The sequence below is a fragment of the Tupaia chinensis genome, unplaced genomic scaffold (genome assembly GCF_000334495.1).
Source record: "Tupaia chinensis unplaced genomic scaffold, TupChi_1.0 Scaffold146650_1, whole genome shotgun sequence".
NCBI lineage: Eukaryota > Metazoa > Chordata > Mammalia > Scandentia > Tupaiidae > Tupaia > Tupaia belangeri.
Genome location: NW_006206507.1, coordinates 1,575,124 through 1,629,548, shown reverse-complemented (window position 1 = coordinate 1,629,548; position 54,425 = coordinate 1,575,124). Strand labels below are relative to the sequence as shown.

At 39.3% G+C, this 54,425-nt stretch overlaps 1 pseudogene; it reads left to right on the top strand.

The window, feature by feature from the left end:
- Window positions 1–27,809: 27,809 nt before the first annotated feature.
- On the top strand, window positions 27,810–31,043 carry LOC102474112 (pre-mRNA-splicing factor CWC22 homolog; annotated as a pseudogene).
- Window positions 31,044–54,425: the final 23,382 nt, after the last annotated feature.

The following is a 54,425-nucleotide window of genomic DNA, read 5'->3' as shown; positions in this document are numbered from 1 at the left end:
GGGAAAGAGAGTGGAGAGAGTTGGTAACCATGTTGGTGCAGAGGGATCACATCCTTACTGCTTATAGTGTATAGTCCATCTAGAGACAGAGACCCGCAAATATAGCATCTGGCTAAGAAGACACTGCCCTGGGTACTATGGAATAAGAACACAGAACTCTGTTGAACAGGTAGCTCTGTCACATCTATAGGGATACCATGAAGACATTGTGAGTTTGGTTCCAGACCACCAGAGCTAGAACACTGCAGGGAAATGAATCACACAAATTTTTTGGTTTCTCGGTGCAAAGAAAATTATGTTTACTATACTGTAGTCTAAGTGTGTAATAGCATTATATCTAAAAATATATATACATACCTTAATTAAAGAATAGTTAGTTTATTGCTAAAAACTGTCAATGATTGTGGGCCAGTTAGATATTGTGGTGGTTGAGGTGACTGGATCTCACCATGTAGTTTGAGTCTCAAACCCAGCAGCTTGAAAAATATGCTGTGTGTGTATGTGTGTGTGTGTGTGTGTGTGTGTGTGTGTGTGTGCACGCAGACACGCATGCTCAAAATCTTGAAAGGAGGATGGAGGAGAACAGATTGTAGCATTTTCATACCCCCTGGGGGGTACCTTTTCACTTTCCCTCTCTGTCATTCTCTGGTGCATACCTTATAGCAAATATTAAAAAAAAAAAAAGTCAATGATTGTCTGAACCTTCAGTGAATCATAATCATTTTACTAGTTGAGAGTCGTGCCTCATTGTTGATGGGTGCTGACTGATCAGGGTAGTAGTTGCTGAGGGTTGGGATATCTGTGGTAAATTCTTAAAATAAGTCAACAATGTAGTTTGCTGCAGCTATGGACTTTGCTTTCATGTAAGATTTCTCTGTAGCCTGTAATGCTGTTTGGTAGCATTTTACACACAGTAGAACTTCTTCCACAATTGGTGTCAATCCTTTCAAGCCTTGCCACTGTTTTATCAACTAAGTTTATGTAATATCCTAAATCCTTTGTTGTCATTTTGGCAATGTTCACAGGATTTTCACCAACAGGATATTCTGTCTCAAGAAACCACTTTCTTTGACAACCATAAGAAACAAATGCTAATCTGTTAGTTTTATTGTGAAGTTGTTCCAATTCAGTCACATTTTAAGGCTTCACTTCTAATTCTATTGTAGTTTGCTTGAGATTTCCACCACATCAATAGTAACTTCTTCCATGAAACTTTTTTTTTTAGAGAATTTTTGCTATAGGGCACATGCACTCACCAGAGAAACAGAGAGAGACAGAGAGACAGAAAGCAAGGCATCGCCCCCCAGTAGGGATAGCACACCACAAACCCTTCTCCTTCATTCTCTTCTTGAGATTTTTGGGTACACACACACATGTGCCAGGAGTGATTTTAAGCCACCGGATCCAGGACTCGAACCACAGTCGACTATTTGGGAGTCCAGCGACGTAGCCATTATGCCATCTGCTGGTCCCTGGAACTCCTGAAGCCTTCAAAGTCATCTATGTGGATTGAAATTAAATTTTTCCAAACTTCTGTTAATGTTGATATTTTGACCTCCTCCTGTGAGTCACAAATGTTCTCTCTTTTTTTTTTTTTTTTTTTGGAGAGGTTTTTTCACTATAGGGCGCTTGCACTCGCCAGACAGAGAGAGACATAGAGATAGAAAGCGAGAAATCACCCCCCAGGGGGGATGGTCACGCCGCAATCCCTTCTCCTTCATTCTCCTCTCGGGATCCTGGGCACGCACGCACATGCACCCAGCGTGAGTTTTAAGCCACTGGGTCCAGGACGCGAACTGTGGTCGACTACGTGGGAGTCCAGCGACATAGCCATTACGCTAACTGCTGGTTCCCATAAATGTTCTTCTTTTGAGAGAGAGATTTTTGCTATAGGGTGTGTGCACTCACCAGGGAGACAGTGAGAGACAGAGACAGAAAGCAAGAAATTATCAGGGTGATGGACAAGCCATAATTCCTTCTCCTCCATTCTGCTCTCGAGATTTTGGCCACACAGTCATGTGGCTGGTATGAGCTTTAAGCTGGTTGGTCCAGGACCTGAACCATACTTGGTCACATAGGAGTCCAGTGGCCTAACCACTATTTCACCTGCTGGACCCTACAAATATTCTTAATGACATCTAGAATGATGACTCCTTTGTGGAATGTTTTCAATTGACTCTGCCTCTATCTATCAGAGAAATTACTATGGCAGGTAGAACCTTATAAAACATATTTCTAAAGTAATAAGACTTGAACGTCAAAATTACTCTTTGAACAATGAGCAGCAGAATCGGTTATATGTTAATAGGTATGTAAATAACATTGATTTAATGGTACACATCCAACAGAGTTCTTGAATGACAAAGTATATTACCAATAAGCAGTAATATTTTGAAGGACATCTTTTTTTCCTCAGCAATGAATCTATATAATGGACTTAAACTAGTCAGTAAACCAGGCTGAAGCAAATATGCTGTCATCCTGACTGTTGTTCCATTCATAGAGAATGGACTAAGAGGATTTAAGATCATTCTTAAGGGCCCTAGGATTTTGGAATAGTATATGAGCTTTATCTTAGAGTCAGCAGTTGCATTAGCCTCTAACAAAAGAGTTAGCCTAAAACAGATGTTGACTTCTCTTCTCTAACTATAAAAGTCTTCAATGGCATCTTTTTTTCAAATCTGTTTCGTCTACATTGAGAATCTGTTGTTTGGTGTAGCCACCTAAATTATCAATTATCTTATCTAGATCTTCTAGATAAGTTACTGCTGCCTCTACATTACCGCTTGCTGCTTCACCTTGGATTTATGGTACGGATATGGTTTTCTTCCATAAACCAGCCTCAGCTAGCATGGTACTTTCCTTCTGTGGCTCCCTTGCCTCTCTAAGCCTTTATAAAATTAAAGAGAATTAGGGCCTTGCTCCGAATTAGGTTTTGGCTTAAGAGAATGTTGTGGCTTATTTGATCTATCCAGATCACTGAAACTTTCTCCATACCAGCTATAAGGCTCTTTCTCCTTATCATTCCTGTGTTCACTGGAGTAGCATTTTCAATTTCCTTCAACCACTTTGTCTTTGCATTCACAATTTGGCTAAATGGTGCAAGATGCCTATCTTTCAGTCTATCTTGGCTTTCAACATGCCTTCAAAGTCACTAGGCTAATTATTTCTAGCTTAAAAAAATTGTGATAGTGTGCATGCATGCAAGAGAGAAAAAGAGAAGCACCCTCGGTAGAGTCTTGTCACATTGGGATCCTGTTCCCCCAGCCCTCCAGCTTGTCAGGATCTTAGGCATGCACATACATGCACCCAGTATGTTTTCAGACCAACCTGGGGATCTAAACCTATGGTTGGCCATGTGGCCGTCAGCCTTGCAGTTCAGTAGCTATTGACTGTGCCACCAAAGCAGGGCTGTTTTCTGGCTTTTGATATAAACTGAAAGACATGTGACTCTCTTTTACTTGACCACTCAGATTCCATAGTAGGGCTATTTATTGACCTGATTTCAATATTATTCTGTCTCAGGGAACTGGGCAGCCTGAAGAGAGGGAGAAGCAATTTGGCAGAGCTGTCAGAACACACACTGCATTTATCAATTAAGTTAGTCATCTTGTATGAACATGGCTTGTGATGCCTCCCAAAAATGACAATGGTAACATCAAGGATCACGGATCACAGATCACCGTAATAGATGTAATTATAATGAATAAGTGTGAGATACTGTGGAAATTATCAAAATGTGACACAGAAACATGAAGTGAACACATGCTATTAGAAAAATGATGCCACTAGATTTACCTGATGAAGCGCTGCCACAACCTTCAATTTGTAAAAAGAGCAGTATTTTGGTGAACAAAATTCAGTAAGATGAGGTGTCCTGTATGTAGGCTGCGATGGGTCTCTGCAATTACCTTGCCCATAGAGATGCTTGATATATGTGTATAAATAAATGAATAAATGTGTATTGTGTGCTGGGTCAAAGGTAAAGGTATTTAGGAAGTGAGACCCCAAAACTGGCATGTGTTTTGTGACAGTTCACAAACTTAATGTGGGTAGGAGAGTCACTTTTTATTCTAAGGAAGAAATTATCATGTTGAGGTTTATCTATGCTCCTTTAACCATGCCTTAGCACAAAGACTATTCTACAAAAAAATTGCAACTATACTTATGGAAATATAGCCATACTTTTTTCCAAATACATCTTGTCTTTAAAGTTCTTTCAAAATTATTTATTTGCCCCAGAACATCTTAAGGAGTATTTTTTTTATTTTGAAAAATAATTGTTCTCATTGTTAGGAAAACATCCATTTTTTGTAATGATTAAAGAAATGTTCTATTACCTTGGGAAAGATTCAGATATTTAATAGGCAGGGACAGAAACACATAATTTCTAAGGAGTTAAATTTTTCTATAGGAAAGATTCAGTGACCCTGCTGTTGCAATTCTTCTTCCCTATCAAGAACCAGTAGAGAGGATATCTATTCCAAAGTGTATAATATTACAGAGTGACAGGATGCCAAATGCACAGTCTAGGAAATAATATCTCTTAACGCAACATATTTTTTTGGAAGTTTCTAACATCCAGTAAATTGTACAAGTGAACAGAATTGATAGCTACTAAAAAAAAAAAAAATCAGGTTATCAGCCATAGCATGGTTAGAGTCTGCAAGAAAAACGAAACACTTCAGATCTGAACTTCTTCTTAATTTTATATGTGTGTTTATTCAGGAATTGTTATGATTTATCATTTTTATCATTCTTTTATCACAGCTGTGTGAAAAAATTACAGTTGGAGCAGTGTTCATGTTTTTACGAAAATACATTTTATTTCATGCTATGAAGCAGATTGCTACCATTTGCTACTTTTATTATTACTGCTACAAGACTCCCTTCACTCCAGTTAAGGTTGTATCAGTATTTCTATTAAAAAAAAAAAGCTCTTTTTATTTATGTATTTGTTTTTATTCTATGATTGCTTTAGCAAAGCAGAGGTGACTCTCAGAAGAAATCAAGTTTAAAAACTGGCCAAATAAAACTGAAACATCAAACATTGACTATAAATTCCACACGACAGATACTGTGTTTAAAATGGAGGTGAAGTTCAAAGAGGATTATTGTCAGAGGATGTGATAAGATGAGACCTTTAAGTTGTGACTTAGCCACTCAAGTTCTTCAATCAGAGAGTGATATGATACTCCAGATTTCAACAAATCAGATAAACTGTTAAAAGTACATTGTGAATTGAGACTCAGTGTACAGATATTGACCTGGAAGCATACATAAAAGTGAGGGCCTTCTAGCTATGTGATATACTTTGGATAAGGAACTGAGTTTTATTTTTCACCGGTATAGTTTAGAATATGTATTGCTCATTTAATTTTGCTAGAGTAAGTGGGATCATCAGTGCTTGAGAGCATTAGTTTCTGTTTTTCTACAGTTGGCATAGAAAATGTGGATTCATTTTAGTTTTATAGGTCACTCTGCTCACCACCCTACTGGTAAAGCAACTGGGCAATGTAATGTAAAAAAATGTAAACATTAAAGAAATGTTTGTTTATTTCTCCATGAAAGAGTGACAGAGAAAGAGAGAGAGAGAGAGAGAGAGAGAGGAGACAGGCATCCTCGACAGAGTCTTCATGCCCTGATCTACCCCCAGCCTCACCCCACCTGGATCATGGACAAATACACACATGCCCAGTGAACACCGAGACTTCAGCATCCTTAACTGGAAGGTTTCCATGTGGGTCCACTTATATTGCCACTGTGCCACTGTCGGGTCCTTAACGTAAACATTTTAGTTTCATATTTTAAAATAAGTTGTCTTTCTCCATCAATAATCCAGTCATCCATAAAGGTGGACAGGCACATGACAAGGATAAATGAAAACATGTCACTGTGGCAATGGGCTAGGAAGCTCAAGGGTTATGGTAATCACTAGGGGGAAAGTCCTTATTTCTCTGTTAATATTTTTATTCCTCTCTTACTTTTCCAGCCACATCTCCTAGTTTAGGCTCAGGAAAATAGAGAAATGCATGGATTGGGCAAGGCTTACCCACCACCACAATTCTTTAACTTCCTTTTGACCCTCTGAGGGCCTGGTAAGAAATAAGAATAGAAAAAAAGCCATGTGCAATCCTTGAGATTGAGGCTCAGGTGTCGTCTCTAACCTGTGATCCTGTAGTCAGGAAGACTGGCTATGGTAGCCTCTACCCAGAACCCCAGGTATCTACCACCAATCATTTTGATGCCTATTTATTGTCTTGGCTAGTCCAATAGCACCACTTCCTATATATTTTGTAATAGTATGAGATACTGTATTGCTGCCTTAAGAGTTAGAAAACTGAGTGAAGTTCTAAACCAGAGTTCCTGAGATGTCCTAGCAGCACCATCTCTAAAGCTAAGGATGGGCTGTGTGAGTAGAAGCCTTCAAGTTCTCTACCATGTTTATAGTTCATTATTTAATTCTTTTGTTGAACACCAAAACAAATAAGACTGGTCAGTGAGAAGGCAAACCACGTATAAGGAATATTGAGATTATGGATTTTATATCAGTTGAACTGTGATTTGAAGTCTAAAGTGATAAACATTTCAGAATGTTGGAGGATAGTCTAGTAATTGTGATCAAACAGAACAGTCAGTCTGGGACACTTGCAACACAAATTCAATTGCTTTCTAAAGGCAAGAGGAAGTAATATAGCCTGGGACCATTTAAGAAAATATCAAAGCAAATATAGATGAATAACAGAAGAAATCATCACAGAGGCATGAAATGCCTTAATTTGCATGTGAGAAGGGGAAAAATTCTGTTCGCATTCATAGCTCACTTCTCTGGGACCTTCTTGCATCTCCACAGAAAACACTGAGATTTGCTCTCCAGATTAGGAAGGGAGATTATGCCCTCTGCCTCAAGGCTGCAAGTCGATTCTTTACAAATAAATGCATCTGGGCTGTGTTGGACTAAGATACACTCAAAACTGTTCAAAGAAACAGAGAAGCCCATCTGTGTATAAAGCCAGAATTGGGCTGCTTTTGTTGTTGTTGTTGTAAAAATTCATTCTGTAAAAATTCATCCAACTAATGAAAATGTGCATCTATAAATAAAAAATAAGTCAAGGGAATGTATTAATACTGCATCTGCTGTCCACTTAGCTTTCCTTCTGTAAAATAACTCGATTTTCTGGTCTAGATGTTCTTACTACTTAACAATGTGATGGCCACTTGAGAGAACGAAGTAAGTATGAAATCATGTATATACAACAGTCTTGGCAATAAAAGAGCTATATGGTAAGTGTACAGTCATTTGCTTTTAAAATTGTGTGGGTACTTGAGGTCCTGGGTCTGCTGCCTAGAAATGTTCAGTTGCTGTGTTATTTGCCCATGCTAATAATTAATTTGTCTCTCTAACCTAGGCCTGGAACTGTGGAAAGGCGAGCTATGAAATCATCCATGTTTTATAATTGGATAAGAACAGAAAGAGTCCATAGCCAAAAATTTCCTCCACTTATATTACATGGTGACTAAAATGTTTATCTTTTAAATTGTTAGAAATCTTCTTTAGGGAGGATATTATATTAGCTAAAATTATATAAACATCACCCATTTTACCTATCACAATCCATTGTAACTGAAAAATGAAGTAGGACCTCAAAGAAAAAGGTAACAAAATCTTTAAGTTCTGATGAAGCAAGAGAAAGATCTGGAAACAGTGTTATCTTTGAAAGTTTCTCTCTCCTGGGTGGCTGGACATTATTAGAAATCTTGGCATATATTCCATTGCTAGTATTACCATGAGATGAGAGTAGGGATGGATGTAGCTTATTAAGAAGTATTTTTGAAGCTGGCTCCATGGCTCGGTGGTTAAGACAGCCAGATCCCACATAGATGACTGTTTGGTTTGAATCCTTAAAAACATGGTGGCGTGGATGCGTGCATGACCGAGATCCTGAATCAAGGAGAGATGGAGGAGAAGGGATTGCAGCGTGACTATTCCCCATGAGAGGTGCTTTCTCCTCTTCCTCTCTCATCGTCTCTAGTGACAAACACCAAAAAGAGAAAATACACTTGTTTTAGGAGTAAGGAAATTCCCTGATAGGATGTTTAGTATACACAAAGTAAAGTTGAAGGAACAATCTTAAAGATAAAGACTCTTGCCCAATCAATAACAGAATGTTTACTATAGAACTCAAGTTGTTAGAACTTTCAGATGCCAACGAAAATAAATGGAACTGTATAATGACCAAGCTTCCTCTTCTTCTCCTCCTCTCCCTCCCCTTCCTCCTCCTCCTTCTTCTTAGCTGGATTAAGTCAAGGGTTTGCTGGGTACTGGTGGATTTTAAAATATGTTCAGTAGTTTCTGCTATTATTTCCCTAGATTTCATTTAATAATGGAAATTAAACTTTAAATAGGTACCATAGATGATTGATTGCATTATTTTTATAAGAAAAAATTATTGGCATAAAATGGACTTGTGGCTGTGTTAGTTTGTTTCCAAAGATGGTAAAAACATTCTTATGTTGGGGCCAGCAGGTGGTGTAATAGTTAAGGCTCTGTACTTCCACATGCTGACCATGGTTCAAGTCCTAGACCTAGCAGCTTGCTCTCTCACTTTCTCTCTCTGGTGAGTGCACGTGTCCTATAAAAAAATTAAATAATAACAACAATAATAAATAAAATGAAAATTTACAATTCTTTAAAAAATACTCTTTGTAAACAGAATTTATCTGACCATGCTACACTACTAAAATGCTAGTATTTATGGGCATTTGTAGTAGATTTATGTATTGAGCACAAAAATTGTGCTGGTCTCTTCATGCATAAATTGCATGATCCCTGTTTATCATCTAAGTGTTTGTCTTTTATAGTAATTAGAAGTTCATTATATACCTAGTTTTATACTTCGTTTCTTGAGACCTTTCATATAATACATCAGACTGTTTTTAGGGTCCTTGGGGCAAAGCTTAGGTGCTAATGTTGTATCAGTAAATGTAGTCCCAGGGCTGTGACAGGGATCAGAAAGGTGAATTAGGTAAAGGAGGAAGAAACAGGCCAGGTGGTGGCTCAGTGTGGTGCAGCTGGACATACCCAGGAAAGGCCCCGTGTTCCCATCCTGGGGCCTCCCTGAGTACACTAGATCTGTGTCTGTAATCCTGGTGGGCTGAGGCTGGAAGTGGATCATGGTGTGGGGACCTGCTGGGGTACCTTTTATTCTGTCTCTGTCACACAGGAAATGAACAAACTTTAAATAAAAAAAAAAGAAAAAAAAAAAGAAGGAAGAAAGCAAACATATCATCGTGCTCTTTTGCTATGCTTCACATAGTTTCCAGCCATGTAAGAGGCCTCCTGTCAGTATGTTTAAAAGCAACTGTCCCCCTAGTGGTCCCTGTAGAGGGGAATACAAAGTAACTTATTTAGTGACTCCCTCCTCACTCCAGTCTCTCACTGGTCAAAGTAAACTGTGTGTGGAGTTGGCACTCCACATTCTGGGCTTCTGTCACTAAGTTGTGCAGCTAGGACAGCCAGATCCAAAGTTCTGAAACTGGGTACTACATCTAAGTCAGGAAGCGGCGACAAGAGATAGAGATTACAGGCTTTGTCAGCTGCAGGTGGCTGGACTACACAGCATCTAGGTCTTCGAGGTGGCCCATGAGGTGGTGACTTGGAAAAGTCTGAGCATCCTGAAGACGGATGAGATGAAATAACTGCTGGATGATGTTAATAGAACGATGAACAAACAAGCTTTTCTTTAGCCTCTAGTCTTCCGGGAGTGGTCTGCAGAGTCCCGGCCGCAGTGCCACAAAGCTGAGAATAGGTAAGTAGGCACGGAGCAGAGAGTCCAAACCTCAATAACGGTTTCAGGCACGGAAGTTTCATATGTAAGGAGGTGACCTGAAGTCACTTTTACCACTAAGCACAGTTTTTTTTTGTTTTTGGTTTTTTTTTTCTTTTCCAAGTTCAGAAGCACCGTTTAATTCATTTGGAGATAGTGAAAAGCTGATTGCTCAGAACAAGATGTTGCTTATTGTGGAGTAGAAAGTGAACTGTCAGTCCAACCACTCATGTTACTCAGTCTCTGGACCATAGAGGTAGAACAGTAACATTTTCAGAAATTGGACGTCAGCTTTCCTCAGTCCTTTGGGGCCTGCTGGTGTGAGGTGAGGGTGGATGAAGGAATGTGATGGTGACTGCTTTCAAGGCAGATTCTTTTGCACAGAAGGAGCAAGCAGCTATGCTTAGTCTTGGGAATTATTTAGAACTGCTGCCAGGTGCCCTACTTAGTCATAAAAATGGATGCAATGTGAGAAACACATACTCCTGGTAAGCTATTTTACTGGAATCAGAGAGTAGCTTGATATTTTTCTGTTATGTTTCATCTTGAATGGGAACTTCTTTTAGTAAAATAAGTCTTGCAGCCAATGCGTCGGAGGATAAATACCAATTTTTTTCTCTCTCTCTCTTTAAATTTTTTGCCATAGTGTACACTCACCAGAGAGAGACAGTGAGAGAGAAAGTGCGAAATCACCTCCAGGGGAGAAGGCCATGCTGCAATCCCTTCTCCTCCATTCTCCTCCTGGGATTTTGGACACACATGCCAACATGCCTGGTGTGATTTTCAAGTCTCCTGGGCTAGGACTTGAACTGTGGTCAGCCATGTGGGAGTCCAGCACCTCAACTACTACACCCCCCACTGGCCCCAGGATAGATGCCTTTTTACCACTCCAACTTTGCCCCTTTGTAGAAGAGTCCAGCATGCTCTAACTCCTCAGCATATAGTCTCAGAATGTTCCTTTTGTGCTGACTGGGTATCTTGACCTAGACTATTTTCCTCTTGTCCCAAGAAGTGTTAGTTAGAAAGAAACAGGACGATAGCCCCACTAATTTGACCTGAATCTCTCTAAGGGGCTAGAGCACTTATGCAGATGATCTAGCTCTTTTGGACCTTTCCTGGTGCCTGGAGAGCCAGAATTCCCATTATTTACTGGGGTCTCCTGGAAGCTGTGAATCTTTGCTGTCTATGAACAAGTCTTAACATGATGTTCTTCCAAGCTGCTCTCTGTTATTATGCTAAGCCAGGCCTTCCCCTCCACACCTTAAGACTTGTGCTCTCTGCTATGATTTTAGCTCACATTCTCCTTTCAGATTCACTTTGCTGTGTCTTATGCTGGATGGGAGGACAGGGTATTCCTTCCAGACATTTTCCCTGCTCACGTACCCTGGGGGACTGGCAATGTAATATAGCCATTAAGAATCTGGGTTTGAAACAGTGCTGGATACCTTAGACAGTTACTTAACCTCTTTCACTATCAGTTTCCTCATTTTCAAAGAGGATTAATGGTCATTTTTTTACCTCGTGGAGTTTTGTATTAAATAAAACTAAAATGTGCAGGTTCTTAGAGCAGTGTCAGCCATATAGAAGTGGTTAATAAGTGTTAGCAATTACTCTCTGATTCCAGCTCTATAGTGAGATTCATGGATTCCTCTTCTATTTGATTTGGATTCATGTTCACCTCTTAGAGATGTCTGAAGATGAAAACAACCACACTGGCTTCCCTTCCTGAAACAAAGGGCTTAAGAGATAAAGGAACGCTGTCTATTCGGTGAAATTACACACGGCCATGATGGAGTAGGAAGTATCCTTTAGTTTACAGAGGAGCTGCTGCGGCTGCTGTCTTGACTATTTGGGACACTCCTTTGAAGACCCTGGACAAAGTGCCTTCTCTCTGTGCAATCACACTGGTCCCAAGCTGCCTCCTTCCAGAGGCAAGGCCCAGACACAGACATGGATGTTTGGCTTCTGTTTCAAATAGCACCTAGGCCAGCACTTAAAGTTCTCTAGAGGGCAGTGTCTAGTACTGTTTAGATAAATCCCAAGACTTAATTGAGAAACATAGCTCTGGTTGTTTCTGGCTGTTGTTGGATCACAGAGAGTCTTAGATGGTAAAAGGTTTACTGAAAAATATGGCTGACATCAGTATTGGGGTTTGTGGTGTGGAGGTGGGAAAGGGGGAGGGGAAGAATGTAATAGAAGCAGCCCTGAGTGTATGTGAACTGCAGTTGACCTTCCCATTGGTCAAGAGACATCAAGGGCAAGAAGAGCATAAGCTGTTAAAGAACAGCTGAGAATAGTTGAGCTATTCAGAACAGTTTAAGATGATGTAGGAGGGTCTTCAGGCTTTCTTCATTTCACCTAGGGACAGCCCAGTGTTACCTGCATGGCTGAGGGGTACAGATTAGTTTTCCTGGGTAAAGGGAACCTCTCTATGTAGTGTGACCAAAAAGGAAAGAGTCAGTGGGACAAAATGTATTAAGATACAAATGTTTCTAGTCTATTCATATCTGCTGTACCTCTTCTACCCCAGAAGAGTGAAATAGGGAATTTGATGATTGTTTTGGCATACCTTTTCTAACTCCTCCATCATGGGAGAATTTGACTTTGTCAGTGGTATTGCTAGAGTTTCAAAATCAGAATTAGGAGAATGGATGTAGTAGTATTTGTTCCAAGGACCACCCCTATCTGTTCCCTGAAGAAAGGAAGGGGGACTACAGAAACAAAAGAAAGTAAACAAAGCAGGAGCCTGATGACCTGGGGCACCTAGAAACATAGGTTGGAGAGTTAGGGTTGAGAGTGTGAAGCCCTATCTCAGCTGAGGCAGGACAGGAGTCGAAGAGGAAAGCAAAGGGGAATTGAAGATGTGTTGTTTGGTATCTGAAGAGAGAAAATGATAAAGATAGGGATTATATGATACTGTAGTATACTCTTTTTTGGAATTTGCCATACTTTCTATTTTCTTTTTAAGTATCTATTTCCTCAGTAATATTACTGTACACAAAAGCCCATCTGCCCCAAATTCTGGTCAGTGATTTATTTTGGGTAAACATTGTTCATAACAGGGGATATCTATATTTATGAATCCATATCTTATAAACAAGTCAAAGTTAAATTTATTAGAAATGTAAATTTTCCAGAAAATGTATACCCATGATCCCCACATGAATGCCCTTCTTACCCTTCTCTAGGTCACCATGATGCCCCCTTCTCCCCACTTCTGGCACAGGTGTCTGCCTTTCCCTGTACCACCTAATATGTTTTATTATTGAATTCTTAGTAAGGGAATGGAGTGATAAGGAAGGGAAGGAAAAGGAAAAAGAACAGAAACAAGAAGAATAGATTCCTAGGGCCAGCAGGTAGCGTGGAGGTTAAGGCAGCTGAATCCCACATGACCAACTTCCTGGTTCTAGTCTTGGACCAGCGACTTGAAAATTATGCTGCTCATGTGTGTGTGTGAGTGCCCATGATCCTGAGAGAATAATGCAAAAGAAGGACTCTGGACTGGTCATCTCTCTGGAGAGGATTTCTTCCTTTCCTTCTGTCTCTCTGTCTCTCTCTAACAAATGCACATGCCCTATAGCAAAAACTTAACAACAACAAAATCAGATTCATAACATTTTAGTGTGTGTTTACTGAAGGTAATTGTTTTTCATTTTTGTACAAAATACTGGTGCTAGGGATGGGAGTAGAGAAACAGAGGAGAATGGAGACTGAAAAGGAAGGAGAGGGACAGAAGGTGATAAATAAAGACCTACACTGTAGAAAGCAAGAAAAAGAATAAAAAGGACCCATTGCCAGACTTTCATCAATTGTGAACCACCCGATGATATATTAATCTATGGGCAAGTCCTTCTGAATAGAGAGCCAAGGATTTGAATACCTTGTATGAAGATGGGTTTATAGTGAAGAGCTTTCACATCTTAGGTAGAATTGCACAATCTACTGCTTTTACTTGGAAAAACCTACCTTCCTTGTCATTATTTTATGCCTCTGTCTCAAATTCCATGGTCCATTGTAATAGACAATCCCATGCAATCACCCTTATCTCTTGACTTTCTATTTACACACTTGGCAAAAACCAACCCCATCTGAACCCAGTTATGCACCCAGCTCCTTCTTGTGCTCAAGTATAATGATGACTTGAGAAAAAAAAAATTGTGCTGACTTACAATCTCAGATGAGCACTCAGTGTAGCTTATTAATCACCCTACGCTTCCCTTGGATATTTCCTCTTTGCTTTTCTCCTTTCTCATTTGAGACTGATCTACCTGCATTTGATACTTCAATAACAAAAATGGAATACTCAAATTGTAACATAATAAATCTCATTACTCTCTCCAGATACCTGCTTTACTTATACTTTGCTTTTTGTTTTGCTGTTCATGCTACTCCCAAAGCCAAGCATGGGTGAACCCATTTCTTTTCTTTGTCTTCACATGCTGCTTTTCTAGCTTTCTTTCTCTTACATCATCAATTCCTTTTACTCTACTGGCTCATTCTCATCAGCACCCTACCTGAGAAACAACACAAAACACTCCTTCCACATGACTCAAAATCATACATATATTCTGCTGAAGTCAAAGGCATGGCCAGCCCTTTGATAGTTCTGTATCTTCATTTGTCACCGATGGTGTCTTTATGCATTGTGTGTAACAAGATGCAAAGTGCGTTGCAAATAATATGCTCCTAAGAGTACTTTATGTTTTAAATTTTGTAAATTGGCTTACTTATACAAGGAGAGTGGATGTAGTGTTTCTGGCAGTGTCACTCTTGTTCACTAGCATTCTGATACACCATCTTTAGTGAAAAATCAAGAGGTCAATGGAAGCTGACACACTGAGAACAGGATGTGTGGCCCACATGGCAGTAATGGTTATGGAAAAGCTATCAGAATTGTTACCCCAGTATACTTAATAGTATCCCCAACTTCTCAGTTTATTTGGGAAATCTCACACAAAGCAGACACTTTTTGAAGTTTATTTTCCTCTTAAGTATTTATAGACTTCTGAGAAGACTAATTTACTAGAAAACATGATGTCCTTAGGTGAAATTTTTTTAAAAAATCATCACTTGTAGCCTCTACCCAGAACCCCAGGTATCTACCACCAATCATTTTGATGCCTATTTATTGTCTTGGCTAGTCCAATAGCACCACTTCCTATATATTTTGTAATAGTATGAGATACTGTATTGCTGCCTTAAGAGTTAGAAAACTGAGTGAAGTTCTAAACCAGAGTTCCTGAGATGTCCTAGCAGCACCATCTCTAAAGCTAAGGATGGGCTGTGTGAGTAGAAGCCTTCAAGTTCTCTACCATGTTTATAGTTCATTATTTAATTCTTTTGTTGAACACCAAAACAAATAAGACTGGTCAGTGAGAAGGCAAACCACGTATAAGGAATATTGAGATTATGGATTTTATATCAGTTGAACTGTGATTTGAAGTCTAAAGTGATAAACATTTCAGAATGTTGGAGGATAGTCTAGTAATTGTGATCAAACAGAACAGTCAGTCTGGGACACTTGCAACACAAATTCAATTGCTTTCTAAAGGCAAGAGGAAGTAATATAGCCTGGGACCATTTAAGAAAATATCAAAGCAAATATAGATGAATAACAGAAGAAATCATCACAGAGGCATGAAATGCCTTAATTTGCATGTGAGAAGGGGAAAAATTCTGTTCGCATTCATAGCTCACTTCTCTGGGACCTTCTTGCATCTCCACAGAAAACACTGAGATTTGCTCTCCAGATTAGGAAGGGAGATTATGCCCTCTGCCTCAAGGCTGCAAGTCGATTCTTTACAAATAAATGCATCTGGGCTGTGTTGGACTAAGATACACTCAAAACTGTTCAAAGAAACAGAGAAGCCCATCTGTGTATAAAGCCAGAATTGGGCTGCTTTTGTTGTTGTTGTTGTAAAAATTCATTCTGTAAAAATTCATCCAACTAATGAAAATGTGCATCTATAAATAAAAAATAAGTCAAGGGAATGTATTAATACTGCATCTGCTGTCCACTTAGCTTTCCTTCTGTAAAATAACTCGATTTTCTGGTCTAGATGTTCTTACTACTTAACAATGTGATGGCCACTTGAGAGAACGAAGTAAGTATGAAATCATGTATATACAACAGTCTTGGCAATAAAAGAGCTATATGGTAAGTGTACAGTCATTTGCTTTTAAAATTGTGTGGGTACTTGAGGTCCTGGGTCTGCTGCCTAGAAATGTTCAGTTGCTGTGTTATTTGCCCATGCTAATAATTAATTTGTCTCTCTAACCTAGGCCTGGAACTGTGGAAAGGCGAGCTATGAAATCATCCATGTTTTATAATTGGATAAGAACAGAAAGAGTCCATAGCCAAAAATTTCCTCCACTTATATTACATGGTGACTAAAATGTTTATCTTTTAAATTGTTAGAAATCTTCTTTAGGGAGGATATTATATTAGCTAAAATTATATAAACATCACCCATTTTACCTATCACAATCCATTGTAACTGAAAAATGAAGTAGGACCTCAAAGAAAAAGGTAACAAAATCTTTAAGTTCTGATGAAGCAAGAGAAAGATCTGGAAACAGTGTTATCTTTGAAAGTTTCTCTCTCCTGGGTGGCTGGACATTATTAGAAATCTTGGCATATATTCCATTGCTAGTATTACCATGAGATGAGAGTAGGGATGGATGTAGCTTATTAAGAAGTATTTTTGAAGCTGGCTCCATGGCTCGGTGGTTAAGACAGCCAGATCCCACATAGATGACTGTTTGGTTTGAATCCTTAAAAACATGGTGGCGTGGATGCGTGCATGACCGAGATCCTGAATCAAGGAGAGATGGAGGAGAAGGGATTGCAGCGTGACTATTCCCCATGAGAGGTGCTTTCTCCTCTTCCTCTCTCATCGTCTCTAGTGACAAACACCAAAAAGAGAAAATACACTTGTTTTAGGAGTAAGGAAATTCCCTGATAGGATGTTTAGTATACACAAAGTAAAGTTGAAGGAACAATCTTAAAGATAAAGACTCTTGCCCAATCAATAACAGAATGTTTACTATAGAACTCAAGTTGTTAGAACTTTCAGATGCCAACGAAAATAAATGGAACTGTATAATGACCAAGCTTCCTCTTCTTCTCCTCCTCTCCCTCCCCTTCCTCCTCCTCCTTCTTCTTAGCTGGATTAAGTCAAGGGTTTGCTGGGTACTGGTGGATTTTAAAATATGTTCAGTAGTTTCTGCTATTATTTCCCTAGATTTCATTTAATAATGGAAATTAAACTTTAAATAGGTACCATAGATGATTGATTGCATTATTTTTATAAGAAAAAATTATTGGCATAAAATGGACTTGTGGCTGTGTTAGTTTGTTTCCAAAGATGGTAAAAACATTCTTATGTTGGGGCCAGCAGGTGGTGTAATAGTTAAGGCTCTGTACTTCCACATGCTGACCATGGTTCAAGTCCTAGACCTAGCAGCTTGCTCTCTCACTTTCTCTCTCTGGTGAGTGCACGTGTCCTATAAAAAAATTAAATAATAACAACAATAATAAATAAAATGAAAATTTACAATTCTTTAAAAAATACTCTTTGTAAACAGAATTTATCTGACCATGCTACACTACTAAAATGCTAGTATTTATGGGCATTTGTAGTAGATTTATGTATTGAGCACAAAAATTGTGCTGGTCTCTTCATGCATAAATTGCATGATCCCTGTTTATCATCTAAGTGTTTGTCTTTTATAGTAATTAGAAGTTCATTATATACCTAGTTTTATACTTCGTTTCTTGAGACCTTTCATATAATACATCAGACTGTTTTTAGGGTCCTTGGGGCAAAGCTTAGGTGCTAATGTTGTATCAGTAAATGTAGTCCCAGGGCTGTGACAGGGATCAGAAAGGTGAATTAGGTAAAGGAGGAAGAAACAGGCCAGGTGGTGGCTCAGTGTGGTGCAGCTGGACATACCCAGGAAAGGCCCCGTGTTCCCATCCTGGGGCCTCCCTGAGTACACTAGATCTGTGTCTGTAATCCTGGTGGGCTGAGGCTGGAAGTGGATCATGGTGTGGGGACCTGCTGGGGTACCTTTTATTCTGTCTCTGTCACACAGGAAATGAACAAACTTTAAATAAAAAAAAAAGAAAAAAAAAAAGAAGGAAGAAAGCAAACATATCATCGTGCTCTTTTGCTATGCTTCACATAGTTTCCAGCCATGTAAGAGGCCTCCTGTCAGTATGTTTAAAAGCAACTGTCCCCCTAGTGGTCCCTGTAGAGGGGAATACAAAGTAACTTATTTAGTGACTCCCTCCTCACTCCAGTCTCTCACTGGTCAAAGTAAACTGTGTGTGGAGTTGGCACTCCACATTCTGGGCTTCTGTCACTAAGTTGTGCAGCTAGGACAGCCAGATCCAAAGTTCTGAAACTGGGTACTACATCTAAGTCAGGAAGCGGCGACAAGAGATAGAGATTACAGGCTTTGTCAGCTGCAGGTGGCTGGACTACACAGCATCTAGGTCTTCGAGGTGGCCCATGAGGTGGTGACTTGGAAAAGTCTGAGCATCCTGAAGACAGATGAGATGAAATAACTGCTGGATGATGTTAATAGAACGATGAACAAACAAGCTTTTCTTTAGCCTCTAGTCTTCCGGGAGTGGTCTGCAGAGTCCCGGCCGCAGTGCCACAAAGCTGAGAATAGGTAAGTAGGCACGGAGCAGAGAGTCCAAACCTCAATAACGGTTTCAGGCACGGAAGTTTCATATGTAAGGAGGTGACCTGAAGTCACTTTTACCACTAAGCACAGTTTTTTTTTGTTTTTGGTTTTTTTTTTCTTTTCCAAGTTCAGAAGCACCGTTTAATTCATTTGGAGATAGTGAAAAGCTGATTGCTCAGAACAAGATGTTGCTTATTGTGGAGTAGAAAGTGAACTGTCAGTCCAACCACTCATGTTACTCAGTCTCTGGACCATAGAGGTAGAACAGTAACATTTTCAGAAATTGGACGTCAGCTTTCCTCAGTCCTTTGGGGCCTGCTGGTGTGAGGTGAGGGTGGATGAAGGAATGTGATGGTGACTGCTTTCAAGGCAGATTCTTTTGCACAGAAGGAGCAAGCAGCTATGCTTAGTCTTGGGAATTATTTAGAACTGCTGCCAGGTGCCCTACTTAGTCATAAAAATGGATGCAATGTGAGAAACACATACTCCTGGTAAGCTATTTTACTGGAATCAGAGAGTAGCTTGATATTTTTCTGTTATGTTTCATCTTGAATGGGAACTTCTTTTAGTAAAATAAGTCTTGCAGCCAATGCGTCGGAGGATAAATACCAATTTTTTTCTCTCTCTCTCTTTAAATTTTTTGCCATAGTGTACACTCACCAGAGAGAGACAGTGAGAGAGAAAGTGCGAAATCACCTCCAGGGGAGAAGGCCATGCTGCAATCCCTTCTCCTCCATTCTCCTCCTGGGATTTTGGACACACATGCCAACATGCCTGGTGTGATTTTCAAGTCTCCTGGGCTAGGACTTGAACTGTGGTCAGCCATGTGGGAGTCCAGCACCTCAACTACTACACCCCCCACTGGCCCCAGGATAGATGCCTTTTTACCACTCCAACTTTGCCCCTTTGTAGAAGAGTCCAGCATGCTCTAACTCCTCAGCATATAGTCTCAGAATGTTCCTTTTGTGCTGACTGGGTATCTTGACCTAGACTATTTTCCTCTTGTCCCAAGAAGTGTTAGTTAGAAAGAAACAGGACGATAGCCCCACTAATTTGACCTGAATCTCTCTAAGGGGCTAGAGCACTTATGCAGATGATCTAGCTCTTTTGGACCTTTCCTGGTGCCTGGAGAGCCAGAATTCCCATTATTTACTGGGGTCTCCTGGAAGCTGTGAATCTTTGCTGTCTATGAACAAGTCTTAACATGATGTTCTTCCAAGCTGCTCTCTGTTATTATGCTAAGCCAGGCCTTCCCCTCCACACCTTAAGACTTGTGCTCTCTGCTATGATTTTAGCTCACATTCTCCTTTCAGATTCACTTTGCTGTGTCTTATGCTGGATGGGAGGACAGGGTATTCCTTCCAGACATTTTCCCTGCTCACGTACCCTGGGGGACTGGCAATGTAATATAGCCATTAAGAATCTGGGTTTGAAACAGTGCTGGATACCTTAGACAGTTACTTAACCTCTTTCACTATCAGTTTCCTCATTTTCAAAGAGGATTAATGGTCATTTTTTTACCTCGTGGAGTTTTGTATTAAATAAAACTAAAATGTGCAGGTTCTTAGAGCAGTGTCAGCCATATAGAAGTGGTTAATAAGTGTTAGCAATTACTCTCTGATTCCAGCTCTATAGTGAGATTCATGGATTCCTCTTCTATTTGATTTGGATTCATGTTCACCTCTTAGAGATGTCTGAAGATGAAAACAACCACACTGGCTTCCCTTCCTGAAACAAAGGGCTTAAGAGATAAAGGAACGCTGTCTATTCGGTGAAATTACACACGGCCATGATGGAGTAGGAAGTATCCTTTAGTTTACAGAGGAGCTGCTGCGGCTGCTGTCTTGACTATTTGGGACACTCCTTTGAAGACCCTGGACAAAGTGCCTTCTCTCTGTGCAATCACACTGGTCCCAAGCTGCCTCCTTCCAGAGGCAAGGCCCAGACACAGACATGGATGTTTGGCTTCTGTTTCAAATAGCACCTAGGCCAGCACTTAAAGTTCTCTAGAGGGCAGTGTCTAGTACTGTTTAGATAAATCCCAAGACTTAATTGAGAAACATAGCTCTGGTTGTTTCTGGCTGTTGTTGGATCACAGAGAGTCTTAGATGGTAAAAGGTTTACTGAAAAATATGGCTGACATCAGTATTGGGGTTTGTGGGGTGGAGGTGGGAAAGGGGGAGGGGAAGAATGTAATAGAAGCAGCCCTGAGTGTATGTGAACTGAAGTTGACCTTCCCATTGGTCAAGAGACATCAAGGGCAAGAAGAGCATAAGCTGTTAAAGAACAGCTGAGAATAGTTGAGCTATTCAGAACAGTTTAAGATGATGTAGGAGGGTCTTCAGGCTTTCTTCATTTCACCTAGGGACAGCCCAGTGTTACCTGCATGGCTGAGGGGTACAGATTAGTTTTCCTGGGTAAAGGGAACCTCTCTATGTAGTGTGACCAAAAAGGAAAGAGTCAGTGGGACAAAATGTATTAAGATACAAATGTTTCTAGTCTATTCATATCTGCTGTACCTCTTCTACCCCAGAAGAGTGAAATAGGGAATTTGATGATTGTTTTGGCATACCTTTTCTAACTCCTCCATCATGGGAGAATTTGACTTTGTCAGTGGTATTGCTAGAGTTTCAAAATCAGAATTAGGAGAATGGATGTAGTAGTATTTGTTCCAAGGACCACCCCTATCTGTTCCCTGAAGAAAGGAAGGGGGACTACAGAAACAAAAGAAAGTAAACAAAGCAGGAGCCTGATGACCTGGGGCACCTAGAAACATAGGTTGGAGAGTTAGGGTTGAGAGTGTGAAGCCCTATCTCAGCTGAGGCAGGACAGGAGTCGAAGAGGAAAGCAAAGGGGAATTGAAGATGTGTTGTTTGGTATCTGAAGAGAGAAAATGATAAAGATAGGGATTATATGATACTGTAGTATACTCTTTTTTGGAATTTGCCATACTTTCTATTTTCTTTTTAAGTATCTATTTCCTCAGTAATATTACTGTACACAAAAGCCCATCTGCCCCAAATTCTGGTCAGTGATTTATTTTGGGTAAACATTGTTCATAACAGGGGATATCTATATTTATGAATCCATATCTTATAAACAAGTCAAAGTTAAATTTATTAGAAATGTAAATTTTCCAGAAAATGTATACCCATGATCCCCACATGAATGCCCTTCTTACCCTTCTCTAGGTCACCATGATGCCCCCTTCTCCCCACTTCTGGCACAGGTGTCTGCCTTTCCCTGTACCACCTAATATGTTTTATTATTGAATTCTTAGTAAGGGAATGGAGTGATAAGGAAGGGAAGGAAAAGGAAAAAGAACAGAAACAAGAAGAATAGATTCCTAGGGCCAGCAGGTAGCGTGGAGGTTAAGGCAGCTGAATCCCACATGACCAACTTCCTGGTTCTAGTCTTGGACCAGCGACTTGAAAATTATGCTGCTCATGTGTGTGTGTGAGTGCCCATGATCCTGAGAGAATAATGCAAAAGAAGGACTCTGGACTGGTCATCTCTCTGGAGAGGATTTCTTCCTTTCCTTCTGTCTCTCTGTCTCTCTCTAACAAATGCACATGCCCTATAGCAAAAACTTAACAACAACAAAATCAGATTCATAACATTTTAGTGTGTGTTTACTGAAGGTAATTGTTTTTCATTTTTGTACAAAATACTGGTGCTAGGGATGGGAGTAGAGAAACAGAGGAGAATGGAGACTGAAAAGGAAGGAGAGGGACAGAAGGTGATAAATAAAGACCTACACTGTAGAAAGCAAGAAAAAGAATAAAAAGGACCCATTGCCAGACTTTCATCAATTGTGAACCACCCGATGATATATTAATCTATGGGCAAGTCCTTCTGAATAGAGAGCCAAGGATTTGAATACCTTGTATGAAGATGGGTTTATAGTGAAGAGCTTTCACATCTTAGGTAGAATTGCACAATCTACTGCTTTTACTTGGAAAAACCTACCTTCCTTGTCATTATTTTATGCCTCTGTCTCAAATTCCATGGTCCATTGTAATAGACAATCCCATGCAATCACCCTTATCTCTTGACTTTCTATTTACACACTTGGCAAAAACCAACCCCATCTGAACCCAGTTATGCACCCAGCTCCTTCTTGTGCTCAAGTATAATGATGACTTGAGAAAAAAAAAAATTGTGCTGACTTACAATCTCAGATGAGCACTCAGTGTAGCTTATTAATCACCCTACGCTTCCCTTGGATATTTCCTCTTTGCTTTTCTCCTTTCTCATTTGAGACTGATCTACCTGCATTTGATACTTCAATAACAAAAATGGAATACTCAAATTGTAACATAATAAATCTCATTACTCTCTCCAGATACCTGCTTTACTTATACTTTGCTTTTTGTTTTGCTGTTCATGCTACTCCCAAAGCCAAGCATGGGTGAACCCATTTCTTTTCTTTGTCTTCACATGCTGCTTTTCTAGCTTTCTTTCTCTTACATCATCAATTCCTTTTACTCTACTGGCTCATTCTCATCAGCACCCTACCTGAGAAACAACACAAAACACTCCTTCCACATGACTCAAAATCATACATATATTCTGCTGAAGTCAAAGGCATGGCCAGCCCTTTGATAGTTCTGTATCTTCATTTGTCACCGATGGTGTCTTTATGCATTGTGTGTAACAAGATGCAAAGTGCGTTGCAAATAATATGCTCCTAAGAGTACTTTATGTTTTAAATTTTGTAAATTGGCTTACTTATACAAGGAGAGTGGATGTAGTGTTTCTGGCAGTGTCACTCTTGTTCACTAGCATTCTGATACACCATCTTTAGTGAAAAATCAAGAGGTCAATGGAAGCTGACACACTGAGAACAGGATGTGTGGCCCACATGGCAGTAATGGTTATGGAAAAGCTATCAGAATTGTTACCCCAGTATACTTAATAGTATCCCCAACTTCTCAGTTTATTTGGGAAATCTCACACAAAGCAGACACTTTTTGAAGTTTATTTTCCTCTTAAGTATTTATAGACTTCTGAGAAGACTAATTTACTAGAAAACATGATGTCCTTAGGTGAAATTTTTTTAAAAAATCATCACTTTTCCATTTTACTTATTTAAAACACTGTAAAGCTTAATAAAGACTTTGAATCAAATTGTGAACCTTAAAGAATACAATAGCTGGAATCTAGACCAATTAAACTGCCTTTTTGTTTTTTTTTAAAGTCAGTTCCAGATCATAACAATTTAAAAGTAAACAAACTAAGAGACACAGTAAATCAGAAACAGCCTAAAGTTTTCAGAACAATTTTGGTGGACTAAAGGTATTCTGGGAACTGAACCAACATATTCAATATGAGATCCAGGTTGGTATCAGTGTTAAAACAGTGACACAACTTCCTGTTGGCCATAACTGCCATCTTCCATTAATTCACCAAAATGACAAACACAAAAGGAAAGAGGAGAGACACCTGATGTATTTCTCTAGGTCTTTTAGAAAACCTGGACTGGTTCCTCTGGTTATATACAAATGAGTCTACAAGAAAGGTGATATTGTAGACATCAAGGTAATGAGTACTGTTCAAAAAGGAATGCCCTGCAAATGTTACCATGGCAAAGCTGAAAGATTCTACAATGTTACCCAGAATGCTGTTGGCATTGTGTAAACAAACAAATTAAGGGCAAGATTCGTGCCAAGAGAATTAATGTGCATATTGAGTATATGAAACGTTCTAAGAATGGAGATAGCTTCCTAAAATGTGTGAAAGAAAATGACCAGAAAAAGAAGAAAGCCAAACAAGTCCTTGAGTTCAACTGAAAAGCCAGCCTGCTCTACCCAGAGAAGCACACTTTGTGAGAACCAATGGAAAGGAACCTGAGCTTCTGGAACCTATTCCTTATTAATTTATGGCATAATAGATGCTAAAAATAAATAAAGTCTGGACTACAGAAGTGTTTTCTTAATTGAGTGGAATTGTGGTATCCCTATCCTCAAAGCCAATTTTAATTGGGTTCTAATTCATTTTGTAATATTTTTATTTAAATTTAATATTCTCCTAGTTGAAAGGTATAAGGGAGCATATTGGGTAACAATAAAAACAAAATACCTCAGTTAAAAAAAAAATACAGTGACGCAAATTCATGTGATGTCTGAAATGCAAGACAAGCACAGTAGAAGCTGCCGTTCCTGGATGACATTGCTTCTTTGCAAACTCCTGTGAGCAAGAGCGAAGGCAGTCCCGGGCATTTAATACAGGCTCAGTAATGCCTATTAATAAACTCCAACACCCAATCTGCAATGTTTGGCCAAATTTCATCATACCTCCCAGCTTCACTTCCTGGCTGTAACATGTGTGTGGAATTCATCATGTAAGAACAGAGTAGTTTTAGGTGCCCTTTTCATTATTTGCTACTCAGCTTTAACTTCTCTTCCTTTTGACCTCCTCATTATCACCAAGCTTGAGACTAGAACATATCATTCTCCTCACTGTTCAGTTATTACTGATAACAGGATTGTTAACTTAAAATCTGAATGTCAGTGTATAAAGAAGAAATAATTGAGGACTAGAAGTGCCCAAGTTTTGAAAGGACCTTACCTGTTCTTAGGTTCTATGTCTTAGTGTTTGGAGTGAATGGTAAGCTTGCAAGAGAATCCTCATCTCATTCTGTGTGAAATGTTCTGCTAAAAACTGCTTCCATGCTCACCAATGGCCGATGATTTTCTAAAAGAGAAAGTCTAAAGTTAAATGACCAAATGGGAATTGGTTCTCCTTTCTTGTTTTTAGTGATTCTTTAGGTCACCAAGTACTGAGCAGTCCTGCCTTCTGCTCATCCACCTCTTTTTCATTTATTTATTTATTTACTTATTTATTAGGTTTTTGCCATAGAGCACATGCACTTGCCTGAGAGAAACAGAGAGACAGAGAGAGAAAGAGAGAAGAAAAATGAGAAATCACCCTCTCAAGGAGGCTGACCATGCTGCACTCCCTTCTCCTCCAATCTCCTCTCAGAATTTTGAGTGCACACACACACACACACACACACACACACATAGTGTGTTTTTCATGCTACTGGGTCCCAGACTTGAACCACGGGGTGTAAGTAGGCAAGATCCAACCACATTACTGTGGTAGTGTAATGGTATAATAGAAGCTCATCTATTTAGGATTCTTTTCATTATTTTATGCAATCATACTTCACAGTAAAAAGATAAGAAATGTACCTGGTGACATTCATAAAATCTCTCACACAGTGTTACTTTGGATTTAACAAACAAGTAATTTATTAATAAATAGCTTTCCAAAATCCAATTTGTAGAAAGTAGAGAAAAATGAGGTGTTTGTATGTAGTCATGTGCATGTGTCCATCCATTCTCCCTCTCTGTTGTACAATCTGGTTCATATACCTGGTGTTGACTGTGAAAGCAGACCCAATTATATTTTCTTATTACTATGGGATTGGATTTTGAGTTCAATTTTTTCTTTGTTGTTTTTTCTTCTTTTTTTTTTTTTTTTTTTTTTTTTTTGGAAGCTTTTTCAATATCGGGCCCACTCGCCAGACAGACAGAGAGAGACATTAGAGACAGAAAGCAAGAAATTATCCCCCGGGGGGATGGTCACGCCGCAATCCCTTCTCCTCCATTCTCCTCTCAGGATCTTGGGCATGCACGCACACGCGCCCGGCATGAGTTTTAAGCCACTGGGTCCGGGACACGAACCGCGGTCGACTATGTGGGAGTCCAGCAACATAGCCATTACACTAACTGCTGGTTCCCTCACTGTTGTTTTTGAAGAGAGATTTTTGCTATAGGATATGTGTGCTTGCCAGAGAGATAGAGACAGAAAGTGAGAAATCACTCCCAAGGGGGATGGCCATGCTGCAATCCCTTCTCCTCCATTCTTCTGAGATCTTGGGCATCCAGGCACATGCACCTGGTATAAGTTTCAAGTCACTGTGTCCGGGACTCGAACTGCGGTCAGCCATGTGGGAGTCCAGTGATGTAACCATTACACCCTCTGCTGGTCCTGGATTTTGAGTGTTAAATGTTGAAATGCATTCATGGTGTAGTTGACTTCCTACAGAATTTCTGCTTCCTGGTGAATTATGGATCAGTGACCTCTTCGTGTGTATATAATAATGTCTCCTACCTCTAACAATCTTGCTTTGCTTCACAATAGCATTTCTTGGAAAAGAGGTTCTTATTAAGCTCAATTGAAAGAACTAATTCCACTGCCAAGGTATTTTCTAATTTCAGTTCAAAGAATATCCTAAAGTTAGCCTTGTTCAGATTTTACTGCATATTGGAGAGCATATTTCATTAAATAGATTGGTTATCGAAGCAGTGCTGCTAACATCCATTCCCTTTCACATCACCATTTACTTTCCATTCTTGAGTTTTTGTAACTTTGTGATTTGGAGATCTTACTTCCTTTATTGACTCTTTTGTTGTGTGCTATGGGCACTAGCGTAGAGATTTCTGAACAACCAGTTTATTTCATCTTGCCTTTCTTATTTGAGCCAAACCTACCAGAGCCTTGATTTTGGACTTCTCAACCTTTAGAAAGATGAAAAATAAATTTCTACCTTTATAATAAAAATTACCCTATCTCAGGAATTATGTTATAACAGTACATATAGACTAAGACATGGGTATCTAGCACCTATGATGAGCTAGAAGTAGGGAAAAAAAACTTGAATAATATCCAGTAATTATTATCTTTCCTACTATTCTCTTTCAGTATCCTCCTTTCAGCAATATCGCTGCTCAGTCACTGCATCTTAAAGTTTACTATTATTTTTCATTCCGCAGCTCTATTCTTCAGTGCAATTATTTATAAATTTCTGGTAAATCAACCTTAATTGAAAATAAAAGTTCTCTTCCATTTGAAAAAAGGCATCCATGATAATGGCTTGGTAGAGCTCTAGGAGATGTTTACGGACAAAAAGTAAACTGTCGGGACCAGCAGTTGGAATAATGGCTATGTTGCTGGACTCCCATGTAGTTGACTTTGGTTCAATTCCTGGACCTGGTGGCTTGAACTCAGCTAGGCAGCCAGGAATGCATGCCCGAGATCCTGAGAGGAGAATAGAGGAGAAGGAATTGTGGCATGGTCATCTCCCCTGGGGGGCAATTTCTCACTTTCTGTCTCTCTGTCTCTCTCCGTCTTTCTGGTGAGTGCACATACCCTACAGCAAAAACCTCTAAAAAAAAAATAACTAAATAAACTATCAAGGAATTCAAACCATCGGATACTTGTTGTTTGGACTAAGTAAAGAGGTCTTTGGTATACTGTATCAACTAACAACAGAAAATGAAAAGTAGTGTGGCAAAGATAAAACCTTCTTCTGGTCATGATAGAAAAGAAAACTATAATTCATATCAGAGGACCTGCTCTCCAGCAGACAGGCATACAGAACAAGAGAGATCCCCCTTGGACAGAGACTACTTTATTTATGGCAAATCTGATGATGAACAGTCGAGAAGAGTATGTTCTTATGATAATAGCATGGAGTTGCGAAACAGGGACCAAGAAAAACAGAGAGAAAGAGAAAGAGAGAGATGCATCAGAAAAGGTCCCAACAATCCCCTTCTCCTGGGAGAAGAAGCCCAGAACTACCAGTAACCCAGAGTTCCTCTGCTCAGGATGAACCTCCTGTGAAGAAGAAAGATGAGCTGGATCCACTTCTCACCCGCAATGGCGGAGCATATATTCCTCCTGCAAAGCTCAGATGATGAAAAAACAGATTACATATAAAAACAACTTCGTATACCAAAGGATGAGCTGGGAGGCCCTAAAGATGTCCATCAATGGTCTTATCAACAAAGTCAACATTTCTAATATAATATTATCATTCAAGAGCTTCTCTAAGAAAATATAGTTAGAGGTCTGCTGTCCCAATCTGTTCTGCAAGTACAGGGTGCTTCTCCAATGTTCACCCATGTTTATGCAGCATTGGTGGCAATCATCAACTCAAAATTTCCACAAATCGGAGAATTAATTCTCACGAGGTTAATTCTTAATTTCAAACAGAATATCAAAGAAATGAGAAGCAACTCTCTCTGACTGCTTCCAAATTTGTGGCACATCTTATTAACCATAATGTGGCACACGGAGTTTTATGCTTAGAGACGCTCACTTTGCTCTTGGAAAGACCAACAGATGATAGTGTCAAAGTAGCTATTGGTTTTCTCAAGGAATATGGTCTCAAGGTAACACAGGTGTCACCAAGAGGAATCAGTGCCATATTTGAATGCCTTTGAAACAAACATTCTGATGAGTCTGATATTGACAAAAGAGCTCAGGATATGATTGAAGTGCTATTTGCTGTATGGAAGGATGGATTCAAGGACCACCCAGTTATTCTAGAAAAAAATGGCTTAGTGGAAGAAGATGATCAGTTCACCCATATGCTCCCTTTGGAGGATGACTATGATCCAGAAGATGTTCTTAATGTTTTCAAGATAGATCCAAATTTTATGGAGAATGAAGAGAAGTACAAAGCTATTAAGAAGGAAATTCTTGATGAAGGAGACAGTGATTCAGATACAGACCAAAATGCTAGAAGTAGTGAAGAGGAAAAGGAGGGGGAAGAGGAAGAAGATGAAGAAGGACAAAAAGTAACAATTCATGGCAAAACTGAAATTAATCTGATTTCATTTCAACACACAATTTATCTTGCTGTTCAACCAAGTTTAGATTTTGAAGAATGTGCTCACAAACTGCTGAAAATGGAATTTCCTGAAAGCCAAACAAAAGAACTCTGCAATATGATACTTGATTGCTATGCCGATAAAAAGACACATGAGAAATTGTTTGGATTATTAGCTGGGCGATTTTGCATGCTAAAAAAAGAATACATGGATTCCTTTAAAAGTATATTCAGGATCAGCAGTTGATGTAATGGTTATGTTGCTGGACTCCCTTGTAGTCGACCGCAGTTCGAGTCCTGGATCTGGTGGCTTAAACTCAGGCCAGGCACATGCGCATGTGTACCCAAGATCCCAAGACAAGAATGGAGGAAAAGGGATTGCAGCATGGCCATCCCCCCTAGGAGTGATTTCTCACTTTCTGTCTCTCTTTCTCTCTCTTTCTGGCTAGTGTACACGCCCTATAGTAAAAACCTCTCCAAAAAAATAAAGTATATTGAAGGAATGGTATGATACCATTTATCATTTAGAAACAAACAAGTTGAGAAATGTTGCTAAGATGTTTGCTCACCTCTTATACATTGATTCACTTCCATGGAGTGTTCTTGAATGTGTAAAACTGAGTGAAGAAACAATTACTTCATCTAGTAGGATTTTTTTTTTTCAGAATATTTTTCTAGGAACTGTGTGAATACATGGGTCTTCCAAAACTTTTGCAAGATTAAAGGATGAAATCCTTCAGTCATTCTGTGAAGGCTTGTTACCCCAAGATAATCCAAGAAACACTCAATTTGCCATCAACTTCTTTACCTCTATAGGCCTTGGAGGTTTAACAGGTGAATTGTGTGAGCATCTCAAAAATACACCAAAGGTGGGAACCAGCAGTTAGCGTAATGGCTATGTCGCTGGACTCCCACGTAGTCGACCGCGGTTCACGTCCCGGACCTGATGGCTTAAAACTCACGCCGGGCACGTGTGCGTGCGTGCCCAAGATCCCGAGAGGAGAATGGAGGAGAAGGGATTGCGGCGTGACCATCCCCCCTGGGGGGTGATTTCTCGCTTTCTGTCTCTATGTCTCTCTGTCTGTCTGGCGAGCGCATGCGCCCTACAGTGAAAATCTCTCCCCAAAAAAAAATACACCAAAGGTGATTGTGGCACAGAAACTAGAGGTTGAGTAAAAGAAATCCTCACCATCCTCTTCCTCTTCAGCATCCTCCTCTTCAGAATCTGACTTCTTAGACTTTGATTCCAATAGTAGTAATAGCAGTTCAGAGTCATCCAGGGAGGAGAGTGATTCTTCCTCCAGCAGCAGTCATAGCTCTGCCTTAGCTAAAGATATAAGAAAGGAAGGACAAGGTAAGACTAAAAGTAAAGAAGCAGATAAATTAATCAGGAACCAACAAACAATAGGAAACAAGAAGAAAGACCAGAACAAAGACACCAGGAAATAGGGACTGAGAGAAAGAAGATAAGAAAAACACAGAGATTAAAAATCAAGATACAAATTAGAGAGATCCAGTAACAAAATACTCACTTGACAGAGGTGTTCCTTTTGAACGAAACAGTTACGGTAGAGTTATGATGATGGAGACTAAGAAATGCACATTAACTTGGAAAATAAGCATCATGATTCTCAAGAGGGGAGAGAGGAGAAATTATTTTTCTGAAAAGGAGAAACAGACACTGAAACATGGACAGTGAAAATATTTAGAAGCAAAGGTAGATCAAAGTCAGAGGAAAGGGATAGAAAACATTCAGGTTCTAGAAGTGATGAAGACAGGTTTCAGAATGGTGCTGACAGGTGATGGAAAACTCTACTAGATACTCTGAACAATCCAGAGAATCAAAGAAAAATCAGGATTGACAAAGAGAAAGGTCTCCAGCAAAACAAAAATAATTCACAAGTCATGACAGAAACTGGATGTGTCTTACATTCAGTTGAAACAAATTATTTTTTACATTGATTGATGAACTTTATAGACAATTCTTGTATAAAGTACTGGTTTGTCTTTGTACATTTTAAAACGGTTTTCACTTCAGCATGTTTTATAATTGGTGTTTCTCCAGAAACTCCACATAAAATTACTTGAAAATAAAAGTTTCACCAAAAGGGGATGTAAGTCTTGCTTATAGTTTGTAAATAAAATTATCAAATGTTCATTGAAAAAGAAAGAAAAGAAAGAAATGAAAGAAAAAGGCATCCTCTTCAAACCAGAGCCTTGGGAGAAACGTACATGTTCTCCAAGATAAAAGGTCTGGTTCACCTAACTAGTCATATCAGGCATGATCAATCTGGCAATTAAATAGTGACAGCCCAGGCTGTTCAATCTCACATTCAGTTCCATTACTGTATCTCTTACATGTGGCCCCTCATCTCCATTCTAGCAGCCCTGGCTCAAGTAGCGTCCCTTCTTATCTGGACCCTGCCAAACACCTAACTATCCTGGCCCCTTTCCTTTATTCATTTCACTTCAATCTGTGAATTCCAGACAAATGTACATTTCAGTCATTGTGAGCCACCGAACCTGACTTGAGTTAATGTAGGCAGAGAAAGAGTTTTACACAGAATGTCAGGAAGTCCTTTGACTTTTTTGGAAGGCTACAGAACCAATCTCAGGATGTTGGGAAGGAATAAAGTAGGTCAGAGAGTGGAGAACACAGTCAAGGTCATGTCATCAAGATAAATCAGCTGTTGCCATTGGATGCTCACCATCACTGCAGCTGGATAAACTATTGATAAGATGATATATGTCACTACGTCAGTGCATTCATCCCTCAGATCAAAGACTTATAGGGGCAATTTTAGTTAGCTGAATCAATGCCCTATGTCTCATGTTTCAAATGGAGAAAAGAAATGTCTGACCCTTCTTTGGTTTCCACAGTGAGACACAAAACTCAGGATTCAATTAGTATCTAATAATAGTGGATTTCCCTAGAGTGTTGACTGGATTCTGGATAGTCTTTACAGGAAACTCATAGACATGCCATGCCATTGTTAAACTGATCACTGCCTACTTATGACCTACATTATAAAACCCACATTCCTAAAAGCAACATTGCACTGTCCCACAAACTCCCTCTCCAGCCTTTTCTTTTATTCACCCACTGTTCCCCAGTCCCATTGGTCCTCTCAGATAGTTCTTTTTCCTGGTAATTACCTTTCTTAATTCTACTGTAAATATTATATAACTACAAGAACCCCCCCTCAAATGAAACTCTTACAAAAGTCTTTTCGTTTCCAGATAGCCTCTTCCTATTAGGAGCTACCAATTCATAATATTTATATTCTTCCCAACATAAATCTTAATAATCTGTGTGCATTCTATCCCTCCTTCTAGATTGTAATCTCTATTTCTTTCTTTCTCTCTCTGAGTGCCTCCAGTATTGTGCCTCTGGCACCCTCCTACCTGCACTGCAGCAGCTGGGCCAAGAGTACGGTCTCTGCAGAGCAGAGTATGATTTATTTTATATAGATATATTTTTGAGAGGTTTTTGCTCTAGGGCAGGTGCGCTCACCAGAAAGACAGAGAGACAGAAAGTGAGAAATCACCCCCCCAGGGGAGATGGCCACGCTGCAATCCCTTCTCCTCCATTCTCCTCTCAGGATCTTGGACACGCACAAGCCCAACGTGAGTTTAAGCCACTGAGTCTGGGACTTGAACCACAGTTGACTACATGGGAGTCCAGCGACATAGCCATTATGCCATCTGCTGGTCTCTATTTTATACATTATTTTTACAGATACCTTTAATATGGGTGAGAAATAAATGCTGAGTTCATTGTACAAATGCAGCTCTCAAAAGCAAATCTAAAACATAGATTTATAAGAAGAAATGGGTTGTAGAATTACTACAGAACAGAAGACACAGATAATACAGTGGTAGAGATGGGGGCCAGCAGTTGGCTTGCTGGTTAAGGGGGCTGGACTCACACATGGCTGGCCACAGAGTCCCAGACTTGTCTTGCTTCCTCACTTTCTCTCTCTTCTTCTCTCTCTCTGTCCCTCTTTGGTCAAATTAAAATAAAGTTAAATAAAATAATGATTTTTTAAAAATTTTAAAAATAATAGAGCTAAACTCTAGTTTAAGAAAGCTCTATGTAAACATTAAAATCTGAGGTTAAAAATAATCATCTCTCTTTACACACTTACCCAATAAATATATTAATTTTCAGAAAGATTCACTACGTTCTTTAAAAGGTAAACCTGGTAGGAGAATTAAAATATCATCTGATTTATGAAAATACATTCCTTTAAATATCTATTGTATAAAGAAAGATACATATACACATAAATACAAAGGATGAACTCCTTTCATCAAACTCCTACTCTTTCAAAAATATTATCTTTGTCTTTGTGTTTTATAAGTATGTAGGGAAGGGGGAAGATGAGCTGGTTTAGTGGAAAGCTACAAATGGTTATTAAAGGGTTTGGAAAAAGGTCTATTAAAGGAGGTCAAGAGAATAGATATTATTCAGCATGAAGATTAAAGGTTGATTTAAGACAATTTAATAACAATCTATAAATACATGAAGGGCTCTCACACTGGAATAATCACCATCCTCTCTCCAACTCCAATCAGGACCAGAACAAGAGAAAAATTACATATGAATAAGGAAGAATTATTGATAGTGAGAATTATTTAATACTGAAATGAATAGCTAAAGAGTATCCTGGACTCTTGTTCTTTATGAGAGAGCTTTAAAATGTGACTCAAACACACAACCTGTCTAGAGGTAAAGGAATTCGCTAGATAAACTCTCACGGCTTCTTCTCATATAGAGAGTCAGAATGCTGCAGAAAACAGACTACTGAAAAAGCAAGTGCCACTCAGAGTGTAGGAGAACTCAGGTTTATAACACTAGCAGTCTGAGCAGAGCTCATACTCTCAAGTCTGGGCCGAAAGTGCTGAAGTTTCAGGGTTTATATAGTCTGGGTCAGAGATGTCACAGACCAGTAAGTTGCAAAACACAACAAAGCAGTTGCAATCAAGCTTATATTTCCCTGCAGGCTGGGGACCAGCAGTTAGCGTAATGGCTATGTGGCTGGACTCCCAGGTAGTCCACCGTGGTTCGAGTCCCGGACCTGGTGGCTTAAACTCGTACCACGTGCGTGTGTGTGCGTGCCCAAGATCCCAAGAGGAGAATGGAGGAGAAGGGATTGCGGCATGGACATCCCACCGGGGGGTGATTTCTCACTTACTGTCTTTCTGTCTCTCTCTGTCTTTCTGGCGAGTGCACGCACCCTATAGCAAAAATCTCTCCAAAAAAAAAAAAAAAAGAAACACTTCTTGTTTGCAAGCAGGATCCGTATCAGCAAATGCCCTCTGGCAAATTACAAATAAGTAAAAATAAATATTCATTTTTTAAAATTGTTTATTTTTAATTTATTATTATTATTATCACTTTAATTTTCTCTCCAAAAAAAAAAAAAAAAGAAACACTTCTTGTTTGCAAGCAGGATCCGTATCAGCAAATGCCCTCTGGCAAATTACAAATAAGTAAAAATAAATATTCATTTTTTAAAATTGTTTATTTTTAATTTATTATTATTATTATTACTTTAATTTACAGAAAGAGAGAGAAAGGGAAAGTGAGAGAAAAAAGCCACCAGGTTCGTGACTCAAGTCACAGTCGGCATGTGAGAGTCTAGCACCCTAATCACCACATTACCTGCCAGCCGCAAGAATTCTTAAACTATATCCCAGACTTACCAAATCAGAGTTTCCAACACGGCTTTCATATATTTGCATTTAAGGAAAGAAGGAACAAGGAAGGGAGGGAGGAAGGAAGGGAGAGAGAAAGGGAGGAAGGGAAGAAGAAAGAGAAAGAAGAAAAGCCTTTTTATTTGTTCTGATGTGTAGCCAGGTCTGGGAACCACTGGTATAAAGATCGCTCCAACACAACCCCAACTCTCAAGAAATCTAGATGTTTTGTTTGTTGTGCCATTTTGTGGCTACTGTAAATTTTAATTTCTAGAAAAACATTCTTGTCTACTTAACAGAGGTTGAAATGTTAAAATCAAAATGCTTAGTTTCCTCCAAATTTAACATATTATCCTTGGATAAGCAAAACTTCACAGTCAAAAACCCAAAATAGTAAAATTTATTTGAAAACAAAATACTTTATGTACTTATTACAGATTTTGAATTTGAATATGGCTTTAAAATAATATATAGTGAGATACTATTTGAATATGGTGGCATATTGTCAGAATTTTTCTTTCCTCATCTTACAAGTTCCAAAAGTAGCAAGAAAAAGAACAAATATATAAGTTACTTCCTTAGCTTCATTTTAAGTACAGCTAAGAATCAACATAAACATAAATAAAATTCCCTTAAAGTAAAGCAGAATAATGAAATATTGTCATTATTAAAAGATGATACAATGAAAGGAAAAAATACAAGAGTTCTGAATCTGGATGTCAAGTGGCAAGCCAGTCTCTAGAGAAAAAAATGTAAACCCAGAGCAATCAACATCAACGCATAGCTTTATAAAGCTGTAAAGATGATAAAATAAATTTAAAAAAATATAGTGAAGACTATATTGGAACTATGGGGTATTGGGCAGTGGGAGGAGATGAAGTCGAAAAAATACCAATCTATAAAGTAAATGTTTGTGGAAATGTATAAATAAATGTTTAAAAATATTAAAAATAAAAACAAACTATTACTGAATGTAAATAAACTACTACAATAATAGAAAAAGAAGTATCAATCTATGCTCAAACATTTCTGTACTTACATTTAACACTGATAAAACAGTGGAGCAATTATAAAAATTGTAATCCAAGAACATAAACACAGCTAAATGTTTTGTAACATTCAACCAATTTTTAACATGGAGAGAAATCTCAATCCCTTATTCTAATTCCGTCTATGTGCAGGAAGCTCTACCAGCATTATGCTCCTCCTCAATCTTTCTGCCTTCACACTCTCTCCTAAGTGCCTTAGTTTATGACTAATGTGATGGAATCAGGATCAAGACATCACGTCCCAGTCCCTCCCTTTCTACCATCACTCTTTATGGTTGCCCGAGTACAAAAAATATGCCATCTTAATTACTTTCAAACATATATATCAGGTTTAGTAAGAGCCTTTCTTCATGTGGACATTTTTCACATTTGGGGAGACATAATTCCTCATTTATTACAAGACTTTAAATCCTGTTCCCCACCCACACATGCCATAAGATCTCCCTAATTATTGGGACAACCAAAACTGCCTACTCACATTTTCAAGTACAACCTATAGGGAAGAAATCTCCCCCAGTTGTGAATGACCGATTTAAAGGAAAATGTCCTTCTACGGGAGTCATGCGATTTTCCAGCCTGCTCCTGATCAGGGGTGATATATACGCCTAGTTCTTGGATGCAGTATTAGGAAACTCACTTTTATGCAGATAATAATAGATAACAGCTAACATTTCCTAAGTATATATCATATAAGCACAATCCCGTTATTTTAGATGTGTATAACATTTTTTTAGAGGTTTTTGCTCTAGGGCACATGCGCTCGCCAGACAGACAGAGACAGAGAGACAGAAAGCGAGAAATCAACCCCCCAGGAGATGGCCACACTGCAATCCCTTCTCCTCCATTCTCCCCTCGGGATCTTGGGCATGCACACACCCGTGCTTGGCATGAGTTTAAGCCACCGGGTCCAGGACTCAAACTGCAGTTGACCACATGGGAATTCAGCGATGTAGCCACTATGCCATCTGCTGGTCCCAGATGTATAATATTTTTAAAGAATTTTTAATTTAATTTTATTTATTCATTCATTTATTTTATATTTGACCAGAGAGAGACAGCGAGAGAGAGAGAGAGAATGAGAAAGCAAGCCACCAGGTCTGGGACTTGAACCGTGGGCAGTCATGTGGGAGTGTCCAGCACCTTAACTACCATGCCACCTGCTAGTCCCCTAGATGTGTATAATATTGAATCTTCCAAGTAGCTTTTAAATTAATACCTTCATCTTGTTCATTGCATAAGAGGTACAAAGAGATCACAATTCTATTATCTAGTACATGGACAAGGAGAATTGAAAAAGAGTCAGAGGGTTGGCTCTAAAACCACAGTGGTTAAAGGATTTGGATCCCACACGGCCAAATGTGTGGTTTGAGTCCCAGACCTCGTGTCTTGAAAAACACACTGAGCACATTAAGCACATGGATATACAAATCCTGACAAGATGGAGAAATGAAGAAGAGACCGCAAGGTGACTACACCCAATTATGGGGTGCTTTTCCTCTCTCTCTCCCTCTCTCTCTGGAAAATACACACACTCTCTGGCAATTAAAAAGGAAAAAGAGTCAAATATCAGGAAATAAAATATTACATGCAGACTGTATTTTCTGATACAGCCAGGAAGCAGCTTTAAACTCAGAAGCTATTTTACTAAGTACAGACCAAGAAGGTTCTTGGCCTCTGCGAAACTAGCAAAGGAGCATGAGAAGTAAACATGGAAGTAGCTGGTGGCCTGGAAGCCAGGTGACAGAAATGTTCAAGGGGGAAGGAGAGATCAACTATCAGATCAAAACCTGATAATAAGCAACATAAAATAAGGATGGAGAATTAATCACTGGTGAAATGGAGGTTACCAACAACCTTAAGAAGAGTTTTTCAGTGGAGTGGCATGAGGCAAAGGCATGATTAGAATGGACTCACAAGACAACTGAAGAGAATATAGACGCCTTTTTATAAAAGAGTTTTGCTGGGACCAGCAATTGATGTAATGGTTATGTCGCTGGATTCCCATGTAGTTGACTACAGTTCTAGTCCCAGACCTGGTGACTTAAACTCACGCCGGGCATGTCTGCATGTGTGCCCAAGATCCAGAGAGGAGAATGGAGGAGAAGGGATTGCAGCAGGCCTTCCCCCGGGGAGTGATTTCTCGCTTTCTGTCTCTCTCTCTGTCTTTCTTGCGAGCACACTCACCCTATAGCAAAAACCTCTCAAAAAAAAAAAAGAGTTTTGCTATAGCAAAGAACAAAAAACAGGGTAGTATTTGATGGCAGGAGTGAAAGTAAAAGAGAATTTTTTTTAAGGTGAAAGAAATAATAGCAAGGTATTTTTGAAATTTTAAGTTTATTTATACTCTCATAATAGCACATGTGCACATGAGGGTGGGAGAGACACGGCCTCAACGGCCTCATCACACTGTGATGTCCCTCATCCTCTAGCTTCTCAGGATTTTAGGCAGGCAAGGCACCCAGCGTGTTTTCAGGCCGACCCAGAGATCTGAATCTCAAGTTAGCCATGTGGTTTCCAGCACTGCAGTTCAGTTTGCCACTGTGCCACCAGGCTGGGCACAGTACAGTATTTATTATTGTTGTTGTTTTTATTATTATCATTATCATTAGAAAAGGTCACATGTACTCTCCAAAGAGAGGAAAAGAAAACACTCCTCATAGGGAGTGATCATTTCTTTTTCCTCTATTTCTCCACCCCATACGGATTTGGGGCATGCACACACATGAACCCACATGTTTTTATTTTCTTTTTAAGCTGCCAGGCCCAGGACCGTATCTGGAGTTGGCCATGTTAGATCTGTCTCCCTATGCCTCGGGCTTACCTGCTCTGGGGCCTCCCAAGCATGTTGTTTTTTTATCAGATATTTTTATGCTGATGGGAATAATATGATTGAGAGATGGAAAGTAATGATGGATAAGAGAAAGAAAGACAGGCTGGAGTGCCCTCCTCACACAGGCAAGAGATATCTAAGGAGTGAGGTTGGCCTGAGGTCAGAACATGGATAGTCCACCTAAGGGACCTGAAAGGAAAGCAAAATGTAAAATGATTCTGGTAGGTAGGTAAGTCAGATACAAGAAACTAGCGAAAACTCTCTTCTTGTTGCTTTCCTTTTCCCAGTGGAATATAAAATAAATTTATAACTGAAAGTGGGGCTAGGGAAAGAAATTTTATAAGTTCAGCATATCCAAAATTGAACTCCTCGTTTTCTACTCCTGTATTAGTTAGAGTTTACTATAGTACAAAATATCTCAAAACATACTGGCTTAATACAAGCACTATGTGCTGTGGATACAAGTATGTCTCATAAAAAAAGATAATAGTGACGTCCTAAGCCCAGAATCCATGAATGTGAACTTATTTGGAAATACATCTTTGTAAATGTTATTAATTAAGATGAGGCAAACGTGGGTTAGGATGGGCCCTAAATTCAATAACTGGTATCCTTATAAGAACACATGAAAACACAGACAGACACACAAAGAAGACTATGTGAAAATGGTGGCAGAGATTAGAGTGATGCTGCTACAAGCCAGGAAGTGCCAAAAAGTTTTTAGTAGCCACCAGAATTCAGTTAGAAGCATGGAAGGAATAGGCCTTGGAATTTTCAAAGGGAGTGTGTCCCTATAAACACCTTGGTTTTAGTCTTCTGGCTTGCTGTCCCAACCTGGGGGGACAGTCAAACAGGTTTCCTGAGGGAAGGAGTGAGAGATGGGACGAGTGGCGCAGTGTTACAACACGGAGACGACACAGTGTCTTCAGGGTCGTCCATTTATTGTGGGCAGCACGGTACAGCACGGAGACGACGCAGTGTTACAACTCTTGAGGGTCGCGTCGTCTATTCTGAGCAGCACGGAGACAACGTGGTGTCACAACTCTTCAGGGTCGTCCAGAGACGACGCGGTGTTACAACTCTTCAGGGTCTTCCGGGTCGTCTGTGTCGTCTTCCTGGTCGTCTGGAGATTGTGGGCCAGGGATAGTGGTTATATACACGCTGGTAGGCCGTGATTGGTTGTAAAAGGTGGGTTATGATTGGTTGTAAAATGTGGGTCGTGATTAGTTGTAAAAGATGGGTTATGATTGGTTGCTTTTGGATCAATCATGAGGTGCCGGATATGCAAATCTGAGGGATTCTAGTGGCCAATCAGAGTATGGTTTCGAAGGTCAGGTTTTTTGAAGGGAACCAATTGTGGCCTTTGGCATTGTGTAATTGTTTGCTTTCTGAGAAACCGGCGATGTTCGCTAGTGCACATCCTCCCACAGCTTGCAGGACTGTGAAGGAATAAATTTCCATTGTTTTAAGTCACCCAGTGATTTTCTTTCTATTTTTTTTGTTTTGTTTTACATATGTAATGAGTTTTATTTTTATTTATTTTTTTCTTTCATTTATTTATTTTTACATTTTTCCACAAACATTTACTTTACATAGCAAAAAATTTTAGCTCATAATTCATAACAAATATATATATGTATATATTAGAGTGCAGACACTCAGTATATATTAAATGGGGACATACAATGCCTCTCCTTCATAGCATGGCTTGCTTCACTAGCAGTAAGTCTTCCATATTCATCCACTTCCTTTCAAAAGCCAGGGTTTTGTTGTTTTTTATGGATAAATAGTATTCCATTGAGTATTCCATTGAGTATATGTGCCATAGTTTTTCTAACCATTTATCAGTTCGTGGGCAGTTAGGTTGTTCCCATGACTTAGCAATTGTGAAAAGTGCCGCAATAAATATTGATGTGCAAGCACTTTTTCGATTAAGTATTCTTCTGTCCTTCGAGTAGATACCAAGTAGTGGGATTGCTGGATCATATGGTAGTTTTATTTGAGGATTTTGAAGGAATCTCCAAATTGTTCTCCACAGTGGTTGGGCCAATTTACAATCCCACCAGCAGTGTAAGAGAGTTCGCTTTTCACCACATCCCCGCCAGCACTTACCATTTTTTGTTTTTTTAATCTTAGACATTCTGACTCACTCAGTGACTTTCAACTCATTACTTAACTCAGGATTCTGTGTTAACTGTGTAGTTCTGTTTTCAGCTATCTTTCCCAAGCTCTTCTGAGCTTTCTCATGCATCTGGCAGATGGGTGATCTCATGCATTTGTGGTCAGTGAGCTCTCAGATATGGCTAGTGGGTGGTGATCTGTCAGGATATCCTGAATCTCAACAGGTGAAGAAAGAGACTCAATGATGCAATATCACATTACAAGGGAGTTCATGAAAGAGAGAAAAGAAACTGGGGCCTTTTTTTTTTTGGAAAGGTTTTAGCTATAGGGTGCATGCAGTCACCAGAAAGGCAGAGAGAGATAGAGAGGCAGAAAGCGAGAAATCACCCCCCCAGGGGAGGTGGCCACACCACAATTCCTTCTCCATTATCCTCTGGGGATCCTGCGCATGCACACACACATGCCCGGTGTGAGTTTAAGCCACCGGTCCAGGACTCAAACAGCAGTCAACTACATGGGAATCCAGCAACATAACCATTACACCATCTGCTGGTCACTGGGACCATTTTTATAGTCCACCACAACTCCTAAATCCAGCCTACCTGCAGTCTTCTCCATCGTAATGGTTGGTAACTTCATTCTTCCATATATTCTAGCCAAAGTCTTAGAATCATCTTTGTCTACTTTCCTTCTCTCTCATGCAAAATTCAAAGTATCAACAAAGCATGTTGATTCTATCATTAAAGTCTACCCAGAATCTATCATTTCTCATTACTTTCACAACTAGTAGCTTAGACTAAGTCACCATCATCTCTCACCTGGCTACTAGGAGAACTTCTCAACAGGTCTCTCTCCTATTCTCACTTTCCTACCACCATCTATTATTCTCACCATAACATCCATAGTAGTCCTTTTATTTTTTTTCTTCTTTTATTTTATTATTTTTGTATTCAATCACTCCATATCATTAAATCATACAAGATGTATTTTACCCATATGAATACACTGTATATTTGTCCAAAGGTATTACCATACACATTATCATCAACAAATAATTTTCCATTTCTGTGTCCCTTAAAGGTTTTGCTTTTTTCCCTTTGATTCCCTCCCTCTCATTTAAAACGTAAATCAGATCACTTCATTCTTCTTCTTAAAACCCTAGTAAAAGAATAAAAGTCTATTCCTTGAAATAATACCCGAAACCTCACATGAATTTGGCTACTCTTCTCTTCTCTGACCTCCTTCCCTCCTCCTTCTCTTATTTACCAAGTTCTAGCCCATTGGCCTTCTCATAGTCCTCTGAAAAACCCACAGAGCAGGGGATCTGTTTTAACTACTCTACACCCAGAACACTCTCAAACCTACTAAGTCCTTTCTCTCCCACATATCTTTGCTCAAATGTTACCTGCTCAAAGATCTTACCCCAGATGACTCTAATACTCCAACCTGCCCTCCTCTACCCAGAACTCCAATCCCACCTATCTTTCTCTCATTTCTCTTTTTTCCATGGCTCATAAAGCCTCCTAAACTTTTATTTATTTGTCTTATTGTGTGTTATCTATTTTCCTTGACTAAAATGCAAGTTCCACAAAGACATATTTTTCTATCACATTTGTTCACTGTTTCCCAGTGTCAGGAGAGATGGTCAAAGAACTGGGAAATTTCAAGAGAGGGTTACTGCGTGTCCTTTCAGTGGAATGCCAGATATAGTCTAGTAGGCCCTCTGGGGATTTTCAGATTCTATTCAGAACTGTCTCTGATTGATTCTGTAGGAATAGAAATTAGCTTATTAAAAGTCTGATAGTAATGTGTGTCTCCTTTCATAGTACTGTAAATGATTTCTGTTCACAACAATGCAAATCTACTTTTTTCATTACATCTTATTGGTCCCCTCACTAATTGAGTTAAATAAAATATTTCACTTAAGTTCCTATCTTATGCCTAACAATATTATGTGTTTACCTTTCTGAAAATCATCTTTAGCATTTTTGCAAGTCACACATGGGGATTTTCCCAGCTAGACTGACCTGATGGAGCCACATAAACTGTTGTCAGAGAAATGAACTTCATGAGCTAATTAAACCCAAGAACATTTTTTCTTGGCCTTCATAATAAATTCTCAAGGGACAACAGGAGCTTAACTTGGCCAACTGTATCTGTAAGACTTCCTTTTCCTCTCTACTGATTTTGTTTCGTTTTTGTTACTGGTTTGTAGACAGCTAATAAGTTATTCTTCATTGGTGACAGCAATAAATGAGAATTCAATGTATTATCTTACCATTTGATAAGTTTCTCTGTGAATGGTGATGATCCACCTAGTTGGGTGAGAGACAAATGAAAATCTGATTTCTTTGTCTTTTTGCTTGCTTATCTACATGTCTATTTATGCACACAAATCAGTTAGTAATTCATATCCACTAAGAAGAAAACTCTTTAAGATCTGGACCAGGTTTTGCTTTTTCTATTTGCTTTTGACCTGTGGCCAAAGTTGTATAATTTAGATTATGATCTGTCTATGTGACTATGTCCATATTTCTGTGTGTCTGTAATTTAGAAAAGTCTTGATCTCTTACTATGGGAATACTAAATGTTTTCCTATGTCCAGAAAGTATTATAAATTATACTGTCTTTTAAATTAAAGGAGCTTGGGACCAGCAGTTAGTGTAATGGCTATGTCGCTGGACTCTCATGCAGTTGACCATGTTTCAAGTCCCGGACCAGGTGGCTTAAACACACCAGCCGCATGTGTGTGTGTGCCCAAGATCCCGAGAGGAGAATGGAGGAGAATGGATTCTGGCATGGCCATCCCTCCTGGGGGGTGATTTCTCACTTTCTGTCTCTCTGTCTCTCTCTGTCTTTCTGGCGAGCACATGTGTCCTATAGCAAAAACCTCTCAAAATAAAATAAAATAATTAATTAATTAATTAAAAGAGCTTCATTTTCTCTGATATATAGAGAAAGCTATCAACATGATCTAAGCAACTATCATCTCTAATATTCCCACAATTCACAAAACAGTAAGGAAACTAAACTAATAAGTTAAATGTTCTAAATATTTAAGGAAAGATTCCTCTTTTGGAAACTGCTAGCTCAAATATTTTTAAGAATCCAAGATCACATAAGTAAGGAAGGAGTAATTATATGGATTTAACTATTTAATTTTTGAGGATTGGCCACATAGCACTGTAGTTAATTGCCATACATAAGAAGCCAGATGCTGCATAGCCCACAGCAGTTCAAATTCCAGCCCTGGCAGCTTGAAAAACACACTGAGTGTGTGTGTGCATATGTCCCCCAAATACTCACAGGATAAAGAAATGAAGAAGAGATTGCTGCATGATGGTGACCCTTTGGGGGTGCTTCTCTCTCTCTCTCTCTCTCTCTCTCTCTCTCTGGCATGTGTATGTGCCTGTGGAAGTTCAAAATGATTTTTTAAGAGTTTTTTTTCTTTTTACCTCTAGGCCAGCTAAGTGCCATGGTGGTTAAGGAGGCTAGATTCTACATGATCAACAGGTCAGTTGGAGTTCTGGACCTGGCAGCTTGAGAAACACCAACACATGTGTGTGCCCAAATCCCAAGAGGAGAATGAAGAAGAAGGAATTGTGGTGTGTGCACACCCACACACACACACAGGTCGCTTTCTCACTTTCCTTATCTCTCTCCCTCTCTCTGTCTTTCTCCATGAGTACAGACTTCCTATAGCAAACTAAAACAAACCCAAGCAACAAAAAAGTCTTTTCTCTTATTTATCAAAGTTCAGTATAATGGAAGTATATATATATACATATATATATATTAGAAAGAATTAGATTTCTTCCTCATGAAGAAACTTGTTAATATGGCCTTCCTACCATAGCTCCTACATTATGTTAAGATGATTATAAAAAATATAAATTTGTGTAAACTAATTGGAATCATTCTGACTTTTTTATTTCTATTTATTTATTGTCAGAGGATATGCATCCTCACCTGGGAGAGCGAGAGTGACAAAGCATTCCCCTTAGGAAATGGCTATGCTACAATCCCTTCTCCTCCATTTCTCCCCCACATTGGGATTTTGGGAATGTGCACACACAAGCTCAGCATGTTTCTCAAGCCTCCAAGTCTGGGGCTTGAATCACGTCATGTGAAACCATATGGGAGGCAGCCGCCTTCAACACTACACTATAGGCCTCTGACAAACTTCCTATATCAACAATAATTATGATTTATAATGTGTCAGGTTAAACATAATTTCTAAGATCTTTAGGTAATTTAAAACCTTGAATCAATATTAAATTGAGTTGGTTGATAGACAGTTCTTGTATTTCTACGTAACTTCTAAGACAGAATACAAAAACATTGAGACCAGCAATTGGGGCCAGCACTTAGCGTAATAGCTATGTCGCTGGACTCCCATGTAGTCGACCGCAGTTCGAGTCCTGGACCTAGTGACTTAAACTCACGCCGGACGCATGTGTTTGCATGTCCGAGATCCTGAGAGGAGAATGGAGGAGAAGGGATTGCAGGATTGTCTCTCTCTGTTGCTCTGGCGAGCACACACACCCTATGGCAAAAACCTCCCCCAAAAAATTTTTTAAAAAAGAATAAAAAAAGAGTGGTTATTGACATAATTCGTTTGCATACTATTAACTCTTATTTGTATATGCTATAGAAGAACTACATCTTTGTGTCATGCTAATAAATATATTCATTTTTAGCACTTTAACATATAAAGATATTATATATGGCTAAAGGAAGTCAGGTAGTATGTATTTACAGTCATGGTCTGGTAAAAATGCTTGTATATAATTTTTATTGTTTGTATATGGTTTCAGTTTGCCTACCTCTTTCCTTGTGTAATGGAAGCTGCAAACTTTTATTAAAAGTTACAGTATTGGGCCCAGCAAGTTGTATGGTGGTTAAGGGCGCTGGACTCGCATGTGGCTGACCACAGTTTGAGTCCCAGACCTGCTGGCTTGCTTTCTGACTCTCTCTCTCTCTTTCTCTCTCTCTCTCTCTCTGTCCATCTCTGGTTAAAATAAATAAATAAATAAAGTTAAATAAAACTTTTTTTAAAAAAGAAAGAAAGAAGGTACAGTATTGTGGATGATTGAGACTATACTAGACAACAGTGATGGAAAACTACAACTGAATATGTGTTTCTACTTTTCAAAATGAATGTCAGTTTGTCCCAAAATATAAAAGAACACAATAAAGGACAAAAGTTGAAGGAAGTGAATTTTATTTGCCTAAGTTTATAATATCTGGATTTGAAATAAATGCATCTGTGTCTGTGTCTATACCTATGTAATATGTTGAACTTTTGGAAAAGTGTGCTGTTTGGATGGACTTACATCCTTGCTTCTCTGATTAGCACATTCACCTACAGTTTGGAAAATTATTCTCTACCTTTTGTAAATCAGCCTAGATAAGAGATTTTATTTCTTACCAAAATAAAGTTTTTGTTCTTTGTGCTAACACATGTATTTGATTTTTTAAAATAACAATAAATTGGGACTAGCAGCTGATATAGCGGTTATGTTGGTGGACTCCCACATGGCCGACCATGATTCAAGTCTTAGACCGGTGGCTTCAAAATCATGCCGGGCACATGTACATGCATACCCAAGATTCTGGAAGGACAATGGAGGAGAAGCCATGCCCCCCACTGGGGGGATGTCTTGCTTTCTATCTCTCCATCTTTCTTTCTGTCTCTCTGGTAAGCACAAGTGCCCTATAGCAAGTCTCTCTCCACAAATAATAATAATAATAATGGTAATAAATTAAAAGAACTAAGTTTGCTTATACTCCTGTTACTTCATTTTAGTATTTTTATTTTGGGGCTGGCAGGTGGCATGATGATTAAGGGCACTGGTCAACCAAGGTGTAACCCACATAGTCAACCAAGGTTCGAGTCTCAGACCTGGCGGATAACTTTGCTTTCTCTTTCTCTTTTTCTCATTCTGACCCTCTCTAGTCAAATTAAAATAAATAAATACATTTTATAAAATATAGTTTTATTTTACTTTACCTAAACAGGAAACAAAATTCTTCTCAGGCAACCATCTCTTCTCATACCTTCATTTTTCTTTCCCAAAATCATACCCTACATTTTATAAAAGAAAGGATAATAACACTTTCAGGATATCTTTTATATCACTATATATCACTTAGCCTGTAAAGTGAATTTTCCAACATGTAAATTATCTTAGACATTTCTCAGAGGACCCCTGAAAAATAATAAATATTTGTTCTTTTATCTAATAAAAAGAGGGATGCACTTACCTAGCCTTAACACTCCCCTCAGTTTGACTAGACTTCGGAAAGTCTTAGCGTAATGGCTATGTCGCTGGACTCCCACATAGTTGACTGCGGTTCGCGTCCCGGACCCGGTGGCTTGAAACTCATACCAGGCGCGTGTGCGTGCATGCCCAAGATCCCGAGAGGAGAATAGAGGAGAAGGGATTGCAGTGTGACCATCCCCCCTAGGGGGTGATTTCTTGCTTTCTGTCTCTATGTCTCTCTCTGTCTATCTGGCAAGCAAGCGCACGCACCCTATGGGTGTGTGTGTGTGTGTGTGTGTGTGTGTGTGTGTGTGTTTTCCTGACTCTAGGCTCCTAAACTCCCTTTATTTGTATATTTACTTTTAAAAAGTTAGAATTGTGAGCCTTTTCCCCTTTGAGATGTAAATCTTTTTAAACGCCCCTTGTCACTTGTACAGCCCAGGTCTGCCTTTCACAAAGACCTGGGAGCTGAGCCTTTGAAATGTAATCATCAAGGAAAATAGTGACCCTACATCCCAGTCTCTGAAGAAGGTTAAGAGCCTACCTTTGATGGACTACTTGCTCAAAAACTACCTCCTGTCATGAAGGCAGGAGAAAGTTTACTGCTCCTTTAAATAATACTAATTAATAAACGCAAGTAGCCTATAATACCCCTTGCCCCAAGCTCTTAAAAACTCTCCCTAGTTTTCAGTAGAGTTGAATTCAGATTTTAACTCTCCTCTGTTGCAATAAACAGCCTTGAATATACAGGGAACTCAAGCAGCTTATCCATAAAATAATGATAATAATAATAACAATGATAATAATCAATCCAATTAAAAGATGGGAAAAATGAGCCGAATAGACAACTCTCTGAGGAAGACATACAAATGGCTAAAAAGCATATAAAAACATGCTCAGCATCTCTTATCATAAGGGAAATGCAAATCAAAACCACAATGAGATACCACTTAACACAGTCAGAATGACTAAAATTTAAAAAGAAAGAAAGAATGATAAGTGCTAGTAAGGCTGTGGTGAAAAGGGAACTCTCCTACACTGTTGGTGGGAATGTAAATTAGTACAACCACTGTGGAAAAAGATAGGGAGTTTCCTCAAAAACCTACAACTAAAACTATCATATGACCTAGTAATTCCACTCTTCAGTATCTAACCAAAGGATAGAAAAATTCTCAGCCAGAAACACACTTGCACATCATGTTTATTGCAGCATTATTTACAATTGCTAGGACATAGAATTGACTCAAATGTCCAAAAATAGACAAGTGGATTGAAAAAAAAACATGGCACATGTACTCTGTGGAATACTACTCATACATTAAAATAATGAGACCCCGATTTTGATACAAAGTGGATTAATATAAAAGATTTAATGCTAAGTGAAGCAAGCTAGACCATGAAAGACAGACTTTGTATGTCTCCACCCAATATATACTGGATGTCTGTGTTCTATAGCAGAAACTATTAAAAAAATATAACAGCAGAGCAGGCAACTGTAGATACTAGAGTAGTACAGGGGGATGCAATAAGGGGTAGGTAATAGTGGCAGGAAGGGGGAGGAACTAGAAAATAAAACAGTATATTTAATTGACACAAGAATGAAAAGTTATTTGCTCAAGATAAAGTCTATGTTATGTCTGTCTTGACTGATAGGCACTGTATTCATGCTGGGGGAAAAATGTCATATACTATTAAAATGTATAGTAATTAAATGTAAACTATAAATATATATAAACATTAAATATATAAACATTAAAACCTTAAATATATATACATTAAAAATAATTAAAGGGAGGGACCAGCAGTTGGCATAATGGTTATGTCACTGTCGAGTCCTGGACCCAGTGGCTTAAACTCACACTGGGCACGTGTGCATGTGTGCCCAAGATCCCAAGAGAAGACTAGAGGAGAAGGGATTGCGGCATGGCCATCTCCCCTGGGAGGTAATTTCTCGCTTTCTGTCTCTCTGTCTCTCTGCCTTTCTGGCGAGCACACGCACAATATAGCAAAAACTTCTTCAAAAAAATTATAATAATAATAAAAGGGAAAAAATCTTTCTTGACCATTTTTTTTTTGGTACAAGTTTTACTTTGACACTATAAATAGGTTCATTTGATGTGTTCCATATTTCCTGATTAAATCCAATATGTGAAAAGCTGTATAGGAAGCACTGTCAAATCAAAAGTGGCATTCAGGGGAACCAGCAGTTAGCGTAATGGCTATGTCACTGGACTCCCACGTAGTCGACCGTGGTTCGCGTCCCGGACCCGGTGGCTTAAAACCCACACCAGGTGCGTGTGCGTGCATACCCAAGATCCCGAGAGGAGAATGGAGGAGAAGGGATTGCAGCGTGGCCATCCCCTCTGAGGGGTGATTTCTCGCTTTCTGTCTCTATGTCTCTCTCTGTCTGGCGAGCGCACACGCCCTATAGTGAAAAACCTCTCAAACAAACAAACAAACAAACAAACAAAAAAGCGGCATTCAGCTTTCCTTAGATTAAGCTGATATGAGAAAAATGCTACTAATATAAATATGCCTAAAATCTTTTTATTAAAAAGCTTTGTAGATCTGTTAATACTCTCACTATACTTTTGCTATACAGCATGTTCACCTGAGAGACACAGAACAGAGTGCAACAGACAGAGAGTGCAAGAGAGAAGGAGAAAAGGGGATGTATGTATGCACATGCGCCTGCCATGTTTCTCAAGACACCAGGTCCAGGATTCAAACTGCTTAGCTAGTCATATGGGATCCAGTTGCCCTAACCAACATACCACTGGCTGACCCACCCATACTTTTTGATTTTTTGGGGAGAGGTTTTTGCTATAGGGTGCGTGCGCTCACCAGAAAGACAGAGAGAGACAGAGAGACAGAAAGCGAGAAATCACCCCCCAGGGGGGATGGCCATGCCACAATCCCTTCTCCTTCATTCTCCTCTCAGGATTTTGGGCACTCACACACAGATGCCCAGCGTGAGTTTAAGCCACCGGGTCCAGGACTTGAACCGCAGTCAACTATATGAGAGTGCAGTGACACAGCCATTATTATTATACCAACTGCTGGTCCCCCATCCATAGTTTTTTTCTTTTTTCTTTTTCTTTTTCTTTCTTTTTTTTTGCTTTTAGGCGCGTGCGCTCGCCAGACAGAGAGAGACAGAGAGACAGAAAGCGAGAAATCACCCCCCAGGGGGATGGCCAGACCGCAATCCCTTCTCCTCCATTCTCCTCTTGGGATCTTGGGCATGCATGCACACGCACCCAGCGTGAGTTTTAAGCCACCGCATCCAGGACGTGAACCACGCTCAACTACATGGGAGTCCAGCGACATAGCCCTTATGCTAACTGCTGGTCCTCCCCATCCATAGTTTTTTTTAACATTGATCAAATTCTTATGGAATAATATGTATTATACCTCAATGAAGAATTTCACACTCCTCTATCCCAATGTTACTGGTTATCGTGGAATAAACTAATCACAGCTGTTGACAGTTTGGGGCATCAGCACAGTAGTTTGTTTCACCGTGGTCTTGCCGGAAAGCTCCGCTGTAAGCTTCTCATCAGAGTTAGTGTGTTCAACAAAGACCAGTCTCATGCACAGACAGAGCCTCGTGTATAGGTCTACACAAGGTACTTTAAACCACTGAGACCATCAAAGACCAGGTTCTGGGTCACAGGTTATTTGTTGTTGTTGTTTTGTTTTTTCATAGCCATGCCGCAATCCCTTCTCCTTCCGGGATCTTGGGTATTCACACACAAGTACCCAACACAATTTTCAAGCCACTGGGTCCGGGACTCAAACTGCAGTTAGCTATGTGGGAGTCCAGCAACATAACCACTATACTACTGGTCCCTGGTCCCAGGTCTGCTGGTCCCAGGTCCTAGGTTTTTAAGCTGACATCATTTGGACAAGTAAGTGCCAGTGGACTGAGTAGCTCATTCTCTCTCTTTTTTTAAAGAATTATTTAACTTTATCTACTTATTTATTTTAATTTGACCAGAGAGAGAGAGAGAGTGAGAGTGAGTGAGAAAGCAAGCCACCAGGTCCAGGACTCAAACCATGGTCAGTCATCAGGGAGTCCAGCGCCCTTAACCACGACATCACCTGCTGACCCCAGTAGCTCTTTTTTTTTTTTTTTAAGACTATTTCCAGGAATTTTTTTTTTTTTTGCCAGCAGTTGCACAGACTTGTCAAAGAGAGAGAGTTAAGGAAAGTGAGAAAGCATCTCTCCCTCCCCATAGGGAATTTTCACAATTCCTTCTCCCTTTCATTTCTCTCTCCTTTTAGGATTTTGGGCATGCACATATACACACCTGGTATGTTTCTCTAGTGACTGGGTCCAGAGCTCAAATCATGCAGTTGGCCACGTGAGATCCAGCTACCTTAGCTACCACACCACAGGCTAAATCCAGAAGTGAAATATTTTTAAATGGGATCTCATTCATACTGTAACCTTCTCCTGCAAATCTGTAATTATTTAACCAAGCCTACTTTTTATGGTAATAAACAGTTTTTTGGAGAGGTTTTTGCTATAGGGCAGGTAAACTTGCCAGAAAGACATAAAGCAAGAAATCATGCCCCTCACCCCCAGGCAGAATGGCCACGCTTCAATCCTTCTCCTCTGTTCTACTCTCGGGATCTTGGGCATGCACTCACACGTGCCTGGTGTGAGTTTAAGCCACCAGGTCCAGGACCCAAACCACAGTTGAGTATATGGGAATCCAGTGAAATAGCCATTACGCCAACTGCTGACCCCAGTAATATAATTATTTGAACATGTTCCATAAAAATCTTCCTCCTTTTCACCAGGATAGAACTGGACAAATCAACGTCATACCAAAGTACCATTCTAAGAATGATTCTTAGTCAATCAGGCACGACAAGCCACTTGTTAAGGAACAAGTTTGACTTTATACATGGACCTGGTGCCTATGAAGTCCTCCCAGGAAAACTGTCTCAGAACAGGAAAGAAAGATCACTTTTTGGAAGGTCAGGAGGTGAACTATCAATGAATTCTGATAGTTTTTAGACTTGGGTTTCTAAAGCTATGATGGATAAAATAAATAAATAAACAGTAAACCCTTTTAAAGTTCAATCCAAGATTTCATGTGAAAACTTCAAGACAAAAGATAGTTCTGTGGCCTTCATTGTTTCATAATACTACTGGATATAGTTTTGCAAAGCAAACTCAAAGTGGTCTACATGGTAAGTGATAATGTTCTAGCACTTCATGTAGATCTGACAAAAGATTAGACCAGCGTTTGTTTCTGAAATAGTATTTGGGGGTTATTTTATGATTACAAGTGGTTGAAGGTGAGATGGTCAGAAAAATCAAGAAAGACTTGTAAAAGTAGCAAAAGATCAGGACCAGAAGTTGGCATAATGGCTATGTCACTTGACTCTCACATAGTCGACTGCGATTTGAGTCCTCAACCCAGTGGCTTAAACTCACACCAGACGCGTGTGCATGTGTGTCCAAGATTCCAAGAGGAGAATGGAGGAGAAAAGATTGCGGCATGGCCATCCCCCACTGGGGGGTGATTTCTCACTTTCTGTCTCCGTGTCTTCCTGGGGAGTGCACATGCCCTATACAAGAAAACCTCTCAAAAAATAAAAAAAAAGATAATACAGGGGTGGTGACCAGCAGATGGTATAATGGTTACATTGCTAGACTCCAAAGTAGTCAACCACAGTTTGAGTTCTAGATACAATGGCATAAAACTCATGCCTGACACGTGTGCATGTGTGCCCAAGATCCTGAGAGGAGAATGAAGGGCATGGACATCCACCATCCATCCAGGTCATGGACATCCACCCGGGGGTGATTTCTCACTTTCTGTCTGTCTCTCCCATGAGTGTAAGGGCCCTATAGCAAAAATAAATAAATAAATAAAAGACAATACTGGGCATCCTTTCAATGGAATGTTGCAGGGTGTCCTTTCAATGGAATGTTGGTGATTTGTCCAGTGGATTCTCCAGTCATTTATGATTTCATGTGGTGTGAACTTTGGTTGTCTTTGATTGACTAGACTATTTTACAACTCTGTAGGGACAAAATTTAACTTGTAGAAAATGGATAGGAATGCAAATGTTTCCAGGCAGTAGCAACTCAAATGACTCACTTTCTTTTTCTTTCTTTTTTTTAAAGAATTATTTTATTTAGCTTTATTTTATTTATTCATTTTTATTTGATTAGAGAGGGACAAAGAGAGAGAGAGAGAAAGAAAGCTGCCAGGTCTGGGACTTGCATCAAGGTCAGCCATGCGGGAGTCCAGGATCCTTAACCACCATGCCAAAAGAGATGCAAATGAATTTTGTCTGATAGAAAATGTAAATGTCTGAAAGTTAAATTCTCTTTTGAATCAGCTTTAACATCTTACTGGTTTCTTTGTTAATTAAAGAGTTTAATATATAATATCTATATTTTTAACACTTTTTCTCAACTTGCTTTTTCTAGCTAACTATACAATTTGACATTTCCATACAAAGGATTTTAACTTATATATGTATGTCTTTATTTATTTATCTGTTATTAATGTCAGAGAGTGTATGTGCACTCAGAGAGAGGGGGGGAAGAGAGAATAATTCACAATGAAGCCTGATCACACCACAATCCTTTTTCCTCCATTTCTTCTCATCAGAATCCTGGGCACATATACATAATTGCCTAGCATGTTGCCTCTGGGGCTGATTCAAACTGTGGTCAGCCATGTAGGATCCAACTTCCTTTGCACAGCATTTAACCACTGTTACCACCATGGGATAGCTCACCACTTCATATTTCTTATTGTTTTAAAGAGAGATTTTTGCTTAGGGCACGTACTCTCACCAGAGAGACAGAGAGACAGAAACCAAGAAATCAGCTCCCCCACACACACATGAGGTAGGGGGTGGCCAAACTGCATCCCTTCTCCTCCATTCTCTCGGGATATTGGGCATGCATGCACCCACGGTAGTGTGAGTTTTAAGCCACTGAGTCTGGGACTTGGACTGCAATTGCCAAAAGAGATGCAAATGAATTTTGTCTGATAGAAAATGTAAATGTCACATGGAAGTCCAATGATGTAACCGTTACACCGTCTAATGGTCCCTCCATTTCATATTTCTGTGAGTACAAGTTTTAACTTTTTGAAAATTATAGTTTATTACCATGAGTCTAGATTTATGTAAATAATAATACAGGAAAAATATATTTTAATTAAATTGAATCAGATGCTAGCAATCATAATAATGACTGCCATTAATAAAAGCCTATTGTGGGGACCAGTAGGTGGCATGGTAGCTAAAACACTGAACCCTGACATAGCTCACTAT